At 32.6% G+C, this 72,089-nt stretch overlaps 4 protein-coding genes and 2 long non-coding RNA genes across 19 annotated transcripts in view; all 6 read right to left on the bottom strand.

Annotated features, from left to right (window-relative positions):
• The window catches only part of LOC121223819 (uncharacterized), an 18,373-nt gene extending 16,887 nt beyond the window's left edge, over nucleotides 1–1,486 (bottom strand). For 5 of the 11 annotated variants that reach the window (XR_005921244.1, XR_005921242.1, XR_005921241.1 and 2 more), the window contains exons 1-2: nucleotides 1,290–1,486; nucleotides 843–1,136 (exon numbers count right to left, since the gene is read on the bottom strand). The gene's annotated coding sequence lies outside the window, so the exon portion shown is untranslated. Of the gene's footprint in view, nucleotides 581–662; nucleotides 705–842; nucleotides 1,137–1,289 lie in introns of all 11 variants that reach the window. The other 6 variants (XR_005921243.1, XR_005921246.1, XR_005921245.1 and 3 more) reach the window with 3 other exon arrangements.
• A 22,969-nt stretch (nucleotides 1,487–24,455) lies between these two features.
• LOC107913021 (zinc finger CCCH domain-containing protein 44) lies at nucleotides 24,456–31,748 on the bottom strand. 2 transcript variants are annotated; one of them, XM_016841446.2, is made up of 10 exons: nucleotides 31,046–31,748; nucleotides 30,554–30,633; nucleotides 29,721–29,908; nucleotides 28,626–29,550; nucleotides 28,416–28,540; nucleotides 27,837–27,896; nucleotides 27,712–27,762; nucleotides 27,458–27,528; nucleotides 27,161–27,312; nucleotides 24,456–27,005 (listed from the first exon to the last, which is right to left on the bottom strand). In XM_016841446.2, the coding sequence occupies exons 1-10, from the start codon at nucleotides 31,303–31,305 to the stop codon at nucleotides 24,622–24,624; spliced, it is 4,296 nt and encodes a 1,431-aa protein (XP_016696935.2). In that variant the 5' UTR covers nucleotides 31,306–31,748; the 3' UTR covers nucleotides 24,456–24,621. The 2 variants fall into 2 exon arrangements, with proteins under 2 accessions (XP_016696935.2, XP_040962409.1); XM_041106475.1 differs by lacking the exon at nucleotides 29,721–29,908 and having other exon boundaries at nucleotides 31,046–31,192.
• A 4,065-nt stretch (nucleotides 31,749–35,813) lies between these two features.
• Nucleotides 35,814–38,889, bottom strand: LOC107913020 (renalase). 2 transcript variants are annotated; one of them, XM_016841444.2, is made up of 4 exons: nucleotides 38,411–38,887; nucleotides 37,569–37,838; nucleotides 37,231–37,357; nucleotides 35,814–36,694 (listed from the first exon to the last, which is right to left on the bottom strand). In XM_016841444.2, exons 1-4 carry the CDS (start codon nucleotides 38,753–38,755, stop codon nucleotides 36,672–36,674), a joined length of 765 nt encoding a protein of 254 aa, XP_016696933.1. In that variant the 5' UTR covers nucleotides 38,756–38,887; the 3' UTR covers nucleotides 35,814–36,671. The 2 variants fall into 2 exon arrangements, with proteins under 2 accessions (XP_016696933.1, XP_040962408.1); XM_041106474.1 differs by lacking the exon at nucleotides 35,814–36,694 and having other exon boundaries at nucleotides 36,835–37,357; nucleotides 38,411–38,889.
• A 4,654-nt stretch (nucleotides 38,890–43,543) lies between these two features.
• LOC107913019 (probable serine protease EDA2) lies at nucleotides 43,544–47,794 on the bottom strand. The gene is made up of 12 exons (XM_016841443.2): nucleotides 47,429–47,794; nucleotides 47,119–47,244; nucleotides 46,860–47,015; nucleotides 46,497–46,679; nucleotides 46,024–46,140; nucleotides 45,847–45,900; nucleotides 45,695–45,766; nucleotides 45,404–45,609; nucleotides 45,145–45,239; nucleotides 44,306–44,380; nucleotides 44,004–44,087; nucleotides 43,544–43,861 (listed from the first exon to the last, which is right to left on the bottom strand). The coding sequence occupies exons 1-12, from the start codon at nucleotides 47,612–47,614 to the stop codon at nucleotides 43,746–43,748; spliced, it is 1,470 nt and encodes a 489-aa protein (XP_016696932.2). The 5' UTR covers nucleotides 47,615–47,794; the 3' UTR covers nucleotides 43,544–43,745.
• A 2,535-nt stretch (nucleotides 47,795–50,329) lies between these two features.
• On the bottom strand, nucleotides 50,330–54,965 carry LOC107911349 (uncharacterized). 2 transcript variants are annotated; one of them, XR_001687848.2, is made up of 3 exons: nucleotides 54,601–54,965; nucleotides 54,306–54,358; nucleotides 50,330–50,385 (listed from the first exon to the last, which is right to left on the bottom strand). It is a non-coding gene; the product is annotated as an uncharacterized lncRNA (long non-coding RNA). The 2 variants fall into 2 exon arrangements; XR_005921240.1 differs by lacking the exon at nucleotides 50,330–50,385 and adding an exon at nucleotides 52,019–52,060.
• A 2,606-nt stretch (nucleotides 54,966–57,571) lies between these two features.
• LOC121223818 (uncharacterized) lies at nucleotides 57,572–60,576 on the bottom strand. Its single transcript, XR_005921239.1, has 3 exons — nucleotides 60,331–60,576; nucleotides 60,119–60,209; nucleotides 57,572–57,898 (listed from the first exon to the last, which is right to left on the bottom strand). It is a non-coding gene; the product is annotated as an uncharacterized lncRNA (long non-coding RNA).
• Between the last annotated feature and the right edge of the window lie 11,513 nt (nucleotides 60,577–72,089).

Raw genomic sequence — 72,089 nt, 5'->3', positions numbered from 1 at the left:
ACCTAGAAGAACGTGTGGGCAGCGAGGGGTCTTCTACAAAGCGGATTTTGTTGGAAGGTTGGCACTAGTGAGAAAAATTCAGTAGTTGAAGATGCATGGTTACCTGGGGCAACTAGCTACAAGTTAAGCAATAGTATTAGTAACCCTGGTATATCTTTGGTTTCGGACTTAATAGATAATAATTCTAGAGAGTGGAAAAGAAAGGTTATTGAAAATACTTTCTCAGGAGATGATGTGGCTAGAATCCTATGTATTCCTTTGGTGAAGAAGGACTACGATGATTTTCAAGTGTGGAGAGGTAAGTCATTAAGGGAGTTCTCGGTGAGAAGTGCCTATAAACTATTACAAGCAGGTATTGTTGATTCCACTGCTAGTGACATTCAGAGCGACTTCAAAGATTCTTAGAGAAAACTTTGGAATCTACAACTCTTTACTAAAATTAAAATTACAATTTGGAGAATTTCTTTGAATTTTATCCCTACTCTCGTTAATCTGCATTACAAAAAACTACTGGCTGATGCTCTATGTCCTAGATATGGAGAGGTTATTGAGAATCTTGATCATGTGTTTTGTAAGTGTCCTGTAAAAATAGATGTGTAGATAATTTAAAATCTCACATGGCTAATATCAAAATCAAATATGGATACCAGAGAGTGGATTACCTGGGTTTTCAAAAGGGGCTCAGTAACCCAAAGGCGTCTGTTCTGTTATGCGATGTGGGTATTATGGACAGAAAAGAATAAACGAATACACGGGGGGAAACAAAATTCTAGAAGAGAGATTTCTAAGTTGATTTTTAGATACATTTAGGAATTAGAATATTTAAAGGAAAAGGTACTTACCAGGGGTTGTGTAATTGCAAAATGGAATCCTCCAACTAGGTTGAGCATCAAGATAAATTCTGATGTAGCTTTCGATTACAATCAGTCTAGACCGAGATCGGGATTGTTATAAGGAGTGTTGCTGGAGAAGTTTTGGTCTCGAAATCGGTCCTACATAGGGGTGTTGCATCCACGTTTGCAGCGGAGGCTCTTGCATGTTTACAGGCGGTGCAAATAGGGGTGGATATAGGTTTGTTGGTGGTAATAATCGAAGGAGATGCATTGTCAATCATTAAGAAATGCCAATTAGATATTCTGGATAAATTAGAGGTAGGGGTGTACATTAGAGATATTCAACAGACTAAGAATCAATTTCAAAGTATAAGGTTCAAACATATTCATCGAACAGCAAATTGACTATCCCATACGCTAGCAACTGAGAGTTTGAAGAAAGGAAAGCATAATTACCTCGAAGGGGGTGTGCCCGATTTTTCTATACAATCAATGGAGGCTAAACAATAGAGGGAGCTGAATTGAGATAGGTCTCGTGAAGGATACTCATTTAGGGGAGAAGAATAGCAGTAATAGTGATTTGCATAAAGGGGAGGTTGAGTTTTATGGGAACTGGAATCGAAAAAAATGGAACGTGAAGAAACAATAATGAGATTGGGTGATAGTTTGTAGATATGACTGGACAAGTGTTCTGTGTTTTTACTTTAATGGACTAGGGCCAGTGTTTTGTGTTTTGGGCCGAACTTATGGTTTTTTTGGATCTTCCTGTTTTTATTCAATAGAAGTCCACTATGATATTTAAAAAATATATAGTATAACTAAAACGAAAAAATTAATAAAATTTTTTATTCAATCTTAGCTCGATTGATAGTGTTATTGTTATAACAATCTAAAAACTTGAATTTGAACTTGCTTAAGCGCCTAATATCCTCTACTTTGACATGAACGCAACAAACTCATCCTTAAAGATATAAACCCTTGATGCAGTGAGTCTCTGTTCTAATATTACCTTCATGGCAGTGGACACATCTTTGATATGAAACAAATCAATGTAATGAAAATTTAGCAAAAATTGAATTCTCTATGGAAATTTAATAGACAAAGTCACTAATGACTCTAAAAATTGAGTCACCATAAGACTTAAGTGTGACGACCATATCACAAGACACAAAAACAAAATCGACACCATAACCAAAATAAGGTTATTATTTTGATGATTTTTCCACTCTCTATAAAAAAAATGGTCAGATTACAACTTTAAGGACATGGCTAGGGGTGTGTGGGTATGGTGACTAGCTATTCAACGACTATATAGTTAGCTACCATAGTCCAGTAGAGTCCTTTAAGGCTAAATCGTAAACTTTGCCACTCAAAACTTTCAATTGAACATTCGAATGATCAGTCACCTTGGCTTAACAAGAGAGGCCAACGTTTGAGGGGTGTCAACACAGTAAGTGTTGGTTAGTTGGTGTGTAGAGACAACCTAGTTCCAATTTTTGTTTTGGACAATTGATACGATGGGAGGGTGGTCATTAACAAGAAGAGTCACATCTCAAATACAATGTGATCTAACAACAATAGTGGAGATCTAGAAGAAGTCTAAAAGTTGAGTTTTATTTTTGAGGATTTTTTGTGATTTTTGAAGCAATCCATTCATAAAAGACAATCAAAGGTGAGTACATGAGCAAACCAATATTGATATTTTCTAGAGAAGACCGCCTACAACATGATTAGCGGCAACGATGACAAAAAAGGCTAAAGTTCTTTTCAAAAGTAGGTTCAAACACGAAGATTATTTTCAAAGTGCTCAAATTCTCCTACTTTTCCCTTGCTTAAGTTAAAAAATAAATCTAAACAAGGGGGAAAATCTAATAAGAGTGGTAGAACTTGAACTTAATGCGCTAGATTTCTTAAAGTATCGATTTCGCTATTTCAACTAAAATTTCATTAAGTTTTTAGTTAAAATATGTTTTAAGTCCATGTACTATTTGTGCTCTTTTACTTTCAAGAATTTAGCTCTGGCTTAACATTTTCCTATGTTGTTTCAAGAAAAACAACTTGGTTAATGGAAAATGACTTATAGGTCAATGAAAAATAAGTTCATTTTCCTATAAATTGACTTACTTTTTTGAAAAGCATAGTCATTTTTCGAAAAAGAGCTTCTTTGTGAGTAATTTTACTTTAATATAAAAATTAACTTGAATCAAGCCTAATATTGTTATATTAAGAACATTTTTATTTGGGTTAAATATAAAATTAGTACCTGAACTTGTTCACTTCTCCCAAATTGGTACTTATAGTTTTTTGTCCCAAATTAGTACCCGAATTTTTTTCCTGTAAACTAAATAGGTACTTGAGTCTAACACCATTAAATTTAGAACATGTGACAAAAAAATATTGTGACACATGGCGTAAATGACATCATGGTGATGTTATAATCTAAAAAAATCAATAAAAATATTTTTAAAACTATTTCCTTTTTTGTCTTTCTTTTTCTTGGTGATGTTTTTCCTTCCCTATTTTCTTTCTTTTTTTTTTCTGTTTCCTAGTGATGTTTCTTCTTCCCAATTTCCTTTTCTCTTCTTTTTTCTGTTGAACATGTTTGCTTTCAATGGCTGATTTCAATTCCTCTCCTTCACCTTCTACTACTGCTGTTGCTTCTTTGTTTAGCGTAGGAGGTACTGGGTTTAATTCTCAAGCATGGAGGAAGTAGGTTCAAGTTTAGGCTACAAAGATCCAGATTACCCAATAAAGTTTCTAGGTAGTTAGTTTTTTTTCTTTTTGTTTCCTAAGAAAATATGAGAACGAAATAAAAAGAGGTACAAGAGGATGCCACGTCAATAAAAAATTAATAGCGTCTTCTTTCTTTCTCATATCAACGACCCAGAAACTTTATTGGGTAATCTGGATCTTTGTAGCCCGAATTTGAACCCATTTCCATTATGCCCAAGAATCAAACCCAGTACCTTTTACGTCAAACAAAGAAGCAGCAATAGTGGCAAAAGGTGAAAGAGAGGAATTGAAATCAACCATTAAAAGCAAACATGTTTAGTAGAGAAAAGAAGAGAAAATGAAATTGAGAAAAAAAAAGAACAAAATAGGGAAAAAGAAACATCACCAAGAAAAAGAAAGAAAAAAAAAGGAAATATGGAAGAGGAAATGTCACCCTTTAACAATATTTTTTTATTTTTTTCGATTATGACATCACCATGATGTCATTTACGCCACATGTCACAATTTTTTTTGCCACGTGTCCTAAATTTAACGGCATTAGACTCAGGTACTGATTTGGTTGACGGAAAAAAAAGTTCGGGTACCAATTTGAGACAAAAAACTATAAGTACCAATCTGGGAGAAGTGAATAAGTTCAGGTATTTTATATTTAACCCAAATTTTAAAAAAATTTGAAACAGTATAAAATAAAAAATGCAAATATGCTTAGAAAATGTATTGAACTTGAGACTTAAAAGATGAAATTACTACTATTTAACCATCTAACCAAGAAGCTAATGTAACAAAAATATTAATTAAAAATATAAAAAAAAGCTTAAAACGACATGATATAAAAAATACAAATATGAGTAAAAGAGGAATCAAACTCGAAAGTCAAGGACAAACCTACTAATATTTAACCATCTAATTAAAGGAGCTGATATGTTAAAAATGTTAGAAAATGTGCTTTGTAAGACGCGCTTTCAGCAGAGATAGCTAAAAGTGCGTCCAATAGGACGCGTTTTCACATTCTCTCTCCAAAATCGATTTATTTCCCTAAATATCACATAAAATGGTCTAAATCTTTTTCTTTTCTTTTATTTTGTCATTTTCAACAAATTTATTTAATATTTTATGTAATATATCATAATTATTTGAGTGTACTATTAAATTTATTTAGATAAAATATTAAAATAATAATGATTTAATATAATTAAAATAAATTTACAACTATTCTTTAAATTACCGTGTCAAGAGTATAAATCATAAAAACAATACAAGTTTTAAACCATTTTCAATCTAATATTTAATAAACCTAGCCTTATCTATTTATTTAAACTCAAAACTAATAAATTCGTTTTAATGACTCAATCCAATTTTAGACTTTAACAATTTGGTTTGCTGTAATAAAATAGAATTGTAATGGAACACGGTTATAATGGAATAAAGTTGTAACGGAATACAACTGTAATCACTAATTCAATTGTTTGGTTGAATGAAATGAAATAAATTGTAATGGTATTTTTGGATTTGATTGAGTGTAATGATGTTGTAATAGCATAAGAAAAAAAAATGTTGAAATGATCGGAATACCCTTAGTAGAATTTTTTTATGTAGATAATTATTGTTATTAAATTTTACTAGGATTATTATTAAATACATTTAATAATAAATAGTTTAATCATATTTTAATATAATTATTACCAAATATTATTTAATAAAAATATATAATTTAATAACATTTTTAAAAATCCTATCGCTGCTTTAATTTACTTAAAAACCCTGTGGTTGCTTTAATTCTTAAAAACATAATAAATGGTAGTATAATTAAAGCAGACACACAAGGAGCAGGAGCATATGGGAGAACTACTTTTTAAAGTCTCAGCAGTGGATAAATATTTGAATTATTGAACAACAGTGGATTAATTTACGCAAACATCCATAGAAAGTAATGAAAAACAGGGGTAAGTAGGAATTTTTCCACATGTTCCCCGGTTTTGTTGTGTTCGAATTTTCTCGGAGCTGAACATCATGTACAACACAAGATGATTTTCGTAGCGAGTATGCAAGGCATAATATTTGCCTAAAGGTCTGGTTTTCTGGCGATTTCCTCATCATCCGAGGCAGCATATTTATCTTCACTCAATTCTTTGTCACTTGACTTCACTTCTTCTACTCCTGCAACATCTTCAAGCTTGGCATATTTCTCACAGTATTCTGGTACATGAAAAGAGTCTTAACTTATAAGCATTCTAGGAATAAGAAAAAAAGTCATCCTTAAAATGCCACTGCTAAAAGAAGACATGAAGTGTATGTTGCAGATCGATTAAAACCAAATTTTGAAAGTGCATCTGTCATAACTTGCTCTAATGTTTCCCTAGCCACAGTTTCCGCAATGTAAAGGAAATTGACATCCAAAACAATGGCATGAACTAGTAATACATATATTTTAGAGCCAAAATAGAAGAAATAAACAACAAAAACTAAAACACTATCTCAGCAAGATTAAAAACTGAGTAGCAAGTAGCGTAAATGGGTCGTGCACATGAGTGGAAAGGAGCAAGATCCCTCAAAATCCAATCCAATTAAAGCTTTAGAAAAACACCTAATCTCTGTTTTTGAATGAAACTGAAAAAAAAAGGTTGTCCACGAAAAAGACAAAATATCATAACTTCATCAAATAAACATAGACAGTTCAGTTCCACTTCCACTTCCACTTCTCATATATAAATTTTAAGTTTTCTTGGTTTTTTTGGGGATAATGTAACAACTCGGTTTTAGTTAAATTGGAACAGTAGTTTCAGAATCACAAATTCAAGGTCAGAAAATTATTTTAATATTATTTTTAGTATTTACAAGATGTGATTATATATGTGTGAAAGTTTCGTAAAGAAATTTTACTGTTTGAATGCTTAATTCGGTAAAAAAGACTAAATCGCATAAAGCGTAAAAGTTGTGTTCTATAAGATAAAGGTGTCTAATAGCTATAGAACATTAAAGTAATGGTAAAATAATAAATAAGTAAATTAATGATAAAATAAATAAAACTAAAGCTAAAATTTTGTCGATCTTTTCTTCCTTGGCTGAATATTGAATAAGAAAGACACTATTGATGAACACTTAGGGTTCGGCACACACATAGCTTGATTAAGGTACGGTTTGAGCTCAGTTTTTGATAATTTTTACGTTTTTGATATCGTTGCTTCGTCTTCTAGCTAGGCCATGCCCTAATTTTTTAATTTGGTTAATGAATTTGTGAGTTTCCATTGATTATAGCTTGATTATTTTGAATGTTGGTGATGGAAAATGAATAACTGTTGATAGATTAATATGTTTTGTAAAGTGATTTTTGACAAAAATGTCAAATAGGTATTAAATTTTGAAATATGCAAATTGAGTGGTTGAAATGTGAAATAAATGAAAGTTTTAGGCTTCTAGGGGCACTATAGTAATTCGGCTAAGCTTGGGTTATATTGAATTGTGTAAATTTTGTGTATTTGTGAAATAGGGACTAAATTGAATAAATGTGAAACTTTAGGGGCTAAAGTGCACAAAAGTCCAAATAGGTATTTTTGGATGGAATTGAATGAATAGGTGATTAAATGAGTTAAATTTAAATTCATATAGATCAAGAAAGAAAGAAATCGGATTTAGATCGGGGGAAATCGAAAGTTGACGAGTAGTTGATCCGATCCATTCGTTTCCGTACGAGGTAAGTTCATAAGTAAATAAATGTTTTTAAATTCAAATGTATATGTTTATATATTTCTGAATTGATTTAAATATAGATATATACATTTTCGAATTGATTTTTATATGTATACATATATATTGCTGAATTGATTTGAGCATTGGATGACTAGTTTCGTGCATGAATTGATTTAATTATGAAGTCGAAAGCTCCGAATGAATCTTAGGAAATGTATAGGATACTGATGTCATGATATTAGGACTTTTGAGGTGTGATTTTGTGTAAGACCATGTCTGGGACATTTGCATCGAAGTGAGAAAACGTGTAAGACCATGTCTGAGACATTGGCATCGTATATGATTCGTATAAGACCCTGTCTAAGACAGTGGCATCAATATGCGTTAACATGTAAGACCATATCCGGGATAGGGCATTGTACGAGCTTTATATGATTTCCGTGTGTTCTTAACAATTTCGAATGTGAATTTGAGATAAATGGTTCAGGTATGTGTGGAGTTTATATTTTCATGAAATAATAAGGTAAGTTTAGTACCTAATGTGATAATATGAATTTATATGAGATAGTTAAATGTATATGCGTTTGAGATTTATTTAAATTCGACCTAGTTGAATTGAATTATAAATATCATTGAGATGACTTATTTTCTTATGGCTTACTAAGCTTCCAAAGCTTACTTTGTGCATCCTTCCATTGTATTATAGATATATATAAAGCTAGCTCGAGCTTGGGGATTGTCAAGAATTATTGTCACACTATCAATCGCCATTTTGGTATTTTGAAAGCTTGATATTATGACATATGGCATGTATAGACTATGGCAAATTTTGGTATATAAGTTGCCATGCGAAATGGCTTGTTAGAGATACTAATTTTTATGTATATTTGGTCATGTTATAAGCTCTTTTGGGAAGTATGTTTCGAGGTATATATGTATGATAATGTTTGGTTATAAGATTCGGCTTGAGTAATGGTTTAGTTGGTGGATGTGTTTTGTTATAATGTAATATGATTCGATGTATGTTAGTTGGTTCGAAATTTGAATAGTAGAATAGTTATGACTTGGTTAAATTTCAGTGTATGAATTGTATTGTGAAATTGGTTTGCACGGAAAGGAAGTATGGTTTGTATATGAGATATGATTAGTAGACATGAATTGTGATAAATGACTATGTTAGACTGTGTTGTGTTAGGTAATGCTTAGTAACCCTAATCCGGCGATGGATATGGGTTAGGGGTGTTACAGATAAAACTAATTACGTGTCCAAAATTAAACCTAAAAGCTAAACCATACAAAAACCATAATTTAGTTTACAACTCATAAGCTCAACAGGATATTAGACTCTCCTACTGTAATCTAAATCTCATTTATGAAGATTGTATGAGACTTGAGGAATCAATGTAGCAATGAATGAAGGTCTCTACTTGCATATAGAAATTGATAGAAAAAAGGTGCTACCTTGGATGCTCAACCTCACTAAGCTCTAACAACAAGCCAGTCTTTAGACAGAAATAAACTCTCCTGCGTCAAGGTCAGAAAAATAAACTCTAAGTAGAGAAACATTATGTTTCTATTGAAGTGAAATTTGACCATGCCCTCGAATTATGTATGATTCTCGGAAACAAAATTCTTAATGGTCAATAAACATACTTACAGTCCATCATATGAAACTGTGCCGGACTCTATCTAAATCACCAAACTTTGTTTTACTTTTTTGTTTCTACTTTGATTGAATGTAGGTTTCAACTCCATCCAAGCACTGAGTTGCATCTGAAAGGGAAAAAAGATGAAAAATCAGACAATCATTGTAGCAAGGAACCCTTGTGATCACAATCTAAGTAAGTTTCTTGTGCAAGATGTTATATTATTGTGGCCATGAATTCAAAAATTTAAGAATGGGGTTATGAAAAACTTACGACAATTTTACCTTATTTGAAGAGGAGAGGAGGGGAGAAGAGAGTATAGTTTAACTAGCAAGTTAGTGCTTAATTACAACTATAACTTGCATTAAAATAATCACTGGATTGATTTCATTTTGTAGGCTAAGAAGGAGATCACAAGCAGAAATAATCAAAGTGGAACTTCACCTCCAAACATGTTAGAGTAAACCTGTAACACCCCAAACCCAGCCTAGACGTTATGGTCATATCTGGCAATGTCACACGATAGTGTTTTTGAAACCTCGTTGTTACGATGAAAGCATTCTATGTTATTATCTTTAGTAAACCTTTTTTAGAACTTAGGAAGTCATCTTTATTCATTTAAAACATTTTCTTTGAAACATCCCTTGTTGCAGAAGCTTTAGTAAAACAATCTAAGTGATCATGCGTTTAGAAAATACTTTAACTTTTTGAAAACTGAATTTCCTACGACCAGCAGGTATAAATCCATAAAATAAAATAAATAAATAAAAACCAAAAATTTAAAACCAAAGTCCCAGAGGGTCCTTAAATTACAACTCAAATAATCAATAAAAATCAAATCATAAATCTTAATTGAAAACCATGAAGTCCAAAAATTACTGTGGTCACCGCTAAGTCCTCCATCGCACCGATCCGTCTAAGCCTGGGGATTACCTGTGCACATTAAAAAAAAGGGGGTGAGTTTACGTAAACTCAGTGTGTAATCCCGCAGAAACAATCAATCAATCAGTATTCACAGTGCACAATTGAACCGTCTTGGGCCTAAGCCCTTTTCAGTATTAGTGACAATTTGAGCCCTAGCCCATCTCAGTATAGTGTCAAAAATGCAGTAGGGTCTTGGCCCATCACAGTATCAGTAGCAGTAACAGTTAAGCAATAGCAAAATCCCACCCAACCAGCCTCTACACACCATCTCCATCCAACCCTACACTCCATATAGGGATATAATAAACCCACCCATCCCTACACTCCAAGTAGTACCAAATGCGGCACAAAACAATAGTTTGCAGCTGAGCTGCCAGTAAATTAGACTTAAATTCTTTCAGTACACTTCAGTTCATATATTAACAAGCTTAGTATAGATATAATTCAGTTAATTTCACACATTTAGGGGTTTAAGTAGCGCTTACCGACCTTACAGTAGGTTCACAGTCGACTTGGGCGACCCACGCAACCTTAGAAACATTTCGGTAAAACTGGGCCAATACGCCCGTGTGTGCCCGTGTGGCCCACTCGGCCAAAATTGGCATTGGCCGTGTGATCCATTTTTAATGTAACCCACGCTAGCTAAATATTCATATATGGTTTCACTATTTACTTATATGTTCATTTAAAGCTATCTACTTGAGTCATTGTCCCTAAATTATTTACATCTTGAGCTATAGAATTCCAAATTAAGATCCGCTTAATGTTTTTGAAACTAGACTCAAATACCTTTCTACCATAAATTTTTTAGATTTTATAGTTTATTAAATAAGTACAGTAAAATCTTCAAATCTATCTCGATTCTACTGTTTGACAGCTTCAACCTTTCTTTACTAAAAATTATTTATCTCTTAGTACAGAATTCGGATGATATTTCTATTTGTTTCTCTTGAAAATAGACTCGTTAAAGATTTAAACATACAAATTTAAGCCCCTAATTATTTTTTTACAATTTTTGATGATTTTTCCAAAGTCAAAACAGGGGAACCTAAATTCATTCTGACCTTGTCTCACAAAACTTATTATATCTCACAATTTACAATTCCTTTACTGTTTCTTCTATGAGAAACTAGACTCAATAATATATAATTCCATATTTTTTTCATCCTCTAATTCGATTTCCACAATTCATGGTGATTTTTCAAATTTAGTCTACTGCTTCTGTCCAAACAGCAAGCAATTTTTGGCTTTCCGTCGAATCTCATTTTCTGCATTTCGGGTACACACCTAGTTTTGTTTGATGCTAAAATAGTCCTCGAGCACTCAAAATCCTATAATTGAACAAATAACACTAATTTAATCTCACATAACGTGATCCCAAATCGAACTCGTATCGATGTTTTAACCCATAAGCGACTAAACCTTACCTTCAACCGATGAACAGTAATTCCCACACAAACTAAGACTCCGATTGGTGATTACGAGCCCTTGAATCCTCCCCTAATTGGCATAAACAAGAAAATTCAGAAGAAAGTTAACAAACGGAGACAAATCACTTATCTAAAACTTACCGAACAATTCCAGACAAACGTAGAGCAACACGAGGCAGAGTGGGAAAAGAAAAATCAAGAAGATGAATGGTGAAAGAGAGCAGAAATTTGGCAGCAATAAAGAGAAAAACAGCAAGAGGGTGGAGGGATTTTAGGGAAAGTAAAAAGAAGGAAAAAAATGAACAGAATCAATCCATTATTTCTCTGCATCAAACTCCCAACTAAATCCACTACTCAGATTTTTAGTCCATCTCAAACTCTCCTAGGCGCACGAGCAAAAATAATGCCCACGCCAAGATTCGAACACAGGACCTCCTTCACACCAACAGTCCATTTATCCATCAGACCAGCAGGTTCATTCTATTAATTATTTGCCAACTTTTACTTAAAAGCTTACTGACCAAAGATAGGGCTTATTCATAAAAATAAAAAAAATTTCCCAAGTCCTGGCTTGAACTTGGGACCTCCCAAATACACCCAGAACACATAACCACTAAAGTAGACAAATATTTTGTATCGCACATTCACAACACCCAAAATTAAAATTTTGGGGCATTACAAAACCTTTTGCTTCTTTTTGCTTTACACACTCCTAACACTTCTCCGTCCAAACTTGTTGTAAGCAAAAGTGCTTTTCACTGATTTGCAATCGTTACCCCACCTAACTTGTAAATCAAAATTAAATGGAGCAACCAAACATTGAGTAGGGTATTTGATTCTACTGTTTTTTTTTTTACTTATATAACAATACTTGATTATTCTGAATTTATAAGTAACCAAATGTTGGACTGTAAAATCTTATATAGTTCATCATCTTTCATTTAATGTAGATTTGAAAGCAGTAGTGCTTAGTGCTTACCTGATATAGATTTTCTTCCTCAAAAATAGAAAAAATTGTCTGGTTTACTATCAAAACAGAAACTACACAACTTGCTGATATCTGCAAGTCATGTAGTGTTATCACCTATTGAACTTCATTCCAAAACCTTTCGTAAATAGACCCACTTTCACCGGTAACTGATAACACTCTAGAATAACATATTTTTATGTATTAATTATGTATTTATTCTGAGTATGATCCTGCTAATTTGAGCTATTTATGATCTTTTATCTCATAGGGACTAAATTTGAGGTAAAAGCAAAATTAAGGGCCAAAAGTGTGAATTTAGAGATAAAATGGGCCAATGTGAGACACAAAGAAAAGTTGGTGCCAAAAGTGCAAGCATAGAGGACACAATGGTTGAAATGCAAAAAAGAAGAGATTTTATTCTATCAAACTTTATTTTAATTATATTAGGATAATTAATATTAAGATAATTATTAAGGATTATCTAAATTTTAGGATTTTATTTTATTTATCTTTATTTATCTTCAATTAAATGTATTTATCTTTTGGGAGTTTAAGTAGGATTAGACTATCTCCCCTAGCACTATAAATAGAGGGTGAAGTAACTCAAAAGAGATGTATCTTTTTCTGTAAACACTCTCTCCCCAAAAGTTTAGGCTTTTGTTCTTCTCATATTTCCTTTCAATAAAATTTCCATTTTTGTTTTATTTATTTTCTTTTCCACCACAACCATGAGCCACTAAACCCATCTAGCTGAAGGTTGTCGATATTCCCCAAAAAGGGTTCTTGAGGCTTAGAGTCCGTACTTAGCCTCCTCACTGAGTATTCATCATTTCTCCGCACTACGGGGCTAACGCCTCCGTCCATATCCCTTAAGAAGTAAGCTTTTCAACGTATGCAAAGGCGGCCACTTTGTATGTTTTGGGAAGGTTGCACAGTCGGTTCGTTAGCTTACTGCATTAGAGGTTGGCGAGCCCAAGAGACAAAATGGAGTGGGATTCTCCATTGAGAAGCGTTGATCTAGCATAAGATGATCCCACAGAAGCGATTGTTGGCTAGAGTCAGGTTCCACTAAATCGTAAGTCTAAATCCTTGGAGCTAGTGGTCGTAGGCATCCTCTTCCACTATAACTGGCTTATTCGGTTTGGGACGGATCATCTAAAAGCCGAGGATTTAACCCAAGGCAGAATGAGACAACTGGAGGCTAGAACCTCCCATAAGAATTTCCTTTCTCTTAACTCTATTTTTAATTTCTCAAATCTTCGATTCAATATTCTTAATTTTGTTTTTATTTTATTTTTCGTTTCCAGATCCAAACATTTAATTATGTTATTTTCTTATTTTTTTTCTCGGAACACAAGTTTTCTTGGGCAAGATTCTGCCTGAGATTTCACGGAACAAGACATTGTGCAAATCTAGTCCCTGAGGATTTGACCCTACTTCCCTTTTACTATCCTTTTTTATTATTTATTAGGGATAGGATATTCTTTTACTATTCTTTTTTTATTCTTTTACTATTCTTTTTTGCTTTACACACTCCTAACACTTCTCCGTCCAAACTTGTTGTAAGCAAAAAGTGCTTTTCACGGATTTGCAATCGTTACCCCACCTAACTTGTAAAACAAAATTAAATGGAGCAACCAAACATCGAGTAGGGTATTTGATTCTACTGTGTTTTTTTACTTATATAACAATACTTGATTGTTCTGAATTTATAAGTAACCAAATGTTGGACTGTAGAATCTTATATAGTTCATCATCTTTCATCTAATGTAGATTTGAAAGCAGTGGTGCTTAGTGGTTACCTGATATAGATTTTCTTCTTCAAAAATAGAAAAAATTGTCTGGTTGACTATCAAAATAGAAACTGCACAACCTGCTGATATTTGTAAGTCATGTAGTGCTATCACCTATTGAACTTCATTCCAAAACCTTTCATAAATAGACCCACTTTCACCGGTAACCCAAATGGATGTATCTGATATTTTAGTCTAAGACATTTTTCTTCTTAGAAGTTTCTAACGCATTTGTTTAAGAATGAAGAGACAACTTCAATAGATTGACCTAGGTCTCATCTGCAATCAAAGGAAAAAAAGGGAAACGTAGAGGTGGAAAGGAAAGAAAGTTACCAGTAAGACCGAAGGAGAAGATGATGGTTCCTGTTACAGCTTCTTCATTCTCCCTAGGTAAAGATGAGGGCAAAAATTAAAATAGGAAAAAAAAATTTACTCTCCAGGATTGAATAAGAATTTAGTGGTGAAAGAAGGGAATGGCTATTCAGCCTTTTCCTGTAATAAAGCGTGAATGAATTTAGGCTGTAATAACATTACAACCAACCAAACTAACATTTGGTGGTGGGCCCACCAAATTGGGTTGGAATCCATTCATAAACCCCCCAACCAAACATGACCTAAAGATCCATTGATTCCATGTTTCTTTCTTCTGCAGCCTTCTCTTCACGTTTCTCTTATGTTATTAATTATGGCCATTTGCAAAGTTGTCAGAAAGAAGCTGCTTGAGCTATTGAAAACCTAACTGAAAAAGATGAAAGTGTCACTAATGGCAGCTTTGCAATTTTTTGGTGAAATAGAAGAGAGAAATTGATGTTGCAGATAACCCCAACAGCTTTGCTTAAAGAAGGCAATAAGGGTTTAGTGGTATATTTCACATCCCAAATCCGAAAGCCACTACATTTATTTTTAGCTTTTCCTTTTGGCTCTAAGAGCACTTTAGAGAAGTGCTCCTGCATCCCAAACACACCTTGTTGGGATTACTTCTGCAATCCAAAAGTGTTTTAGGGACTCAAAAGAAGAAATCTTGAACGCGGGTTTAAATTTTTTTATGAAGTTGATGTGGTAAATTAATCAAACAACAATTTAGTTAAGAAATATTTATATTATATTTAAAACACCTAATTGAGTTGTGTCACAAGTTAATAGGGTACCAAATCCAATATATAAATGTTGTACATTTTTCTTAAAAGGTTTAAATTTAAGTTTATTGAACTGAAAAATCCTTAGGTTGAGGTATATCAAGGTGGTGGAGATAGACAATAGGACTAAGCCACAATAAAATTGGTTGCACAAGCTTTTCTTATCTCTCATTATGATTTCAAAAAGTTTGCAGAGATTTTTAAGATATCAATTCTATCTATCGCCTTTTGATATTTTTGAACCTAAAAACAGTAAATAGGTGAGAGGATAAGTTGTTGGATGATGGGGCAATGGAGATAGACAAACCTGGTGAGGATCAACCTTATTTTCAAAATAAGCTATATAGGAGGTGAGAATAATGATGGAGGATGATATTTATTTATTAGAAGATGACGTCAACTCTGAATTAGTAAATGGGATTCCTTCAATGAGATTCTCATCATGCATTAGTGGAAAAGAGCATGGAGTGAGCAATTGTGATCAAACTTTTGGGAAGGAAAATTGGTTTTAATATGTTGATGAATAAGATGAATATGTTGTGGAAATCAAAACATTCAATCCAACTAATCAATCTTAAGAATAAGTAGTATTTAACTAAATTTCAAGGTGAGGAGTGTTATACAATCAACTTTTTTTTATAACAGTCTCATTTGTCTGTCAAAATTTTGGATGCTATAGAGAGGTGGTTGATATATATCTATAATAACATTCAAGACACCTATAACAACATTTTAGACTTAAATCATATTTGTATCTTTAAAATATTCAAAGTAAAAAACTATAATATATATTAATAATATTAATTAGTGAGATTTAGAGTATATCTTTAATAAAATTTACAAATGTAATTTCGTCATTAAAGATGATTTTCATTTAATAAAATATGATTAATATATTTTTGTATAAAATTTAAAATTTTATTAAAATAATATTTTAATCAAAATTTATTTTTCTTATTTCACTTAAAACGCTGAGCAGATAAGTAGCACACAATATGGGGATTTAAATACGACTTTGACTACAAGTGTGATAGGGCAATTGTAATTGGGGGTGTTTAAACGGTCGATTCGGTTATTAACTAAACTAAATTACTATTAACCGAATTGCTCGAAATGTAAAAATATTTAACCATTAACCGAACCAAAATTTTTTCAAATAATTTAACTGAACCAAAATTTATATGTTTTTGTTTTTTGGTTAAAATAAGCATAAAACATATAAAAATACATTGTTAATAGAAAACATATATTATATAATCTATTATTTATTTCACTTAATTACCCAATTTTGAACCGAATTACCCAATAATCAAATTTTCAAAAAAATCATTAACCAACCTTTGACCAAACTAAATTCGGCTACTGATCGATTAACCGAATTAGATTGGTTCGGTCGATTAATTCAATTTTAACCGAACTATGAACACCCATAATTGTAATATTTATAGTGTTACAATGGAATGCACGAAGTATTCCCAGGATCGAACCCAAAAGAGATCGAGTGATATGGTGAAAGGACAATAATTAAGTATGCAATTAGGAAGTCTAGATAGCTAATGATAAGTAATATATTAAGCTAAATTATATCTAAAAAGACTGAAATGAATAAACACCAAAATCAAAAAAGTATTAATCAGATAAAATAGAGTAATTGATTAATATCCTTGTTGAAAATTAGCTCTCGGATTAGGGATCTAAATTGCTTAAACTCTTAATTGGTCCAATTTTACCTCTCGATCATCATTTTACCCAATTAGACAATTTAGTCTAATAATCTCTCGACCTTACTAGACTAAATTGGGAAAATTGAATTTGTTCGCTATAGGATCTCTTCTCAGTTTCACCTATCTAAATGTTCCCTTGGAACCGTCAATTCTAGGTTTTAAATTTTATTCCATTTAATCTAATTTTATAATCTAATCATTAACCCTAAAATTAATCATTCAATATTTCAATCAATAGACCATGATAAAGTTTAGTTCCTATTCATCATCAAAACAGAAAGCCCAACCAATTTCATACTCAAATGAATAATCAAATAATCACAAAAGAGGTAAAGGTTAAGAAATGCTTAGTAAATCTTGTAAAGGTCCTTGATGGAATTGATGACAAGTAAGAATAATCCACAAATCCATAGCCCAAATTAATAATTTGTAACTTTGAATAACCAAAACATTTAGATCTATTGAATACTATGAAGAAAAACCCAAAATAACACAAAAGGACTTTGTACCTTTTTGAGTTAAAAGAAGAAAAGTGCAAAAAAAAAAAATAAAGAAATTGTAAAATAAAGTCTTAACCTAGAAAAGGAAAAACTTAGAAATCTAAAATGATCGAAGGAATAAAAAGATGATGATAGGAATATTGAATGTCTACTATTTGTGCCATAAAGAGGCTTTAAATAGCCTTACACTAAAAATTTTATGTTGACAAAAATGCCCTTCAAAATGTTGATGACTTGAGCTTGTTTGGACACAAAATTGCTCTTACAGAATTTCATCCGTCAAACTTTAGTGTCACAAAACCTAGGCATTGGTGTTGCAACCACCAGAATAGTTGGCTCAAAGGGGACTTGAAGAGCATTTAGTATCGCGACATTGGCTTGCTGGTGTCGCGACCTAGACCACAGTCTACTCGATCCCCTTCACTTCATTGTTTGAGTTGAATTTGCAAGCTCGAGAGCTTGAAGTCACGATCTTAAGGCTCAATGTCGCAATACCCTACACTCAGCGTTACGACATCCACAATAGTCCACTTCAAGTTAAGATTTGGTGAAGTCCAACTTTTTCATGGTGATGGAAGGGTCAGTGTCACGACACATAGGTTCTAGTGTCGTAACCTTGGCCATAGTAAAGGTCCTTCTTGATTTTTTGGTTCAATCACCTCCCCAGATAAGTTCAAATTAACAATCGGACTTCTAATGTCATAGTTTTGTCAATTTGGTTCTCAAAAGTGATAAAATGTAATAAAGGCTACCATTGAAACTAAAATCTAAGAATCGATAAAAAAAACATAAAAAACCCTTAAACTACTTAAGAACAAGCTCATTAAGTACATGAAAGAACCTAATTTGACGTATTAAATTAAGAGCATATCATAATAGAACTAATTTTACTAAAATTTAAGACAAGAGGTTGCTATAAAGAACTAATTTAGTAAAGAGAGTACCTCATACTTTATGGTTATTGTTATAGATGAAAGTTGTTATAAATGGTAAAAATAAAACATAAAAAATTGGTTCTATTACAAACTTGACTGTTACAATGAAATGTTGTTATAACGGGTGGTTATTATAGACATGGTTGACGATACTAGAGTTTTATCATAAAGACCTTGGTTAGTGTTTTGCCAATATTTAATTGTTCAACCGTGGCTGGCTTCTTTCTTAGCAACACAAGATTATCTGCGTAATGTAATTGTTTGGAGTCGTTTACCAAGATTGTCAAGAGTCTTGTATAAAAAGAATCTTTTGAGGGTGATAGGGAATACTATTGGACCTGTTTTTAAGATTTCTTATTACACAAACAATGGTATCATAGTACAATTTGTGAGGATGTCTATGTATATTGATTTACACTTTCCTCTTGTTTCAAAAATATGAATAAATGATCAAATTCAATGAGTAGACCAAGAAGCACTGTCGAGTGTCTACTTTGGGTTGGGAGGTCTAGTAATATAAAAGATAATTATTCATTGCTTGTTAATTTGAAAGAAGGTAAATAGCAAGAGAAACTAAAGTAACCATTTATGATGGATGTTCGTAAGTAAACCGAGGAAGAGAGCTTCAAATGGTTGATGCTGGTTGAACGACGGAAAAGGAGCTTCTTGCAAAGAGGCAGTGATTGAAAGTGAAAATCATGAGGTGATGACCAGGAATTAAGGACTAGGAATTGCATGATCACGTATTGACATGTTGACCAACAATTAGGGAGACTTTGACATGGTTCAAAAGGAAATGAGGATTAGAATGAGATTAATGTGCAAATCCCTATTCCTAGAGAGTCGATAAGACTTTTACGGCAGGTTGGGTGGACCTTTTGAGGAAGCCTAGTTTGAAAAATAAGAGTAAAGGAGTTATTATTTCGAATGGGCCAAAGCTGCAACCCATTATGGCAACAAATCGAAATATAGGCGGTGAGGCTTCAAGCATATCAATATGAGCAGGTTTAGAAAAGAAGTCAAGTGGAGGGTTATTGTTGAAAATAATCAACGTTTAGTATGATGAAAAGTAGTTATTGTTCTTAGAATTTAATCAGTTGGAAAGTGATTTCAACATTTGGTTCTTTGGAATCTAATTTTTCTTTGGGAGTTACTTTTTAATGAACATGTCAATGTGATTCCCATGATAAAATGTGGGAAAGTTATTTTCGCGTGTAGATTAGAAAAGTTAAAAAATATTAAGACAAAATTAACTTATTTTATATCGGTTTAGATAAAAAAAAGATTTATTGTTTCATTTATTCTTCCTATTACTTGATTTTCTCTATTACTTCAATATATTCTTCACAAGTTTTTTTATTCCGATTTTATTTTTTTCCTAGCTACAAATTTGATTTAGCACTTTTATTTGCATGAACTACATATTATTATTTTTTTGTAGAATATGCAAAGGCAAATCTGAGGAGGGATAGCAGCCAAGGGCCTTGGGCCCCCAAAATTTGAATTTTTTTTATTTTAGTCCTCTTATAAATAGAGAAACTATAGATTAATATATAGTAAAATTATACTTTGGCTTCTCAAAATTAGAAATTTCCTCTCATAAATAGAGAGATTATAAATTAATGTATAGTAAAATTACACTTCAACCCCCCTAAAAATGAAAGCAATTTCTATTTACCCCTCCAAAAATGATGAATTATAAATTAATACATAATCAACTTATATTTTTGATCAGTGGAAAATTTATAATTAAATTTTGACCCCTGCTAAAAGAATTTCTAAATTCACCTTTGAGAATATGAGTAGAATTATTCCATTTAAGTTGTGTTGGACTTGTGGGTTAGATGGCCTATGGTTTTACATTCCTATGATTTAATTATTTGTAGTTTTGCTAAGAGCAATACCTGGAATCAACAAATTTTTTTATATTCATATGGGTCAGCCTTTAGCTAAAAAAACGTGATTTTAAGTATTTTTTTTAAATTTATTCTTTATTTATCCATGATTTTATATATGTATTATTATATTTAGAAAATATATGCAAGACAAATTTGAAACAATTTTTTTCAATTAAAATTATAAATTAAAAATAATTTAAATTTTATCTATTAAATTTTATTATTAAATATTTAATTCAAATATTTGTTAAGAATAAATTTTATTATAAAAATTAAATACATGAATATTATCTTTTATTTAAAAACGGTAACTTTGTAAATTATAATTACATTCCTAGGAAAGTACTTTATAAACCAAACTTGTTTGTGGTTTCGGTGGATAGTAAACAGGGACAGTGGGAATCTCGTTAATCCATTCATGCGCGTCACTAATTAGATGACGAGGCATTTGGCTACCTTAAGAGAGTCATAGTTACTCCCTTTGACATTCAGAGCACTGGGCAGAAATCACATTGCGTGAGCATCCGCAGAGACCATCACAATCTTTGTTTTAATTAAACAGTCGGATTCCTCTTGTCCGTACCAGTTCTAAGTCGGAACTTTCATGGGATTTTAATCAATATCTTCCATTAACTTTCTCATGAATCACATTCCCATTAATCACATGTCAAGGAATCACATTACATATCATAACATTGGAAAACACCAAACGCTACTTATATGGAGAGTGTTTGATGCATGCACCAATAGGTTGAAACTTATTCAATTAAGTCCACCAAAGCTGATGTCTTTCAAGTCAGGAATATTAGTTGACTTGTAACATATTTTTGGATAGGATCCGGGTATTTCTAGGTTGAGTTATCTTCATACGGATTAAAGAATTACCTTTTAGCCTCAAAATACTTGTAATTGCCTTATTTCGATTTCAAGAGCTTAAGTTATAACCATTTAAATGAAAATTGCAAAAGATAAAAATTTTGAATGTGATTATAACATGAATGATGAGTTTTGGAGTTTGAATTAATGTTCAAATCATATTGGGTTTAATTTTAAGGTTTAACTTTAATTATGTATAAGCCCAATTATGTATTTATAAAGTTTTATATTTTAGGAGTTTATTTATTAATATTTTTAAATTAGTGTAGTTTAAAGAATAAGATAATGACTAGACCAAATTGTTTGGAAACAAATGAAATATTGTTTCCATGTTTTCTCAATACCTTACGTGTCTCTCTCTCTCTCTCTATATATATATATATATGTCATTATGTTTTGTAATAGAAAATTGTATTATTGTTTTCTTATTCATAAAATACTCGAGAGTTTTTCTCTAGAGACTGGATTCTTGTTTCTTTCTTGATAGGATTTTTGCTTCAATTCTTGAAGGATTGTGGAAGAGAATCTTGATAATTTCAGCTTGTTTAGTTCAAATAAATTAAGAGGATTAAAAGTCACTATAGTTATTTGTTGGTGCAAGTTCACCAAAGGAAGCTAAGCTATCCAACCACCACATTACCACTCAATCTTTTTCCTTTGGTTCCATCAATCCATTTTTCCATCTTTGTTATTTTTCTAGTTCTTTAATTCTTAAATTTTTTCTATCGATTTCTCTTCTTTTTTCTTTTTTTTTTTTGTTGTTGAAATTTTGAATCGAACCAGAGTTCCTTGTGCTTAAACTACTCTTGGGAAGCTGCGAGATCAAAATGTAACACTTCCCATGAAGATAGGGGTATAAGATTGCGGCAAATGATTCGGCCAGGTTGTGTTAAGTATGAGTGGAGATTCTAAAGGGGATTTTCAGTGGCAGATACTGATAAATAGTTGGAAGGTTTGTTTGTTAGTATGGAAGTGTAATGGACCAGAACGAGTTTGCTACTTCATTTGGCTCCTCAAAAACGAAAGACTCTTTATAAAAGATGAAAGAAGTAGGCGAGGACTAGCGGAGCCGTGGAAATTAATCCTGACGTTGTAAGAAGTTGCTGTTCGGCTAAAGCTCTAAGGAACCAAGTTCTGCCCACACTCGGTTCTTTTCTTGACTCTGCAAGAATGGCTTAAGGAAACTTTGATTAATGTTGCTGGCATTACTTTGGACGAGATTGATTGGTGTGCGTTCTTTGGTATCACTTGTTGGAGACTAAAAATCTAGGAATCTTTTGCTTTTTACTAATGAGTGTTGTTCTGAGAACTTGTTTTGCTTGGACGAAATCCATTGTATCAGGCCGTAAGAGTGTAGACTATTTATACCAAAAGGAGCTGTCTGAATCTGCTTGGAACCACCACAACATGGCGGTAAAGGACGGGATGGGAGAGCTGCTGCTGGAGATCTTCGTCGTGTGGTGGTGGTGGAAACTGGCTGTTGGCACTTAGTACTAAAAATCGCATGGGACAATGGCTTTAGAAGAGTCATGGTGGAGTCAGATAGCATGACGCTTATATTTATTAAGCTGATGCAAGAATGAAAACATGACCACCTGTTTCTGCTTTAGCAAGTAATATCAAAGCTTTATGCAATAGGCAGTGGGAGCTCCAATTCGGATACAGTTGCAGGGAGACCATTAAGGCTGCAGATTTCATTCCACCAAAATTATATTTCTTTACTGATCCCCCTCAAGCTATTAGAGGTATTCTGTGAGATGATCAATGGCTTCTGTTCTTGCTAATATGACTGACTGTACTATATAAGGTTTTGCAGGTTTTTTTAGTGAAAAAAAAAAGTATAAGTAACTAAATTATTAGTAAATTTACATTTTAATTACTAAAATTGATTAGAAAATGATTATTGAACTATTAAAAAAATTTTATTTAAATCTTGGATGTTAATTTTTTTTTAAATCTTGTTAATGAGCTCTAAAAGACGATTCGACGATCGATACAATGGATTAATATCCATCAATAAGTAAATGAACATATCTTATATCCAAGTCGATCTAACGATCAACGTTAAAAATTAGAGAAAAAAACTGTTTAGATTTTGGTTAAGAGATTTATGACTTCAAAGTTGTTTCATGAAAAAGAATTGAATTATAGAGGATAAGATAAATAAAAAAAAAAGCTTTCAATCAGCCTAATGACTTAAATAAATTTTTCGAATAATTCAATGAGATCATTTTGTAACTTTTTCAAGTTGAATGATCAAAATTAAACTTAATAATAATTTAATGACCTTGGATGTACTAATCACATGAAAAAGTCAAAAAAATTAAAACTAAATCAAATTAAAATAATAGTAAAAAAAATGTAATTTCTAAATTTTAGAACTAAATCCATAATTAAACCATAAAATTAAAAATAAAATTGTATTTTTACATGTCAAACCAAACATATCGATAATTTTTAAAATGAGAATTAAAATAATCTTAGTTATTAAATCAAAACAAATTATTTTAAACTTTAGATTATATATTTATTTTACCTTATTAAAATAAAATCGACTCCATCCAATCTTTTTCTTTTTTTTTTTTCTCTTTACTGTGTTATTAAGATGAATTTTTTTAGAATAATCCTTCATTTCAAATGTAATTTCTATTTTTTAGAATAAAATTGAGATTTAAAGTAAGATATTAGAGTTATTAAAATCAATCAATTTGTGTATTAAATATCTATTTTTCTTAATTGAAAAAATTGGCTGATTATTTCATTCTAAAAAATTAAGATTTATATATTACTTCAATTTGTGTATTAAATATCTATTTTTCTTAATTGAAAAAATTGGCTGATTATTTCATTCTAAAAAATTAAGATTTATATATTACTTGAGTAACAAGAAGTAAGGAAAAATCTCAATTTTTAAAAAATGAAATGATAGAACAATTTTTTCAATAAAGAAAAATAACAAGTAGCTGATACCCAAAATCTTAATAACCTTCATCTCTTGCTTTCCATTGCAATTTTTAAAAAAAAAAAGATTAAATCTAAAAGTAAAGATTATCCAAACATTTTCACTCTAAAACTTCAATTACAACAAAAAAAGAACAGAAAAAGGAAAAAGTTGAATATTATTGGTTTAATTTTAATAAAGTAAAATAAATACAAAATCTAAAACTTAAAACCATTTATATTTATTTTAATGTAATGACTAATATCAAAAAGTTCTCATTGTAATTGTCACTGAGTTTAAGATTTTAAAAATTGTCTTTATATAAAAAATTTTTTTTTTTTAAAAAAACACTAATATATGCATATTATACGCATATCTAATTTCTGACATTAACCTTCTAATCCAACTAACATAAATGTAGAGAGCCGGTAAGCAAAGGATTAGCTATCCATAGAATAGAAATAATATGCACTATCCAATGATAGCATTTACCGGTTGGTTAAATTGGAGAATAACAGAGCAAATCCCTAATACAAATAATGAATACATGATTAAATGCACACGATTGGTATGGTAAACAGGAAATGTTACCTAATCAAGGGTGCCAATAACGACATGCTGCTCCCTTCTTGCAATAACCACTTTCATAAAATTTACAAATCCGCTGCCCTTTGGGCGGTGATCTGAAAGTACCGCCTCCATTTGAACCACCATAGTAGGATGAGTGCCTATTCGATGAGGACCTGCCCCTAGCAAAACTTGAATCTCTGCCCAGGAAGTCACTGCCCCTCGCAGAACTTGAATCTCTGCCCTGAAAATCACTGCCCCTAGCTGAACTTGAATCTTTGCCCTGAAAATCACTGCCCCTAGCAGAACTTGAATCTCTGCCATGAAAATCACTGCCCCCCGCAGAACTTGAATCTCTTCCCTGAAAATCACGGTGCCTTGGACTAACATACCTCTGTTGACTTCCCCAATAGGCCAGATTCTCTCCAGAAGTGCCTGCATTGATGCTGCTGTTTTCCTGAAACGTTCCTTGACCTGTTCCCCTACTAACATTCGTATTTCCTTCACCTAGTCCTCTCCAACTAAAATTTTTGTTTCCATGAACTGGTCCACAATTGGTGCTTGTAGTTTCTGGACCAGATCTCCAAGCAGTATCTATGGTATCCATGCCCCAAGTTGTAACAGGTGATGCAGGAGGTTGCATGTTGGAACCAACTTTGTATTGGTTAACCGAGACATCTCTGGGCCTTGTGTTTTCATTTATTTCAGCACTTGTGGAAGAATGCCTACCAGAACTCTTCTGAGCATCAAGAACTTCAGACTGAGAGATCTTGAATGGCTCAGTGGTCACAGTTGACTGAGAAGGCATTTGTAGATCATTTGTTGAGCTGAAAGCATCGCTTTTTCCAGGATCAGGTGCAGGGCTCAGTCTTCCTACAGGACTAAAACAATCAGGTTCGGAACCTTGAGCCAACTCTCCATCACAATGCATAATTGATGTAGGTGAAGTCAAGCCATTAAGAGACTCCATTGCTTCAACTTCAGCCAAGAGGTCTGAAACTGATTCATCACCCTCATTAGGTTCGGGAACAATTGGATCCCAAGCAAATGCATTATTAGCAGGATCCGGAGGAGACGAATGAGTCAATTGGTCACTTCCTGAAGTTGGAGCAGCAGCATGATCACTTCCCATGATAGATGGTTTAAATGAAGATCCAGGCACAATATTTGAGTCCCATTCCTTTGCAGAAGGTTTTGCTGGAGTGGAGGAATGCCCGCCCCATTCACCAACTATTTCAGCAATTTGTGAATTACCCACTAGACTAGAAGTTGTACTCCAGCTAGGACCTGAATCCCGATGAGGAACATTCAAAGAAAGAGACAGTTTGCTTTCATTAGCCTGACCTTTTGAGTCTTCTAGGTTCAACTTAGATGTTGAGGTGGGAATATCTGAGAAATCAATATCCTGACTGTGTTCCGACGCTTCAAGAGCCCTAGCCAGGGAAATCAGTCCTGAATTGGAATCCCATCCGTTCGAAGCATCATTTAAAGGTGAAGATCTCCAGCTTTGCCCACTAGATCTGCCAGATTTTCCCTCACTATCATCTAGCTTTGCACTCCCAGCAATATTTTGACCTTCTGAGGTCTTGTCCATATTCTCACCCATGTTGATTGAGCCATTGTCCCATCTTTCAACCCCATGATCGTTGTTGAACTGCTGAGACTGGGTTCCGCATGGTTTATCAGATAATGTAGATGACGGAACAGAACTACTCACTTGGGGCAGGCCAGGTAAGTCATTATCACCCTTCACTAAGTCACAGGTTGGTAAAGGGCTTCCCTTTTGCACTGCACCGGAATTGACAACATCTACCACAGGAGTACAAGTAGCAGTACAAGGGGAAGATTGAGAGCTCAATTCTGTGCTCTTCACAGATTCATTGTTACCACAATAATGACTACTTGTATTATTCAGCGTTGAGTTCAACGTCCCCTCAACCTGTTTACTCTCGATCTGAGCCACATTCAGATCAGTACCCCCACTACCATCTACAGCCCCACTCAGACATCCATCATCAGAGGCAACCCTTATGTCTTCAGTTGGTACAAAGCTGTTGCAAAATGGCTGCTTTGCTTCACCATACCACCCATCCAGAGCATCTGTTAGGAGAATAGAGTTATCTTGCTTTTCATTTGCTCTCCAAATTCTCAAATCAGGAGGGAAATGACCACTCATGCTCCATCTACGTAACATTTCAATATGAAATGGCCCTTGAACTTTCCCATTTGGGTCCTGATAATGCCATATTTTATCTGTCTCAATATTATTTACAGTCAACTCCATTCCTGTAGAATGTGGTCCTAAGCTAGTTCCTCTGCTTCCTATATCATTCAAGTCATCACTTCCCTTCAGTGGAAAGGCAGGCTCTTTTTCCTTCATAGTGAAACCGGAATCTCTTGGTTTGTTGTTCTCTACACGAACAAACCAGGCTAATTAGGACACTGAAGTTGTGAACCAAGAGAAAAACAGAAAGGTAGCATACCAAAGATGCAAATGAATGCGCACATAAATATATAGCAAAGCCACCATACAAGAATGAAGTTAAACATCTAAAAGTGTATGCTACCTTTTTTCTCTTCCAACTCTACTGCAACTTTCAAATACTTGCAATATTGATTCATGTCCGGATCACAGTGTATATCAGGAATTTCTTGCAGCCTACGCTGGCGTTCATCAGGTGAGTTCAGAAGCTGCAATTTTTCTATACATTCTCTGTACGTGCAAGATGGTCAAGGAACCAACAGAAAAGCTTATGATAGATCCGCAAAATAGTAGCAAAGTAGAGAGAATACAAGGGGAAAAGGGGAAAAACAAAATAAAGAACAGTCTAAAGGTTAGCATCATATCAAGCAACATAGGATATTCTTTCATGTGCCCCTTCTCACTGGCTCGATCACGAAGGTTAGTAACTCGCAAAATCTCTGACTGTAGCCACTGAGCAAAAAGGTAAGAGCACAAGCACAAAGCACCTTAACAAACTAAATTCAAGAGTTCTTTAAAGGTAAAGAGAAAACATGTAACTATACAAGAACACTAAATGCTTTATCCCTTTCAAAGTGACCACACAGTAATATCCAAGTGTCTAATGTGCTAAAACTTTGCAGCTTAGGAACTTACATCATTTACCCTCACTGCTTGAAGTGCCATTGCTTTCTCCAGAATCTCACCCTATAATAAAGCATAGAACTCCTTTTCAAATGACACTTTCCTGAAAACTAAAAATGAACATGAAAAACACTTACCACAGTAAACCATTTGGTCAGCCCGCATCTTATTCTCTGGTAGAGTCGTTGACATTCATCCTGGTGTTATAACAAAAATATCAAAATCAGAGGAGAAAAGTTAGGACTTAGGGCACAACAAATGATGGTCCAATGTCTGCCAAACTAAGGATGCATATGCCCATAAAAATGGAGAATGGGTCAATGGCCTACAAAGATTGAACTTTTTCCACTGGTAAACAGTTCATAGATTTTACAAAATATTTTCTTTCGCACATCTCAATTTCTTTTCTTTCAGCCTATACCAACCCATGCAAGCCATCAATTATACTCTAAATCCTCATTCTCCTCTGTAATAATCCCCTTAAGTATATATTCCTTTTGTCTAGTTAAGCAGTTTTTTTTTTCTTTGCATAGTTCAATTATAAATATAACCCTAACTAAAACTCTAACCAACAACAAAACTCATTCTCTTTTGTTTCAAAATGGTTATAAAATCAACACGTTAGACTTCCCTAAATGGACTTCTTGTTAATAAATGCAGGACCAAATATGGCATTTTATGTTTTACAGAACAGCATCGAGGAAATCTATCGGCACCTCAGTAAATTCCTGATTTGAAATTCCATTAATTGAGACAGCCTCTTTCTTGTCCAAATTTAATATTTCAAGCATGATATCAGTTGTCCTTTCACCGATTTTATATGGTTCAGCCTTGCTGGTACCTGCAAACAAATGCATTAGTGGTGAAGGTCTACAATAAACAAATTAAAAAGGAATTCAAGGAGCAACAGTTATATAAGTCAATACCAACGACTTGGACAAGTCTATAAAAATCTTGCTTCTGATCATTCCCAGGAATTTTGATCCTCACGAAGGAACCAACAACCTTGCCATCAATTTTCTCAGCATCATCAATTAAATTCTCAATCCAATTACGCTTCAAGTAGATCAAGTTCATATTATGAACATCAACTGCGGCATATTCATCTGGATTAGCCCTTTGTCCTTTCTCATTGACCTTTTTACGTGTTTTACGTCTCTTATCACAGGCAATTATAGGTTGACTATCACTGTTCCCATCAACAGCTAATTGGATAGCAGCAGCTTCAATAGGTTCACCTCTAACAGTATCAATGGCCCTTGAATGGTCTTGGATGAGAAAGTGTGATTCAAGAAGCTTTAACATTTCAAAGTGGCCCACCCTTTCTTTTCCAAACAACTTCATAAGCCTTGAATCACAAATAATGTGGGATTTCTGTCGAGGATCACGAAGATTGTTTCGTGTTATGTACTCGAGTAAAAGTGCCTGAACATCAAAATGTGATAGAACAGATACATCACCATTTTTCATGTGTGCCACAAATTCAAGAAGCTCTGTAGTAGCCCAATTTGTGCCTCCAGGAAAAGGCACCCCTTTCCTAACACCTGAGTTTTCAGCTCCTAGATATTCAAAATTGTTCAAAAGCTTTTGCTGTCTCGTAGTTTTTCTTCTCTTGGAATAACTGTCACCTTGGTCTCCACAAGACTTTTCCATGTTAGTTCCTTTAGCATTACCATAATTATTAAGTTCACTGGATGAATTTCCCTTGGGACCCATGATAGCAGTTTCCTTCCATGGATTTTTAGCGTTAGTAAGCTCATCTAAACTTAAAGCTAGCTTCTTTTTCAAAAGAACCCAGTACACCTTAAACAGATACTCCCAGCTAGTTTTATCATCAAAATCCACTTGAACCTGCACGGCATAAAGTAAAAGGCCTTTAAGGTAGAAAAAATCTTTACTCTTCAGTAATCTAAAAAGTGCCAATTATAGTAGTTATCAAAAAAAGCACAACTAATGAGGAGAAAAAGCTATGAGACATTCAAAAAGAAATCATCCATTGTATGAAGCAAGGTTAATAATACCATTTCCTTATTTTCTGATGCAATATTTTCAATCAGCATAATAGTTCTCATGCACGTTCCACAGAATCCTTTATTTCCTCTTACATTCAGGTAATCAGCATCTTTAGTGCAATTCTTGCACAAGGAATAAGTACAAGTATAGCACATATAATATGAAGCCTTTTGACAAGTGCTACATATATGCCACCCTGAAATTTACAGCCAATAGACACCAGAAATTAATGAAACAAAAAATTAATCATTGAAACTTAATGAAACAAACGGCTTAAATTGATTCTTAAAGAATCGAGATAAAAATGTTAGCATATTAACTAATCAAGACGCAAGAGTCCAAACCAATAATCAGACATAGAAGCTACCGTTCAATATGCATGTGGTGACCACATAATTTTATAGTTGAGATAAAAAACGGTATAGCAAACTACTCCAGAATCAAGAATCCACGTTAACAACTGATGTGAAAAGCCACAGTTATCGAATAATGAAAGGCCACCATCATTGAATAATGACATAAGCAAGAACTTATGTTGATGAAAGATGTACATGCCATCATTATTCAATCAGCAGATGCTAATGATATGATATCATTTCATAATTCAGGTAAAAATAGTAATCCAGTAGCTACTCAAGAATAAAGTATCCAAACCGATGACAAACATGGAAAGCTACCATTTCACACGCACGTGGCAACTGTAAGGCAGAACAACAGTTACTAACTGCGAAGCAATGAAAGAGAAACATGAATCTAGATAATTGAAACATGCTTCAACTCTCCCCAGCACTTATATTAATTAAATCGAACTAAAAGTGATAAATAATTAATCCAAACATACCGCAGTTCCATTTCGCCTTGGATTTAAAGAATGCCTCATCCCTTTTGATACAGGCTGGGTGGTATGCCTTAGGACAGCCACTGTCACGTAAAATCCCATATAGTTAACCAAGAAAATGATACAAATGCAAAAAAGAAAAAAATAATAAATAGATACAAGACATGATTTCTAATCTATGAATTAGTGCCACAAAATAAACAAAAAGATCAGCGGCACAGGCACAGAACTTGCGCATTTTTTAACTGAAATTAAATCCAGTTCCATTTTGCATGTATAAAAAGAAAATATAAGCTCAATGAGCCAAAAAAAACTAATAAAATTTGAGCTCAACTTAACAAAAATCGAAGTGCAACCAAACAATGACTCTAGTTCTGACCTTAATAATGGCCAACTAACTAAAACTTCCTTCTGATTTCCTACATTTTCTGATCAACCAAACAGACAAGAAAAAAAAAAGAGGACAAAAAACAGAAAAAAAAATTCCAAACTCACCGTCGATCACAAAGCACGAGACTGCCGCCATCGAAGCATATAAAGCAAACATCTTCTTCATCATCCTCATCCTTCCTTTGAGGCGGTGGCGGCGGCGCCGATAACGACGTGGTTCTCACTTGATTCCTCGGCGGTCTTCCCCGTCTCCGCTTTCCAGCGCTCATCTCAACAACTGTCACTCCATTCCCCGCCTCCGCCGTAGCACCAGCAGCTCCTCGGACCACCACGTCAGCGTTTCCAACCAGCTGCGAATTGTCCATCTCAGGAATCTTCTAGCATTGATCAATCCACGTGAACTCCACACCTTGTAAAGAATCACCACTCAAACTCCTACAACTATTATCAACATCGCCACAGCCGCCGTCGACGATGTCTTGTAAACAAGGCTTTATACAAAGCCGTATCGGATTTCTACTAGTCGACAATTTTCAACACTCAGAAAAAATAAATCATTCATAAAATGGAACGGAGAACTTTATTATATCAAACAAGAAAAATAAACAAATAAAAGTTAACAGAAAAGGTGAAAAAACCCTAGCGATGGAATTGGGGATAGGGGGATGGTGGAGCTGTAAGTAGTAGTGGGGCACATGGCAATGGACTGTGATGAGATGTGAAAAGGCATTGTTTGAGAATGCCAAAAAAAAAAACATAAAAATTAAAAAAGGTTTAATTATCAATTTTACAAAAAGTTGTCTGATAAGAAGTAAAGCTTAGCCAGCACACCTTGTTTACTATTTATTAAACTTTTAAAATGGATAGAAGAAAAAGAGGGACGAAGAGAGTCAAACTTTTGAAGTTGGAGCGTTTGCTTGGGGTTTCTAACCAACTAGTCGTGAGTTTGGATGAGCGATTGGGTGCGGTGCGGTGCATTTAGTTTATTTTTTGTCTCACGCTATAGTATCATTATAGTGTCTAATCTCACTGTCACTGCTGTTTTTACATTAACGCAGATAAACGCACCGTCCATCCAAATTCATCCTAAGCCAATCCCTTTATGATTGGGCAATGCAACAATTTCCATTTTCCCATCCAAACAGTGTGCGATTGAATAAAATTTGATGGTCCTATTCATAATATATATAATTGAAAATAGAATAAATTAGGGCAATCCAATTATTACCATGTTTTTTTTTTAATTTTAATTTAGCTACTAACATTTTAGATTATTTGTATTTTAGTCACTTATATTTTAAATTATTTTTATTTAGTCACCCTGATGTGGCCTTTCTCTAACTTATATAATAACATTTTTAGTACTTAATATTTATATTTTCTATCCATTTGATCTTCAAACATATATAATTAAACATAAATTATATATTATGAAAAAGTACAAAATATATTATTTATATAAATAATATTATATATTTTTATATTTAATTATAATTATAAAGCTCAAATATGTATTTAGCCCCCCAAACTTGACACCTTCTCTCAAATTGGTATTTGTAATTTTTTCGGTCTCAAGTTGGTACCTGAATTTTTATTCCATCAAGGGTTTTGTATTTATTTTGTAACAATGTTAAATATAAGATACATGACGCTCTTAGGTTATGACATGTGACATGATGATGCCATATTCTATATTTTATAAAAAATATTTAAAAATTTAAAAGAAAATATATATATATATATAAAATATATATTTTTTTAAAATATAAAAGAAAAGCTTAAGGGTAAAAAAAAATCAATTGAGCACTTATGAAAAAAGTGCACCTATTGAGCCTTCAATGACCAAAAAAAATTAATTGGCCTCTTTTGAATCAAAAACCGTCAGTTGACTAGTTTGATCGTTAATCTCACTGACATGATTAACGAAAGACACCAAAAATTGTCATGTGACAGTATGCTAACGTGACATGCCACGTTAATCTTATCTCGGCCCCCCTTAAACAAATTTTTTAACTTCACCCGTGAATATACATATGCTCAATCAAGGATTGATTTAAAAAGTTGGTACCTAAGGTGATCAAATATAAGATTGTCATCTTACGTTTAGCAATGCTATTAACAGTATTTATCTGACAAGGAAACAAGGGCAGTGAATGTCTTCTTTTGCTATTGTAAACCTTTATTCAAACCATGTAACCACTTTCATGGAACTTATGATGTTTGAGGTGAAACTTAATCCGGAACGATCTTCACATCATAACTTAGCCATCTGCATTTGCTGTTAAAAGGTTGGATCGAATGATCCATGCAAACCACCGCCACTAATATAAATGGCATTAGGAGCTTAGCAGTTTATTCACCAAAATGCTCATTTTATGAGGACCAAGGTTCATAAAGAATTTGTGCTCACCTTGCCACTACTTTTACCCGGATGAAGATGCTCAACTGCATCTGCAACAGAATGCAAGCCTAAAAATCTTTTTGGATCTATTACAAACTATTACGATCGAATGCATGTTAGGAACTTGAATCCCATCAATATTAAGCTATGAAATAATATTTAATGTATTCTAAATTAATAACAAATTTGGCCAAGTATTTAGGGTGAGTTTGGATGGATGGTGGGATGTGGTGCGGTGCGTTTAGTTTACTTTTTGTCTCACGTTACAGTATTGTTATAGTATCTAATCTCACCGCCACTGCTATTTTTACAGTATTGTTAGGAAAACGTATCACCCATTCAAATCCACCCTTAAAAAGCTTTGTTTACATTGAGGTTAAAAAAGCACTTTTCAACTTAAATCATAATTTTAAACTTAAAAAAATTCGCAAACAAGCAACTTTTTAAATCAATCCTTAATTGAGCATATGTATATTTAATATGGTTTATTTTATATATATTTTTAGAATTTTTTTAATAAATAAAAATGTTTTTTAAGTTTTTGCACATTTGAAAATCTTGTATATTTTTTAAAAAAAATTTAAATAATTTTTAACATTTTTTTATAATTTTTGAAGTTCTTTTATTTTTGCACTCATCCAACATGAATCTGGACAAAAAATTGTCCAGATTCATTCTATATGCACATTTTAATTATTTTTTAAAAAATTTTAAATTTTTTTTGTCCACACCATCATATTGTCACGTGGCAAATTATGGTGACTTTCGTTAACCATGTTAGCAAGGTTAGCAGTCAAACTGATCAATCGACGATTTTTGTTAACAAAAGGGACCAATTGATTTTTTTGGGTCACTTAGGATTCAATTGGGTGCACATTTTTCATAATGACTTAATTATTTTTTTTTGATTTTTTTTACTGAGGGCTTTTTTGACCCTTAAGACTAGACCTGCTCATGGGTCGGGCCGCCTGACCCGAAGGCCCGTCCAAAAAGTGGAAGAGTTTGGATAAAAATATGGGCCAAAAAAATGGGTTTTGGCAAAAAAAGGCCCGTTTAGAAAATAGGTCAAGCCTCAGGTAAGGCTTTTTTGGCACGGGCCCGGCCTCGACCCAAATATGTAAAAAAAAATTGCACTTTTTTTGTTGTTTTTTACTATTTTGCTATCATTTCACCTATCTTAATGTTATTTAAGTATACATATATTTTTTAAATTTATTTTCAATTTGTTAGGAAATATTTATTTTAATGTTTTTAGTATTTTTGATGTATTATATTTTTAATATATATATAAAAAATAATATAAAAAATTAATACGAGTCAGGACGGGCCCGGGTTTTAACATTTTTATCTGGGTCAGGCTTGGACAAAAGTTTATGCCCATTTTTCGGGTCGGGCCTAGCAAACGGGCCTAAAATTTTGGTTGGGCCTAACTCGACCCAGCTCATGATCATCTCTACTTAAGACTAAAAGGGATTATAAATTATAAAAATATGTCTAAAAATAAAAAAAAATCTAAAATTCAAGTTAGAAAAACCGGAAACCCCAGAAAATTTACACCTTTTTCTAAATAAATTACAAACAAATTAGGTGAAAATAAATTTTATGCTTAGAGATAGGTTTGGATTATTACACGATTCTTCAAGTTAACAAGAATGCAAAAAATGATGATTTAAAAAAGGTTTATAGGAAACTTTTTTTTTGTTTTTCTTTTTATTTGTTAGTTATTTGTTAGGTTTCATAGGAAAAATTGAGAGTGCGTTTGGTTCGCTGTATTGGATTAGAGATGTATTGGATTAGAAGTGTATTGGATTAGAGGTGTATTGGATTAGAGGTGTAATAGCAAATCAACTGTTTGGTTGAATGTAATGGAATAGATGCGTAATAGTAATCTTGTGTTTGGTTGAATGGAATAGAGGTGTAATAGCATAGTGGAAAAAACTAAAATGACTAGAATACCCTTAGCATAAATTTATTTTGGTAAATGATTATTGTTATTGTTATTTAAATTTTAATAAGATTATTATTATCAATAATAAATATTTTAATCATATTTAAACATAATTATTATTAAACATATTTTAATTAAAATATATAATTTAATAAAATTCTTAATAAAAACATAATTTGATTTTGGAAATAAACAAAATACTCAATTTAATTTTATTATATTTTTTAAAATTTACTCACATTATAACATTAAGAACAACAAATGAGAGCGTATCCAGTAATTTTGGCAACAATCTCTTTAATTTTCGTAATGCTAAAATATTACCTTATTTTTTTAAATTAAATCGATGAAAAGAAATTCATAGGTGCATTTTCATATAAATAATTGAATTATTCAAAATTACATGCATTTAGAGATAAATATTTTACCCAGCACTACGCTTGTTCGACTCGTAAAAGGCAAAAATTAGGATTCAAAATTAAATTATAATTTTTATGATAATAAAAATTACTTAGGACATCATGTTCTCAAAAACTCAAACCTTTATCAACATAGAATTGAATCGAATATCGTTTTCATCTTCCCAAGTTTCTATACATAAACTATGAACACGGAATTAAACAATACAAAAATGGTATTCTTCTTCCATTGACATTTGATATCAGCTTCAGAAAAGGCAAAAGACAAGAATAAAGAGATAAAACAAAAGATTAAATCAATCCTATATCCTTGACTGACATAATTTACCTTAAAAACTCTATACTTTAACCAATCCCACCTATATGATTTTTCTGTTTTCCTATACATAACTTAAAGCTTACTTGGAACCAAGTCATTGTATTGTATTTCATGTAATTTTTTGAAGCAGATCCTCATCTCCTCCATCTGCATTGAAAGAATAGATGTCGACCGGGGCCACCGTGCAACCCATGGCATTCTGCTTGGTTCTTTTATTACAAAAGGAGCCTCGGTGTTTGTCTAGATAGATTACAATCACGGTGATTGGAGCTTGGCGAACCTTGATATTCGATTTATAGCTGACGGATTGCATCAGAGCCATTGGTAAGGAATGTCAGCCGCCAAGAGCAAGAACATGTAGTTCAGTTCACTTGGTTCATATGGTCGTCCAGAAGGTCTAGATTCGAATCTCACTATTTGCAAAATCTTCCTAGGGCAAGAGAAAATCATACAGTGGGACTGTTGCAGGAATCTTTGAAGGTTGAAGATTGAGATTTTAAGTGGCAAGTTGAAATGCTGACATTTCATTGTGTTGTTTTAAGGATGACTCAACCCCTGCAAGTGCAAATTGTCCAATATCATGTCCTTCAATTGCCTCAAATTCCTTCTCTAAGCCAACATCAAACTCTTCAGGACATGCTCCATCACTTTGTAAATAGTCTGCAATCTACATCATTAAATCCACAACATTTCTTCATTAATCTCTATGTCAAAAGCAAAGGATTCATGAAGGAAACCAAACAGCAAGGAAAATAAATAAATATATATATAGACATACAAATAGATGTTACATTTATATATATGCACTTTTAAGCAAGATCTCGAGTACTGTCCTATAACCTAAATGGTTGGCTTATTTAGCTTTTAAGCCATCCTTTGTATGCATACACTTTTTGTATTCCTACAAAAACAGCTTGTTTCTAACCTCCAAGCATACCTTGATTTGCCCCCAAACAAATACCGAAATATGTCATAACGTGAAATTGTTACCTATTATCTAGAACTTTATCTGCATGGTCAGCCCTATCTAGATCTTGACTGTAACAACAATAGTAAAATGACATTCACAGCTCATTCAGTGCATGCATAAAATTAAATCCTAACCCTATTACCATAAAATCATAAAATAACACTCCTAAGCAAATTTGAATTGAAAAAAATGGGACAGAAGAAAAAAACATAAGTATTGAGGCACAAAATTACCATTATGAGCAATAACAATTGCATCAAATTCCCCACGAGGTTTTCCATTCTCGCTCAAGTGCCACATCCCGTTAAATGGCTCGAGCTTACTTATCCAACAAGGTCTCACTACATTGACCATAGAAGTCTGCACCAAGCATCTAACTTACTCAGATATAACCACTGTTAAAATGTCAACCCAATTAAGCACTTGAGACAATAGGGTCCAATAATGAAAGGCACCACTCTAGACAATTAGTAATTTATTTGTTTCACAAAGTATAACCTTTCCATTCGACTAATAATAAAGCTTTAAAAAGATCAGAATAAGCAGCAAGAACGAAAATGAAGGTGATCACCTCAGAAAGCAAAGAGTCGGCTAAAGGGCGCATCCCATTGACACCTATAAACCTTGGTGGTGATGAAGGAAGAGGAACAAACCGGCCACCTAATTCAAGCTGACCAACTAAACCTTGCCATTCTCGAACCAAGCCTTTCTCCAACCAATAATCAACTAGCTTGGAAAACCGAGAATCACTGACAGTAAAAAACTGAGCAGCATGGTCAAATATAAGTTGTTGAGGATCAATGACTCTAGTTCCCATTCTTCCTCCCAAACCATGCATTCCCTTTTACGGCAACAAGAAACCACATCACTTGCAATTATCCAAACTACATTATGCAATGTTAATGCAAATGGTTGAACTTCTAAACTTGTCCTCCCATAACTAAACTATTGAGCATTAAAAAGAAGAACGGTACCGGAAAATCACATGAAATGGTTGAATTATATTAGCTTAGGCATGCCAAATTCACAATTTAATTTCATTGAAGACTGGAGTTTCTCTTAACAGAAGAAGAATATTTGAGTGCAATGAATACACAAACAAAAAGAGGCCTTCTCTTCTTCTGTCATATGACAAGAAATTTAGAGACAACTATTCATCACAGAGATTAATTGCGCAACTCCAAAGTTAAATTTATGCATGAGTTCTAAAACATACTAACAAAATGAATTTCTTTCTATAAATTAAATGCATTGTTTTTATTCAAAAAAAATCCAATTGTCATATACTCATGTAGGGAAAAGAAAAACATTATTACAAGAAAAGAAACATTTTTTAATTCATTGATCAAAACACCCTAAAGAACAACAATAACCCAAATTAAAGCAGCACGAAAGGTAACCAAAGGAACCAACCGTGTCAAAAACAGTGGACTTAACACCTCTTTTCTCCAAGCTCAAAGCACAAAGAAGACCAGCCATTCCTCCACCAATAATCCCCACGTGAGGGTCAGCTGAAACACCAGCAGTGAACTTGACCTGCTCCTGAGTGAAGGTTATCTTGAGAATTGACCTCCTAGAAGTCCCATATGGTGTTCTTTTCCTGTTCCTTGAAGTGGGTCTTTGTGGGTTTTTGGAGGGTTTTTTGGGTTCTTGTGAACTGCAAATTATAGTTAGAGGTTTTGGGGGTTTAAAGGATTTCTGGGTTTTGAGAGGAAACAGAAATGAAGAAGAAAAACTGGGCAGAGCCGAAGGTGCCATTGTTTCTTTTTCTTTTTGGAGGAAGCGACAACTAGCAACAATCTGGGCAAAGAAATAAGGAAGGAAATCGGATGAAGGAACAGAAGAGAAACAAGGGGATGGGGGGAGGGCAAATCAGGGAGCTGATGCTCAATCAGTAGCTAATCTGGGCAAAGAGGGGGGAATAGAAATCGGTGGTTTTCACCGATTAAGAAGGTAATGGATTAGATGCGTATTACCAATACATTAAACCAAACGACGTGTTAGAGAGGTATTAGGTAGGGCCCACCGATTAGGGGTGTATTGGCTAAGCACAATGATGAACTAAATTTATAAAAATCACAAATTTACTAAGTTTTGGGGGTTCTAAGTTTTTAGGTTTATCAAAATTACAGATTTACAAATAAGTTTGTCACTATTTAATTATATGTGTTTAAATATAATTATATTTACATTAAATCATGTGTTTGAGGATCAAGTTGATAGAATTTGTAAATAAAGAATGGTTAAAGTTTTTTAAATTATTTAGAATTAGAATCAAATTGATAGAATGTGTAAGTATTGAGGACTAAATATGTTATTATACAGATTAGAAAAAGACCACATCATCACTCTAGTTAACCATTTAATGGAGAGTGACCAAAATAGAAACAATTTAAAACGTGAGTGACTAAAATAGAAATTATCTAAAATGTTAGTGACTAAGTTGAAAATGTTCATAGTAGGGAGACTAATTCTATAATTTACCCTATTAATTGGGTTAGAAACTATTTTTTTAATAATAGAATTCGTTAAAATTAACTATATTTAAATAAATTAAATTAAAATTAAAATAATTAATTAACTAATTTAAGTGATAGATAAATTTTACTGCTAACTTTTTGTACTTTAAATAATTTTAAATTTAAACTAATTTATTTTATTGATTTATTGTAATTTTGTGCACTTTTTTTTTTCTATATAATTGGGGAATAGGGGTGAAGTTGATAGGAATTGAATCCAATGTCTTGTGCCGCAATATAAATGTTTTTGTCATTAGACCAAGATGTTGTTGGCGTATATCATATTGTTATTAGTTTCAAATTGTGTTATATCGTATATTGTAGTTTTTACACGCATATGTGCTTATATCTTTAACGTATTGTAACTTTAATTTCGTACATATACATATGTTGTACTATTATTAGTTTCAAACTATATGTTACATTATTTATATATTTTATCATTTATTTATATTGTAATTTTTATACGAATGCGTGTTTCAAAATACAATTTCTACACGCATATGCATGTGATAGGTATACTAGTTATTATAGATAAAATATATGTTAGCGGGTTGGTTTTTAAAGGTGGGTTGTTGTTTTTTTCGAGTTAATGACATTTTCATTTTCATTGAATAAATGTATGGTATAAAAAAATTGGGTAAACTACACTATTAGTCACTCAATTATTAGTTTTTTTTTTGTCACTCAACTATTTAAAGTTACAAAATGATTACTTAGCTATTAGTAAATTTCTTTTTTGGTCACTCAACTATGAAAATTATAAAATGATCACCCAACTATTCAATTTTGTCTTTTTTGTTTACTAGCTAGCTAATAGTGGCAAGTTTTAAATTTGGCATAATGGTAACTTTACCCTCAACATTTATACATTGTGTAATTTTAGTTTTGATTCTAAAAAATCTAACTCAACATTTACACATTGTGTAATTTGGTCTTTTTTTTGTAATTTTGCTTTTCTTTGTGATATTTTCACCTAAAAATCTAAAAAAAAATTATTAGCTAATTTGATGGAAAATATGCAAAAAATGAAAACACCCAAAAATTCAAGATAATTTTTTTATATTTTCTCATTCTTTTAAAATTAACCCTCAATATTACAAAGAAAAGCAAAACTGCAAAAAACACCAAATTACACGTGTAAATGTAGCGGGTCAAATTTTTTTAGAATCAAAACTAAATTGACACAATGTATAAATGTTGAGGGTAAAGTTGCTATTATGCCAATTTTAAAAGTTGCCACCATTAGTCAACTAGTAACCAAAAAAGATAAAATTGAATAATTGGATGACCATTTTGTAACTTTTCATAGTTGGGTGACTAAAAAAGAAATTTACTAATAGTTGGGTTACTACTAGTGCAGTTTACCTAAAAAATATTATAGAAAACATTTTATGTAAAAAAATATGGGAAATTATTTGGTACACTGCTAGTGGAGTTTTTAGACTCCACAAGTAAGGTTAGGGATTGACAAGTGTCCTATAAAGACATATTAAAATGTTAAAAAAAATACATTACCAGTATTCTAAATACTAAACCCAAAAATATATTCTTTTAAAATTTATTCAGTAATGATTAATGTTGAAATGATAAAGATTTTGTACATGAATCTTAATAAATACATTTTTTTTATTTGTGATAATGAGTTGTTTTATTTAAAGATTATATAAAAATATGAAATGACAAAAGCATGGTCAAAATAATATTCATTTAAAAGGAAGGGAAAATATTTAGTACACTGTCAGTGAATTTTTAGATTCCATAAGTAGGGTAAGAGTAACACAAGTGTTTATAGAGGTATAATAAAATACTAAAAAATAAATATTAAAAAAATACACGTGATGATGTTTTAAGGTTACTTGTGGAATTAAAAAAAATACATTGTTAGTGTACTAAATATTAACTCTAAAAAAAATAGTATATTAGCATTTTCCAAACTAAATTGATACCTTGTTAGACATAATATCAATTTAGTCAAAAAAAATTATAATAAATATAAAGGGTAATGACAAAAAAAATCCCCCTGTACATTAACAAAGTTTTTAATGTGATACATTTACTTTCAAAATATCCAATGCGACACCTGAATTTAATTTTCGTCTACCAATCTAGTACCTCCCTCTGACCTTGTTAATTAATGGCAATAGTTGTCACGTGGACCAAGGGAAATTCATCCAGTGAACTTAATAATTATGGTAATGCTAAAGGAACTAACATGGAAAAGTCTTGTGGAGACCAAGGTGACAGTTATTCCAAGAGAAGAAAAACTACGAGACAGCAAAAGCTTTTGAACAATGTTGAATATCTAGGAGCTGAAAACTCAGGTGTTATGAAAGGGGTGCCTTTTCCTGGAGGCACAAATTGGCTACTACAGAGCTTCTTGAATTTGTGGCACACATGAAAAATGGTTATGTATCTGTTCTATCACATTTTGATGTCCAGGCACTTTTACTCGAGTACATAACACGAAACAATCTTCGTGATCCTCGACAGAAATCCCACATTATTTGTGATTCACGGCTTATGAAGTTGTTTGGAAAAGAAAGGGTGGGCCACTTTGAAATGTTAAAGCTTCTTGAATCACACTTTCTCATCCAAGACCATTCAAGGGCCATTGATACTGTTAGAGGTGAACCTATTGAAGCTGCTGCTATCCAATTAGCTGTTGATGGGAACAGTGATAGTCAACCTATAATTGCCTGTGATAAGAGACGTAAAACACGTAAAAAGGTCAATGAGAAAGGACAAAGGGCTAATCCAGATGAATATGCCGCAGTTGATGTTCATAATATGAACTTGATCTACTTGAAGCGTAATTGGATTGAGAATTTAATTGATGATGCTGAGAAAATTGATGGCAAGGTTGTTGGTTCCTTCGTGAGGATCAAAATTCTTGGTAAAAAATAAAATACCGAGCCTATTTCGGTAAATTTAAAAAAAATTGACTTTCTTTAGTAAATTGCCTGTCATACCCTCAATATGTGCTTTATCATGTATAATTCATTTGGTCTGTATAATTTGTAAAATCGGAGACAGCTTAGCTTTTGATTTTACTTCATATATACAGGAAATTAATACCATACAACTAAGTCGATATTTACAAAAGAATGCATAAATTTTGAAATATCAAAATAAGACAAAAGATTAGAAAAACATGATTTCTCAAAACATCAACACACTGAAAGGTATGTCGGAATTGGGAATCGCACCAGCTTAACATTTGTGATATTTTTTCTTAATTTGATATTTATATTTTTTAAGTCTAATTTGGTAATTAATCTTTTTGGATCATGTTTGGTACTTAAACTTGATTCTTTTTTCTAATTTGATGCCTAATATTTTTTTTTGTTCAATTTGATACTTGAACTTGACTCCAATATACTACAATGTTATTCTTTATGAGATAACAAAAAATAATCAAAGTATGATCGACATGTAACAAATGACATGATATTTCTTTTTTGTATTTTGAATGTTCAAAAGCTTTTATTTTAGTTTTTAATTTCATTTTATTAATTTAAAATAATGAATTTCTTTTATTTTTAGCTTTTAAGAACCATTGTTTTATTAATATTAATTCTTTAAGTACAACTCAATGCATACTTTTTTAACACAAATGCTGACAATATTTTTGCAGCATAACAAGATGATTAGTATTTTGGGTAATTTATATATCATTTAACAAATTTAAGTATCAAAGCGACAAATTAAAGAAAATGTGTCAAATTTAGATGCATGATTCCTTTATTCCATAACGATGTATTTCATCCAGTCATTTAATATATATACACTTCATTGAATATTGTACATTAAGAAAGAGCTTTGTATTTCAACTATCTTTAAAGGATGAAAGGCAACAAAAGTGTCAGAAACTGTGGTCTTAGAAAAGTGTGTTTATCAATCTATTTCAGGCTAGCAATAATGTTATCTAAATATCTCTGCTCACTGTTTCAATATGTTATCTAAATATCTAGTTGTTGCAGTTTAGTTGGTGAGGATATACGGCTGTCACCCGAAGACCCGATCAAGCCATGCAAATATTGTTCTTTGATTATTATGATGCCAGACATGTATTACATGAAAAGGAACTGAGTGTAAAGTAAATGTTACAGACGAATAACACCGGCAATGCCTTGGCTGTCAGTTCTGTTCATAACGTCACATACAAAAACATAATGGTTTATTTATGGGTTTGCATCTTTACATATCTGGGTTTATGCCCTACAAGTTTACATGGAGCTCCTACCCGTGCCCTTGCACTCAGACAACCACAAGTCGATGTGTTCTATCATCTTTTGCCTCACCTTGTTCACTGCATCAGGGGCGCTGCAGTTCTCAGCATTACCTGAAATGACAAATTAGATCACAGCTTTAGAGAATGTACTTGAAACTCGAATATGTGCTATTGACTGCCAAAATGTGCTTAAAACATTAACTTATTGGGTTTTTTCAACATAGCTTAGATTCCATTAGCAACCAGTTCTTACCTTCAATGCTTAAAGGCGATTGGGGACATCCTCGCATATCAGTTCCATGGCCGCAATTATGACAAGTAATAATGTACGAAGGCACTGAAATGTTCCAGAGTAAGTTCTTAGAGTGAACTATGATAAAAAGGTGAAATTATTGATCAATACTATTAAGTTATTTCCATTTTCTAGATAATCTCACAACCTAAAGAAAATAGCACTTTTCTTAATCACAACGTAAGAGTTCCTATGAAGCCTCTTCTTTTAATTTGGAATCTGGGTATTCATCAAAGTAATTGGTAATGTTAATGGAAACTTACTGTCTGGCGATGATGTCTGTTTGGAAGCATGGCGCCATGGATCCTGTGAGCCATTTGTAAAAACGATTTTTGAACCTGCAAATTCATATTTTTCTAAGGCCAACTGAACTATAGTATATGCATGTTACTGAGTGCAATGGTACAAGCACGAGAATATAACCAACAAAAATGTAAACCATTATTTTAATCTTTTTTTCTTTTATGCCAGGATCAAGTTAAGTATTTAGTCCTCAAATGCTAAAAGAACTGTTCATCTCTCTCGACTTTGAGGCCATGCATTTTCCTTCGGACAAACATAATCACTCACTTCCTTTCATAACAAGTACAACATAGTTTGTTTTCTGACTTAAGTAAACCCAAAGATTTAGATGGAAATGAATGAATACACCTGGCATTAAGCTGAACAGAAGGCTTTAATCTATAGAGATTGAAGATAATTTCTTGAAACGACATCAAAGAAATGATATTTTACACAAGAAGCATCTACTGGGCTTATAAGAACATCTAGACAGAATACCCCATTTTTTGCATGCATGCAATCAATGAGTCCCACACCTAGGTCTGCTGGCATGGAAGTAGCAAACAATGACAGGACCAAGCAAGACTGTCTGTAGGTGTCTGAAGGTGGGGTGCATGTTTGAGGGGAAAATTATATGCTGGACAACCAGAAGTAACAAAGGCAAATCCATACCAGCAATTACCATAACAGGGATTGACCAAAGAAGGAAAAGACTCAAAAGCCTTTAATGCTAGAAGCCTACAAGACTAAATTTTTGTAAAAGCAATGGAAAATTCACGGTGAAGAAAAGGCAGAAAAACAAGAAAGATTATGCCTTGACCTGCAATTTTTGTTCCTCCATAGTATATATTTGTCATATCAACCTCTGGGTAGATGCCTTCTCCAAAGACGTTCTTGCAAAGATCCAAGTGGTATCTGCAATACGAGCAAATACATTTGTATGGTCGGATGGTCACAAAAACATAGGAAAGAAAAATCATTCACTATACACTTTTCCAATCTGACAAAAGTACAGATAGCAGGAGTAACACAGAAAGCAACCTTAGCATCAATTACATTACGTGATATTAGAAACATACTTTGTATTAATTTTGGAAGAGCGGACGCTATCATTTGAGGGTGCCACCTGGAAATAGGCCACTTCAGTACACACTTGAAACCACCATAGCCGATCGGAACTACCTTCATTAACAGCAGTGTTCTTCAAGTGATTCTGATTATAAGTTTCAACACTGACACCAAAAGTTCCAACGTAGAAGTCTTTGACATATTTGGCATAGACAGCCTGCAAAAGGTATAAGAAATTATTGTCCACAAATCATATAGTCTGAGAAAACTGCAAAGACGCATAATGTGTAATACAAGCATACCACCAAATCCTCTCCAGCCTTTTTTGCTTCAACAAGAGGGGTGCATAATGTATCCGGATTTCCGTATTGAAACTGCAGATTCATAGGGATTAAGATTACTGAAGAGCAGAACTATTAGTGAGTTAGAGGAGAAAAGGAGAAAGCAAATGTACCGCAATAACAGCTGCATCTGCCAGGAAATAAAGGAAATCACCATCAATCTCAAGCTGGAAACAGAAACAAATTATCAGCATCAGTATCAGGAGATGAAAATGTATTAAAACCTCATCACTTTGCAATTTAAGTAGAGGATTTCTACAATAGAGAAATAAAAGGAAAGAAGATTCAACCTCAGCTGCGCCAAACTGCTTCTTCAGTTCTTTTCTGTTTGATTCAAGACTTCGATCAACAAGTTCAGTGATTTCTTGTAACACAGCTTTGCATTCAGGACCAGCTGACTCACCAACCTGCACATGGCGGAGGGTTAAAAGAATAAGGTGAATGAAGGTGAAGGAAAATCTAGAACTGAAGAAAATATTCAGGAAATGAAAAGAAAAATCTCAGTATACAAACATATAGTTACAAGATGAACTCCCTTAAACCACTCAATCTCATCAAATTTCCACCACCGGCTTTCCCAAATATTAAGACATTAAACAAAATAACAGAACTATATCTCTCTATTCCTATGTTTACCCTTGAAAGAACAATAATTGTAAGCCTTCATCCTCAATTGAACTAGTTTATACAATTAAAAAGATAACAGATGAATAGCAAAATGTAATACAAAAAAAGTGAGGTGAAGGGAGCATCAATCTCTTACCTGCTTATCAAAATCAGTGTAGTTGTAAACAGCAAGAACAACACCAGAACTTGCCAGGCTTCCACATGTTAAATGAGGAAACTTAAGACGAAACCATGCACTAAGAGCACCAGAGTATGAAATGCCAAAAACAAACCATGAATTCTCAGCACCTGTTTTATTTCGCTTCAAGTTTAAGGATTCCTACAAAACAGAAGCACCATAAATAAAAATGATAAGGTGAACATGAACTTAACATCTAAAACATGAGACACTTGACTTCAGTCAATCCAATAAAAACCCAATAAGACAATACTAGGCAAGCTAAACCCGGCACTAACAAAAACCTGATTTATCAAAGGGAAAAACGATTGAGTAACTTACCTGATACCATTGACGGAAAACAGCCAAGTCAAAGAGAGCCTGCTTAGATGAAAGATATTTCAGATTTTCCGTTGTGTGTGACTTAAAAGGGCTGCTTTTCCCATAGTAACGATGCTCAAGTGAAACCACGGCAGCCCCAAACTTCTTGGCCAAAACCTGAAACTCATAACAATACAATAATTATTAAGACATTTTCTTCCAAAATCAAATTTGTTTTCTCTGTAAAAAAAAGGGTTTGAAGCGAAATAGTAGAATTTACGCCGAGATAGTCATTGCTTATGCCATTGCACGAAGACTCCCCACAAATTTTTAAGAAAATGGGTCCATCGGGAACTTGAAAGTAGTCAAGGAATTCATAGTAACGTTGCTTAAATTGCCGGTGGTCCTGCCAGGGGGAAAATACCCGTATTAAGTACAGAAAACTAATAGAAAGTTTACCTGATTTCCCGCAAATTAATGAAGCTTGATAAATGAAATTAAAAGATGCAAACTTGGGAATAAAGAAATAGAATTTGGAATGGAAAGAAAAGAAAAGAGATCAGAAAAACAGAAAGGGTGTAGAGAATTACGTAAGGAGAATAGTGATCGAGAGTCTGATCGAACCAGTGCTCTTCAGTGGTTAAATAATAATTGCTGTTTTGAGAGAAGCGGTTAAGCAAAGTGCGAGGCGACATCACAAATCCATGGGTGAATCCCGACAGAGCCACAAGAAACAACAACGACACCAAGCATTTGGAAAGCCTCATCATCCCCATTGCCAGCCCTACTTTGAGAAATTGGTGGGGTTGTTTGTGTCTTAAATTCTTGGGAGCTAAGGTTGTTCTCTTTGTTGACTGTCAAAAGATAGCAACAGGAAACCAGATTTATTAATCGTGTTGTAGGCAGCCACAGTTCGACATATTTGTTATTCATATTTTTCCAAGAATTTCTTATGAAATGCATCCATATAATCGCGAAATTGATTTTAAAATATAAATTGCGAATTAATAAATGATAATTTGGAAAGTAAATATAAATTTGATTAAATGTATAATTTAATAACAATAACATCAAATGATAATGATGAGCTAGTTAATATGTAATTATTGGTAACGATGTTATAACAATATTTTGATAATATGACAATTTATTAATTTGGATTTAAATCATTTATAAGTTTTTCGAAATTACTATGTTTCAATCCTTTAATTAAACTAACACGTCTATGCTAATTCAACATCAAGATTACATTTTTCAAGCACCATTCTTACAAGATTAAAATAAAAGAAATTAACACCACGTTTGGTTCGCTGTAATGGAATAGAGGTGTAATAGCAAATCAACTGTTTGGTTGAATGTAATGGAATAGAGGCGTAATAGTAATCTTGTGTTTGGTTGAATGGAATAGAGGTGTAATAGCATAATGGAAAAAACTAAAATGACTAGAATACCCTTAGCATAAATTTGTTTTGGTAAATAATTATTGTTATTGTTATTTAAATTTTAATAAGATTATTATTATCAATAATAAATAATTTAATCATATTTAAACATAATTATTATTAAATATATTTTAATTAAAATATATAATTTAATAAAATTCTTAATAATTAGCAGAAATTTGTTTTGGTAAATTATTATTGTTATTGTTATTTAAATTTTAATAAGATTATTAATATCAATAATAAATAATTTAATCATATTTAAACATAATTATTATTAAATATATTATAATTAAAATATATAATTTAATAAAATTCTTAATAATTAATATTCTTATATGAATTTACTCAAATCATAATATATGATACTGTAAAATATAAATTAAAATAATTATTATTAAATATATTATAATTAAAATATATAATTTAATAAAATTCTTAATAATTAATATTCTTATATGAATTTACTCAAATCATAATATATGATACCGTAAAATATAAATTAAAATAATTACTATTAAATATATTATAATTAAAATATATAATTTAATAAAATTCTTAATAATTAATATTCTTATATGAATTTACTCAAATCATAATATATGATACTATAAAAGATAATTTGAAATAATTAATATTAAATATATTTTAATTAAAATATATGATTTAATAAAATTTAAAATAATTATAACTAATAAATTATATTTTATGAATTTGTATAATTTAAAATAATAATTATTACATATAATTTAATAATAATATATAATTTCATAAAATTCGTGATAATAAATTTCTTATATGAATTTATACAATTTAAAATAATTAATATTAAATATAATTTAATAGTGATATATAATTTCATAAAATTCTTAATAATAAAATGTTCTTATATGAATTTACTAAAATCAATATATAACTTGAGAATTATATTCTGCATAAACATAATTAACTTATATTAAGAAAAGGTTAGATGAAAATGAAATTGTACATCATAATCCATATGTTATATAGTTTTACAACATCAAAAAGTTTGAACATTGATATTTAATGGTGAAAAAGAAATCTTCTGACCCATTCCAATCGGGCAACAGAAGGTAAACTAAAGAAAACGATCATTTGAGTTGGATGATCGGGAATTTTACTCAAAGCATCATACCGCTGATCGTTGGTTAAACCTTCAATTGACCATAAGGCTGAATATAAATTTGAAGCTTTCTCTTCCATCTTTTGATGTTCTTCTGACTTCTGCTAAACTACCACATTGGAGGCAATACTCCTACTGATTTGATCGCCAACGGCCTTGATGTTTTCGGCCAACAAAGTGGTAGCCTCATCAAATGAAGAATACACATTATCACGAGCATCAAATTTCTTCTTTCTCTTGTTTGAAGATGAGGAACCCCCTTGGTCTCTATCTCCTCGCGGATCCGTACCAGAAACATCCATGTCGTCTAAAGAGACGTCAGCTTCGCAGTCATAGAATGTGTTTCTCTCTTCATTCATATCTGTAGTACGTACATCCTCAGCATGTATTTCTTCAAGAACATCAGCAGCTGTTTGAGCGTCTTTCCCAGTCGCTTGATCTCTTGCGTATATGGCAGTAAGCTGGTTGTAGTAAGGGAAAGAACGATGTCTGAACTGAGAGGCTTCTTTGTGACTCTAAAAAAAATGATTAATTCATATTAGTTATAAGTTTTGTAAATAAACAAATAAATACTTGAAATACATTTTACCTTTACATAGGATTCCCAAACTGCATTTTCAGCAACAACGAGCTGCCTATGCTCGTCCCAACCAAAACCGCTATTGTTTTGGCCATTAAGCATGTCATAGACGACTGACCATTCCCTTTTTAGGCACCTAATCCGAGATTCAATATTTGGTTTCGCCTTCAACATTGCTATTGGTAAAGCCTTTTCTAGCATTTTCTCTAGCTCGTTCAAATAACCGGCTTTGAACCCGGTATCAGCATTAAATGTTCCTACATTGTACAAATCCACCATGCAAGAAACCAAGGCTGCATCTTCTTCTGGAACCCATTTTCTTTTGCTTCCTGGAGAAGCTTGAGAAGAAGCATGTGATTGTGGAACACCTGACATATTTATCTTAAGAAAAAAAACAAATTAACATTATTTACTATTTTTAATATCATGAATCAAAAGGTGAACGGTTTATAATATTATATCGTTAGTTCAATATCGTGAATCAAAAGCTCAATACTAAATTTAAAATTACAACACATGCTGAATGAAAAGATAATTAAATTATAATTCAACAAAGTTTAGTACAATACAGAATTTTAATCAAACACCACCAAAGTTTCATAAACTAGATACATAAATGACATCAACAAATCAATTCAAAGTCAATTTGTCCCTAAACCTAACTAATTTCTAGATGCTTGCCATTCATCGAACATTTGGTTGGCTAGTTCCATCCTCCAAGTAGCCCAAGCATCCGATGGATGAATATTTGTGATATTCGGTTCATCGTCATCCACCACATTAGTAGGTAATCATTCTCTCACCTCCGCTTCAATGGGATCAATACTCATATGGGTTCGAATAAAATTATGGAGCAAACAACATGCAATAATAATTCTATTGTGCACCCTTACAGGATAAAACGATGGACTCCTAAGTATTCCCCATCTAAGTTTTAATAAGCCAAAGCATATTTCAATAATATTACGTGCTGAGGCATGTTTCATATTAAAAAAATCTTGCGGAGAACTTGGCTGATAACCCTAACGCCACTCGTTCAGATGATATCGTTGTCCTCTAAATGGTGCAAGAAATCCCTCACAATTTGTGTATCCAGCATCAACTAGATAATAACAACCTATAAAATAATTTTTTTTTAAAAATGATTAATTTAGCACACAAAGTTTGATCTTAATGAATAATTCAAATTCCTCTAACTATACACTTTACCATGAGGAACTTTTAGTCCATGTCTTCTACTAATGGCATCTTGAAGCACCCGTCCATCGGCAACTGAACCTTTCCAACCAGGAAGAAGATAAACAAATTGCATCTCAGGTGTACAAACACCTAGCATATTTGTTGCTATGTCACCTTTTCGCGTTTGATATATAGGTTTATCAACTGTTGGCACCCTAATCTTGATGTGGGTTCCATCAAGAGCACCTAAGCAATTCTATATCACATGATATAAAACCTTGAGTTAGACTACTAACTTAAATCTAAATCAACTAAACATTGTACAAGCTATATATAAAACTCAGTCCAATACCTTAAACCATTTCCACCTTGTGTCAGAAGAATCAGCTGTAATTGGCTCTGGCTTTTTAAATAACACATCTTGTAAGCGTATGACAGCATCTAAAACACCATGAAATGCTCTGCTAACAGTTTCCCCGGACCTTCTAAAGTGATGCTTGATAACTTGATTTTTCGGGTGATGGGAGATGATATGTAAAAACATTGCTACTTGCTCATCAACAAGCATGTTGCTTGACGACTTCAATCCCCCTATCGATTCTAACATCTCACATAGTTTAAAAAAGACAGTTCATCCTAACTTGTTCAATACAAGTCTCGTCACTAGCATATACAAGCCTTTTCACATAATCCCGTTTTGCATAAAAATCTAAGGTATAGGACCTAATCCTTGGTCTATAAGTATGTAGGCTAAGGCTGGCACCCATTCTAAATAAGAACCAAATCGCAATTCTACAGATTTCCAACCATACTGTAATTGCAATACCAATTCTTTTACGCCTCACATTTTGTGCAATTAAATGCAGACGAGCCATTACTGCAACAAATTAAAATTAGAACACACTATCAAAGAATTGAAGTTGCAATTACACAATATAAAAAAATAAACACCACAAATTTAGAACACACGAAGCAAAATAGTATCTATTAAATGATATCGTTTAGGGTTTAATTTCATTTCTTTATCAATCACCCAAACAATAATGAAACAAAATATATTTAAATACATTTTAAATATATTAAAATTTAAAGGTATATGTATAATTGACCTAAAATTAATTGTTGGTATTTGTTAGTTTATTTATTGATGATTAGTTTAATTAAGGTAACTAAGTTTAAAACAAATAAAATAAAGAATGAGGATTTGGTTTACTAATGAAATTGAAGTTTTAAAACTTTTATAACATTTTAAATTTACATTTCTTTTCGTATTAATATATTGTTTAGTTAATTAAAGCATGTTCAAAGTTTGAACATGGATTAGTTTGAACATTTTAAATTTAAATTTAAATTTAAATATAATTTCGTATAATGAAATGCGAAGATTTAATAAAGCATGTTCAAAGTTTGATCATTGATTAGTTTTTGTATTGATGATTAGTTTAATTAACTCTTTCTAATTTTAAAACAAATAAAATGAAGAATGAGGATTTGGTTTAATAATGAATTTGAAGTTTTAAAACTTTTATAACATTTTAAATTTAATGATCATTTTGTAAAAATATATATAACTTTTATCTCATTTACATGTACAAATAATAAGATAAAAAGTAGTATTGTATTTGCAATTATGATTGGAAAAGATTGAAATGTAGTATTGTATTTACATGTACAAATAATTGTGATTTAAGCCCATTATTTGTAGGCTTAAATAACAATGCATATAAGGAAATAAAATTAAAACATTCATTCAAAATAATAATGAAAATATAAATAAATAAATGAATAAAATTGCAAAAGTAATATATATATGTATATATATAGGTATAAAAAAAATTTGTAAGATAATAAACATGTAAGTATATATACATTCGTGAAATTAAAATGTGTATTAATATATAAATATGTATACAAATTATAGAAATATATATGAAAATATAGGTATGTACATATATAAATTGAAGATATGTATATAGAACAAAAATAATTTATTACAATTTATATATACATAAAATAGGATGGTATAAAGATATTATTAATTTTATATATACAGTTTCATTGAAAACTGTAGACGATTTCCATTGCAACAATATCAAAAAACTGTCTGAATTGAAAACAGCAGACAATTTCCATTGCTCACTATCAATACGAATATTTTAGCAAAGAAATTTAAAATCAATAGACAATATCATCTCAAAACATAAGGAAAATCAGAGTGAAACCACATGTAAATGAAGAAACAATCAAGAGATAGAAAAATTTAAGTCAATTATGTGATTTTCTTTCTACTTTCTTTGCACTTACCTAATTGTTGGTATATCTGTGCCAACTCTGCAGCTAAAAACAGCAGGCTCTAATGTAATTTTTGCTGCTGTTACCGAAATATCTGACTCTGTTTTGAAGGGGGTAGAAGCAAATGGTTTCAATGGGATGGTTTCAATGTCTCATTTTGCATATATTTGCAAAAGTATTACTAAGGATAACTAGTAACGAGTGTCATACTCAAATTTTGTACCCTTAATTCTATATCATACTATTCTGTTCAAGTCTCCTATTACAGTAATGAAAGCAGTATTGACTAATAATGGTGAAGATATGGATACCTAGTAACGAGTGTCAGATACGGACCATGACCAGAGAACCTGATAAACACACATGTGCTATTAAGCAGCGTCTTTATGTGATTACGTCTGTAGCAATTCAAATTGTTATTGCTTTGCCTCACTGCTCAATGGATGCTGATTTTTTCTGAAGTTATTAATCTATTTGTTTTACTTTTGCTTCTGCAGTTGTACATTGAAGGATACCTACAAGCTATGTATGACTCAATGTACAGGCAAGAATATATTCGACTTAGAGTAATTGATGACCAGGTAACTGATTAAGTGAGAAAATAGAAATATCAGTACTGCAACAACATTTATTTATTTGAGATTTAGATGGCAGCGAAAGGGGACATCTAATTGCTGAGGCATGTTTCATAATTATATTATCACTTCTAACAAAGTGTTCATCCAAAACAGAACCATACAAAACAGAAACAACAAAATCTGCTACATCAATCCAAACCTGCAATCGAGGAAAACATATCCCAAAACCATGAATACAAATGTAAAACTAACCTGTAATGAGCAAATCGGGACGACTGCGATGAAGAAACCAAGGAACAAAGAACCTGTAATGAGAAAAGGGAAATCGGTTAGTTGAAACGAAACCATAACCAGCAAATAATGCGGGCAAACAAATAATGAAAAAAAAAATTCATAACCAGCAAGAAACCCTATTCTGATTTACCAAGAAACTGATGAAACAATCGCAATCGGATTTATAAAAAAAATGCAACAACACCCACTAATGCATGCAGAGAGGAAAGATGAGAAGAAATATGCGAAATATGCGAAGATGGAAGTCTGAGACCATTTAGCAGAGAAATATGCGAAGAGGAAAAATGAGAAATGATGACCGGCTGAGACCGTTTAGCAGAGAAATATGCGAAGATGGAAGTCGGGATGGGCTGGAGCTTTCGCTGGCAGCTTCTGTCGATGTCGATGCTGGGAGGGAGAGGGTGGGTGGAGATCGGGAGAGGCTTGGGAGGGTAAAAGAGGACCGATTAGGTAATCCTTTCTTTTGGAAGGGAGTCCCAAATCGGCGCTTCTAAGGGAAAATGGGGAATCCGTGCGGAATGGGATACGCCCGTATTAGGGCAATACTGCCAACCAAACACGGTAATAGGTGGGGCCACGGATTAGGGGTGTATTGGCTAATCCAATACACCCAACCAAACACGCTCTAAAGATTAAATCCATTAGTTACAACATTTTAACAATTAGTAATTAACTCAATTACCCACAAATATTGATCACTAAACATGAATAACACTTGAATGAATAAATCTCATATTGCATTAAATATTCTTAACAAAATACCAATAATTGCATATTAAAGTTCCATAATCATCCTAACTAATAAACGTTTAGCCCATAATACCAATTTAAAAACTATTAAGATAAATCCTGTCATGGTCCAAGATACAAATAAGAAAAGAAATAAAATATAAAGAGAAAAGTGAAGATTTTTAGCCAAATAAGGTGATTTTCCTCAAATGGTTCGTCTCTTTCTTTCATTTTCTTCTCTTCTTCTTTTTCACCTATTTTTTTTTAAAATTGGTGTTTTCTTTTGTACTAGGCGACCCTCTCTTTTTCTCTCTTCTAAAAATGAGATATTTATATTCCCAAATGATGATGGGGTTGGGTCAACTCCCCTTCTTATTTTTTATTTTTATTTTTTGTTAGTATTTGGGTCATTCAATTTTTGTAGAGTCTAATTCATTCTTCTAATTCTCAGTCATTATCAACTATTGACTAAGAAATGGGTTAAGCTCAAGAGTTAATGTGGCGTTCTTTAAATGTGGGGTCTCTAATATGCTCATATCAGACTTGATGCTACGATTTTACTATAATATTGGGGTTTCAGATATTAAAATTCTTCTTCTTCTTTTCTCCACATTATCAATGTTCTAATAGTCAAAAATTCACATTTTCAACATCTCACATGTAAAAATTCATTATTAAAATAAAAACTTCAAAAATTAAATACTTAACATAAACTTAATTAAAATAATTACAAAAACACTTAAACCACTCGATTGGATTATAAGCTTAAAAATAATAAACTAATTCTATATCCAAACACGTGCCCTAATTATTAAAATTTTTTAATCTATTTAACTCAAATTTTCTTCTCTCAAAAATACTTGCTTCATTGATATTATGTAAACCGAAGCATTACGGTAGGAGTTGCATTTCTAGTAATAGCTGCAAGTGATGAAATGAAAGGATGAATTTGAATGATTATATGATTAGGATGAGTTTACTAATGTGGTTAAGATAATCATGGGGTGTTGAGAGGAGTTGGTTTGAGTTAGACTTGTTCATGAGTCGGGTTACTTGTTTAGGCCTAAAATTTAAGAGGGTTTTGACAAAAATAATAGGCCTGTTTAAAATATGGGCTGGACTCGTGTTTGAATTTTCAAGGCCTGAGCCTGACCCAGCTCGTTTTAAGTTTATAATACTTTATATGATGTAATTTAGAACACATTAAGAAAAACAAACTTATACTAAATATATAATACTACTATAGTGTAAACATTAAAATAATGTTAACATGACTATATAAAAATTTTCAATAAATAAAAAAGGTATAAAAACATTAAATATTAAAATAATATAATATAAATATTTTTTTAAAAATTTAAAAAATAATATGGGCTGACCTAAAATGGGCTTGAATTAGTATTTTACAAATATGAGCGGATTTGGGCAAAAAATTAAGCCTAGATTGGGCAAGCATAAAGTATGTTAATATCATACTTAGACCCAACTTGAACTCGACTTGACCCGACCCATGAGTACCTCTAAGTCTCGCACCTTCAATGGAAGGTATTGTTTTACTCAGAGTTTTTTTTTCCTGTGAGGAGCGTTTCGATTGATGTAGATACCATTTATAAGCTCAAGAGTGTGATGTCAGTATTGTTAGAAATATTAATTATGCATGTCCTACCTACATTAATCGAGATGCTCCCTAAACCTCGTGAACCTGGTTGGGCTCTCCTCGAAGTGCAGGATACATACCCTCGGTGTGGGATAATATATTTTGTTGAGGGTTTGAGACCAACCTCCCTCAAAAGAAAGTAAGAAAAAAATTATTTAAAAAAAGTATTTTTTTGTTAAGCACAATGAAATTGTAATAACAAGTATTTGATAATAATATTCATATATGACTTGAATAAATCCTAAGATACGAATATGATCTGAAAATAAAATAGTGAATTAGATTGATTACGAATTTTTATATGAAATGATATTAAAATAATAGATATAAAGTATATGTGAAGATAGTGTTATAACTTATTAAATTAAGGTAAGGAATCATGATGTAATTAAATAATGAAAGTTGAATTATTGATGTTCACATGTGAAGAAAAGAAGTTAGTAAGTAATGAAATATTATGGAAATTTATAAGAGGATAATCAACGAAACTATTATGCCTTCCACATTCATTCTATCCTTGTTATTTGGGATTAATAACTGTTGGAGTAAGGGGATGAATTTAGGGTTTATAACTAAAGTAGTCATTAAGGTGTATGTATGTAGAACTAAACTGTTTATTGTCATTATCATCACTTCTTTACGACGCATATCTTATATAATTAGTTCGTTAATGTTAAGTCAATATCTCCTCAAACTCTTCTCTAATATTTTTATTATTATGTTTATATCCTTAGTTAACTGTTAACAACGAATTAAATAACATATAATCTAACATCTACTTGAAAAATTTAATTCATTGTGAAAATATGATTGAAAAAACAAAGATGAAGGAGAAATATAAATGAAAATAGAAATCTTATTCCCATAATCCAAATCCAAAAGTTTATTGAAATTCGCAAAACAAAAATTTGCGAGTGATTGCTCTTGAAAACTAAAGAAAACTGAAAAACTGAAAGTCATAGCACTAATAGCCCTTATTTAACTTAGCTTAAAATTAGTTATTTATAAGTGCTTCCTAGGGTTACAACTCAGTCTAATTGAATAGTAAAAAAAGAAGAAGCAAAATCAGGTAAAAAATATCCCAACCAAACAAACAAGGCGTTGCAGCACTCGCCCCCAAGCAATCTTCATGCAATCTTCAATCCTTGTTTAAGCTAGGTTTAACCTACAATCAAGCCATAAAACACTTATTAAATTAATTCAAACTACCTAAAAACATAAATATATATATATATATATAAAAACTAGGAGAAATCCTAAGAAAGCAAAATGTATGCATGGTTTGCAAATTACACCAATATAAATTCATGCAATTTCACTTAAAAAATAAGACCAAATCTAGACGTAAAATATAGTCATGTTGAGCAGTCATCATAATACGGACGCTACATAACAATTCCTGGTCAACAAATTATTCAATGATCATATTGGGTGAAGTGTTGAGGCCTACATCGATGATATGTTGGTCTAATGTCTGACCATGAAGCAACATGTCAAGGATCTACAAGAAGTGTTCACTATTTTGAAGAAGTATTACATAAAACTAAACCCAACCAAGTGTGCGTTTGGTGTTGGTGTGAGTAAATTTTTGGGATTCATGATCTCTGATAGAGGAATCAAAGCCAACCCACAGAATATCAAAGCTATTCTTAACTTATCTCCCCAATACGAAGGAGGTTCATAGGGTGATAGGCAAAATTGTGGCATTGAACAAATTTGTCTCAAAGATAGCTGATAGGTGCCTTATTTTCTTCATGACTCTTATGGCACCTTTCAAGTGGACAAAGGATTGTCAAAGATCTTTTGAAAAATTGAAGTGGTACTTGTGTAACACTCTTTACCAGACCTGATCGTCGGGTCAAGGTATCAAGATGTCACATTCGTTGCTGAAGCATCTATAGTAATTCCATATCAATTAAACATTCTTACTCGAGTTATTAAGCTCATAATACAATTATAATATGATTTATAAACTTATTTGAGCTTAATACGAGCTTATGAAAGCTCCTTAGGTAAGCAAAAGTTGTTTAAGGACCTAAATGTAAAGTTCCAAACTATCGAGTACTTATCACAACTTCATGGATACTATGTCACGACATCACTCATTGGCTAGAGCTCATTGCGACCACGAAGGTACCACATTGTGACATCACTTACTGAGTAAGGCTTGTTGTGACTTCAAGAACCCGATGTCATAATGTGAATTCTTCCACCTTGAATCTTAAGCATTTCACTTCCTATCACCTAAGACAACTTCTTTATGGCATCTATCATCCATTTCAGCCAATAAACCATTCAAATATGCAAAATTGCAACCTTAAACATCACCTAATTCAACTTAATACAAAATCAAACATGTCTAAGTTTACAAAATTATCAAGGAAGATCAAGACCATCACATGCTTCCATTGAAATTCATCCACAAACACGCTTAACATAACCCTATGTACATGCCATGAGTTAATGCCAAATATTCAAAATCATACTCTCTTCCAAACTTTAATTTTTGATGAGATGAGTGGAAATCGGCCTTCACTCTAAAGCTTTAAAACAAGTCTTCATCTAGGCGTTTGAAAAATAATGTGTTAAGCTTGCGAAAGCTTAGTAAGTACATCAAGAATTAAACTTTACATTTTAAATCAAATAATTGCTTATATATATATAACCCTAATGAATCAATATCACCATACATGAATTTGTTTTAATAATAATTATAATGAGGTATCAAACTAACAACTTTAAGAGCTACTTACCAATATCATCATCGAATTCACTTACCTTAAAAATCTAGTGCCCAATTGTAGACTCAATAGAACATATATGATATGTGGAAAAAAATCGACAAATCGCACTAGAGTGCCATTGTCAATTGCACAAGTGTATTACTGTCACTTGTACCGTAGTGCCATTATCACTTACGCGCATAGAAATTTTCCTAATGGTGCGCCATTTACATCCTACTATTTCTCAATTTGTCTATTTGGGCATTTAAACTATACAATTTATTTACATTTTATCAACAAATAAAAATAATTCAAACTTTACTATTTTTATAATTTAGTCCTTATTTACATAAAATCATCTATCATCAATTTTCACTTGACATTTATTTTATCAACATTTAACATTTCACTTAAATACTTCATTTGAATATCTATTTCACCTATCTAACTTTTACACTTTTTGTAATTTATTCATTTTCTCTAATTTCACTACACGTACGCTTTTCAATTCATTATAAGAATACAATTTCACTTTCAAATAAATTTCATAAAACTAATCATCATATTCATATACAAATAAATCCCATGAATATTACTAAACTAATTTATCAAGTTTACATTTAGGGTTTAATTAAATAAAGTAAAATTCTTAATATACTTACTATCAAACACTTGAAATGATTTCCTCCTTTCTTCTTCTTTTTGTTGCCACTCCTTTGCCTTTATCTCCAATTTTCTCTTCACTTCACTTCTCTTTATTTTCAATAGCATAACACACATACACAATATTTAATATCAAAACAATAATCACATACTATTTCTATGCATTTTGATGAGATAGACATGAAATCTCTTAAGAACTTCATCATCTTACCTTAAACCTTTCTCAAATCCCTAACTTCTCTTTTCTCTCTCTCCTCAAATATGAAATCTAGCTAACTTCACAAGAAACTTATCTTGCCATGGAGTTGTTCTTGTGATTTTACTAAAAATCTATGGAAGAGATTAGAAGTTTTGAGCCCAAGAGAGGTGAGAATGGTAGAAAGTGAATAAAATGAAAGAAATGGAAAATAAGCTAAAATGGGAATGAAAGTGGCGTGGGAAAGAAGATAGAAAGATTATGAGTAGATTCTTTTTCTCTTTCTTTTTACATCTTTCCAACTAAAAATAATCTATCAAATTTCGTATTTTAATTATTAATAATATTTAAATAAAAAATCAATTCATCATCATGCCAAACAAGTGAACTACATTGCATCTCAATTTCATGCACAAGCTCATGTACTACTCTCTTGGTCAAATTGCTTTTCAAGTTATTCTTTTTTTCCCATACATCTAATCCAATCATTTCTTATTTTTAATATCACACTTTTGCCTTATACTTCTCACACCTTAATAATTTAATCAATACCTCACATTAATTTCCCTAAATTTAAAAGTTTTTTTTAATTTCTTATAATATCCAACTAACTTCTCCACTAGTATTAAAAATTCTATTTTATCTACTTTAAAAATTCTAACACGTGTAAGATTCGTAATGACACTGTTCTCATCTCGGGGGTGGGGTGTTAGGGAATTTACAACTTGAGCTCCCCTCCCTGCTGACATCCTTCGCGCTAGGTGCCACTTGCATTTGTACTTAGTTACGTTGAATGAGACAATAGTGGTAATGTTGACTAAGGAGGAGGTAGTTTGCCAGAACCTTGTATACTATGTTAGTAGAGCCCTCTAAAAAATGTTGACTTGAATTATTCTAAGATTAAGAAGTTGGTTTTCACCTTGATAGTGGCAGCAAGGAAGCTTCGCTAGTATTTCTAAGCACATCCCATTTTAGTGCTCTCAAACCAACCCTTGAAGGATATTCTGAACAAGGTAGATTCCTTAGGTAGAATGGTCAAGTGGAGCATAGAATTAAGTGAATTATTTTGAGCTTTTACTAAGGAGAATAGTTAAAGCCTAGGCTTTGGTGGATTTTATTGTGGAATTTTTATTTCCAAAGTGTTATGCTATTAAGGAAGTCTAACGTAGTCGCCCAATACATATGGAAGCCATTAAATCAGGCAAAGCTTAACCAAGTCTTGAGTTGGACGCTTTATTTTAATGGATTGACAAGGAAGAACAAATGTAGGGCAGGAATATTATTAACTTGCCTAGAGGGCAATGAGTGGAAATACAGACTCACCTTCACTTTCAATGCCTCTAATAGTGCAATGGAGCATAAGGCTTTAATTGCGTTTGGAGCTAACGTAGAGACTAGGTGTAAAAGATCTTCAAGTTTTCACAGACTCCCATCTCTTGGCCTAGCAAATTCAAGGTGAATGCAAAGTCAGGGATCTTACCCTCTCCAAGTACTACGAGTTTACGACATAGTTAAAGGTCAAAAACATCACACCCAATCATATTTCTAAGCATACATTATTTGAAATTTTATATTGATAAAAATTTTTAGTAAGTTACAGGGTTGTTAACAAAACTAACAAAAGTAAAATTGCAACAAATATCAAGAGCTGAAAATCTGAAAGCATACTCACTTTTTAAGCTCACATATTTTATAGAGATATTGTTGGAAAAAATCCGGTTCAAAAATGGTTTCCTTCTGCAACAAAAAATAAAAAAATTAAAAATTGAGCTAGTTTGTAATATTTATAGAAATAAACCCTTTATCGAATTCGCATATGTGTTTTTTGCTAGACCGATCATTATCGCTCTTGGCTTTCAATCGAACAACCTTCTTCGCTATTCTTGTACCATGAACTGTTTCGAGTGTGGGCTCAAAAGATTCTAATCAAACACAGAATCTGAAACAAATTTTTTTATTTTAGTGTGAAAACGAAAAATCTATTCTCAATAGAAATCGTCAGAATTGTTATTCCAAAAAATAGATTTAATATTTAGAGAATAAAACTCTCACTATTTTCGGGAAGAGTAATAATATCTTAAGTTGTATATTTTTCCCTATCGGTGCCATTTATTTATAGGGAGAAGAAGTAGAACCATTGTTGAAGTTTATTTCAACTAGAAAAATGAACCCCTAGTCTAACTAGAAGTATAGGGGCGGCAGCCCTAATTAATAATACTAGGGTTTGTCGTCCCTCTTATTAACATTTGGGGCTTTTGGGCCTCTCTCATATCGAGTCCATTTACAAGTACTTCCTGGACTTTTATTCAATACTTTATAATTCGATCCAACTTTATTCAATACTTTATATATTTCTATTTCCAAAAATAAACATCTCAATATTTTTCTAATTAAATAATCTTTTTAACTGAATTCTAATTTTGTTAAAATTATGACAAATTTACCGTAAAAGAATCTATGAGAAATATATTTAAAATTTCTACATTCAACGGTTCACTATGACCAAATGATTTATTTCCATTTTCAACCTTCATTTAAGTCGAAAAACATAAATTTATTTCCAAGCCATTTTCATTTTGGAGAAAGCCACATTCATTTCTAAATGTTTCTATTTCTCTTTTTTCATTTTCATTTAGGAGAAAACCACATTTCATTTTTATTAATTTGACTCAACATGCAATTCATTTCTACTTTTAATGTGCTAGTAGAGGGACCGCTTGGATATATGCGATTGGGGCTCAAATAATTTATAATTAAGTTCTAGCTTTTAGCCTATTAATTATAAACTCATTTAGTTACGAAGTCATTCCACTATAGTATCCTGATCGAGTTCTCCCCAACGACATACCATTACGAAATCAACTCAATCAATGCTCGGCCAATGACCTTGCCATAAGTGTGTTACCATCGTAAGATATCCTTAATCTCTTTGAGACAATATCTGTTCTCCGAATATGATATTATTTTATCTATAGTAACCATTATATCTTCCTTCATGAAAAGTTAGTTACTATAAAATAGTAATGAAGTCATTCATCACAAAGACGAATGACCCATGACTACATTTACTTTTTATCAACCATGTAATGCCAATGAGAGGATATCATTTACCCATGTCTCGGGCTATGAATTCCGCTATTGTGAATGGCACTACATACTGTAGAAGTCGTATACCCAATGCACCAGCTTTCAGTTTCTTATTTATTTGAACTCAAGCTTTTACTTACATCAAAGTATACGAGTCACGCATACATAGTCCATCATGCACTCAGTATTTAGGTATGGAACACTATGAACGTTACAAGTCAATAAATCCATAAACATATTTAGGATCTATTTTTCTTGGGTCCTTCTGATGTACTGTCATTCCAGTCAATTACATTTTTGTCTCTATCTTTTGGGAGTCATTCGCACCAATGTCCAAGACAAAGAATCTCCCTAATTGGACTTGATAGACGACATATTAGTCTTTCAATTAGTTTGCTCATTTACGATTAGACTAAGGACATGTTTAGGTTCTTCTAATAATATAAGTTGTCTTTATGTATTACGATTTGACCACGTAATACCGCTTAATATAAGTTTAAACATTAGAAAACCGGTAAGCCAATATTTTCTTCTATTTTTCTCTTTATGCAATGATCATATAAGGACAATTATACAAATTATATTAATGTAATCCATGAATTTATTTTATTAACCAATCTATTCGAAAAAGTTACAAGTTTACAAATGAATATACTACACTCAGGGCACAAAATTCAACAGATGCAACACAGGAGAAAAATATTGTTGGAATATAAAAAGAAGCCTAGATATGCCTCCAAACTAAAAATTTTTAGAATGAGCAACAAAGAGATGTAGATGACTCATATAGTGAAGTTCCTTATGGACGGAGGACTTCTACCCGAAAGACTAAGTCAAGCTCTGCCAAAAGGCATCAAGGCAAAAATTTAATTTACACTATATTAACACTTTTTTTTCATGTACATCTTGATAAATGGTACAATGTATACAAAAGCTTTTCGCAACCACTTTTAGATGCCTTTCATTGAACAAGGCAGACTATGTGCATAAAAGCTCCATGAGGGCATATACGGTCATCAACTAAGATATTATTGGCACTCCTTACATAAAGATGCCTAAAAATGGTCACAAGGTGCATTCATTGCCAAAAGTTCTCCCCCATACTACACCTACCAATAAAACCTCTCTAACTTGTTTCCAACCCTTGGCCTTTCGCAACATGGAGGGATAGATATTGTGGGTCTATTCTCCTAGGAATAACACAAGAAATATATAGTGGTAGCCACTGAGTATTTTACAAAGTGGGTGGAGGTGAAGGCCTTATCAATATTTATAGAGAAAAAAATAGAGACTTTCATCTAGGAAACAATAATATGTTGGTATGGCCTCCATCGTTTGATAATAATTGATAACGGCACCCAATTCCAAAGAAAATATGAGGACTTTTGTAAAAATCTCCACATCTCATTGGCGTATAGCTTAGTCAAAACATTACAAACAAATAGGTATGCAAAGGCTATCAATAAGAAAATCTTACAAGCATTGAAGAAAAAAGGTTGATAGTACAAAAGGAGTATGGTTAAAAAAGCTACTTGAAATTCTTTGGGCCTTGTGAACCACGTTTCATAAAAAGTATGGATGAAACGCCATTCAACCTTATGTTTGTCTCTAAAGTCATCATCCCTACAAAGATTAGCTTAAACACTCATATTGTGTCACATTTTGATGATTAACAAAATGATATCTCATTCAGAGCTAACTTAGATCTACTAGAAGAAACCAAATATTACATAGAAACAAATTTAGCCACACAAGCACAACTAGTGGCCAACTATTATAATTCCAGAGTATGCAATGGCCAATACCAAGTTGGCAACTTGGTAATGAGGAACACAAAAGCAAGTCTGTTAGCAGGTCATCGAGGCAAAATGGCTTCCAACTAGGAACTCCCCATTAGAGTAGTAAAAAAGATAAGCTTTTGTGCATATTAGTTGGCACAACTAGATAGAAAAATTGTTCCAAAGACATGGAATGCCATGCATCTAAAGAAATTTTATCTGTAAAACTTACCAAACTAAAAAAAAAACTTGTAACATCCCTAGAATTTTCAGAGTCCGAAATAGTGGAAAATCTAAGGTAAATTAATCAGAATTCAGAAAAGTTAGAAATTAGAAATTATCAATGTTAAGAGATAATAAATGCTGGTACTGGAGGCAATGAGAAAAGTTATGTTGAGAAAAATTAATTTGAGGTATCAACTAAATTGTAAGAGTGTGGAAAGTATTGGGGCCAAAGTGAATAAAATTGAAAAATAGAGTGATTAAATGGAATTGAAGAAAAAGGAGAGAATAAAGGTGAAAATTTACCAAATGAGAGACAACTCATACATGAAATTATAAGAAAAAGTGAGGGCTAAAATGGTAATTATTAAAAATATTTTGTAATTCAATGGATAATAAATAGGCAAAATGGTAAATATAGTAAATAGATATTTTTGGTTAGATTTTTCTATGGAAATGTGTAGAAAAATGTGGAAAAGATGGGAAAAGGGTTATAAAAGCCATCATCTTCATGTCTCTCATGTAAGCTGACTCGCCGCCAAACGTGGTGGCAGTTTTAGTACATTTCAGCACTTAGGAGGATTTTTTTTTTCCAGTTATTTTTAAATTAATTATCATATTTTTAGTTTTCATAGTTTAGGTTTATTTATTTGCAAAATAAGCATTTTTACGCAATACTTGATCTTAGTTAACCTATTAGGCCAATTCGTACCTTAGGTAGTTTTAATCTATTTAATTGAATGTGTAGGATGTGTATTTAGTAGTCTGACAGCCTTAGGGATGACACCCAAGTGTAGCAGAAGCTTCCCAAGACGCAACACGTGAAGTCAAAACTCCTAATTTAGCACTGAACAGAAGAAAGGGTTAAGTGGCATATGAAAATCGACTTCTAACAAAATCAGGGGTAAGATGAAACTTATGGTGTTATCACTTAGATGCAAATGTTGGGGTCGTTGAAAGCTTTAAGCAAAGTTTGGGGATTGGATTTCCCGGACTCCTAAATACTAGTTCATTTCGTCTTGGGTAATGTTATCGTTAATTATCTGTGTCTTTACCCGTGGTGGAGTATCTTTGGGACCTTAAAGTCCAAATGGAACAAGATTTCTAATAGTGCTGTTTTGGCTAGCTTGGCCTTAGCCCCTTCTTTTGGTGGTGGTTTGAAACATTTTATGTAATGGAAGTGCAAGAAAAGAAAAAAAGAAATTAAATTTTACCTTTGAAAAAGATGAAGATTGAAGACAAAGAGAGCAGAAAGATTGAACAAAAAAAGAAACTAGAGTTTTAGTGATTGTAGCAAAGTGTTTAAATAATGTTTGAACGTCTATTTTATAGAATAGCAATCGTGTACAAGAAGTTGAATAAATGGTAACTGTTTGGATTCTTCAATATAAGAGCGACATCTGTCACAAAGTAAGTTGAGTAACATTTGAAATTTCACAAGTAATTGGTGAGTTTGGATTTGTCCAGGTAAATTAAATTGTTAGTATTATGACTGTAAAGGATTCTTAAGTTATATGCCAAATGGGCAATAAGTGTTTGACACAAATGGTAAATTATTACTAATTTAATAGAGTTTTCATAAGTAAGAAAATTTCGAAGACGAAATTTTGTTAAGGGGAGGAGAGTTGTTACACCCCAATTTAGGCAGGTTCAAGGATAAGGCGTATAGTAGTGAAAAACCTGTGTTTGGCGGACTGTAATTTGCCAATATGTTTCTTTTGGCGTATACTTGTGGACGTATAGTATATATCAATTAATTGGGTGGAAATTTATTGATATATTTTAATAAACGATTAAGTGCCTAACCAATGTGTCATAAGACACCATTACAAACACCATTCAAAGCTAATTTCTAACTTCATTTCCTACTTAAATCATACTTAACTAAACAATGCCAATTGACATAACTTTTATCATTAACTAGCCAATTTATAACCCAAGACATATTCATCAATACATTTACCAAGAAAGAATCAATACAAATATCAAATACCATGACATCCAAATTCCATATCTAACCATAATACTGCAACTTTCAACCAAGCTATCATTAATCATTCTTTCTATCACTAATTAACACCTATTAACATTTTATCATATTCCACCAGGTACCATTCACACTCACATTTAACTTAACATATTAGAACATGAACTATCTCACCATTTTGCTAACAAACACATTCACTTTCTTGAACAGATAAGTTCACATAAATATATACCAAATACTCCTATTACATGCCACATATCCCAAAAATAAACGTTTTCAAAATATAACAACATGAGTCTGGATAGTGTGATCTTCGCGTTGATTCGATTGCACAATTTCACAAAATATTATCTATAAGGAAATAGGAAAATGACACGAGTAAGCTACAAATGAGCTTTGTAAGTTCACAGGTTGAAACGATATAACTTACCGTACTTTCATAGTTTAATAATTAACAAACTCTTAACTAACATTAGCCCTATCAACCACAATCATTTAACAGGTGAGGATTATATATACGAGTCATTTAATCATATCATCTGTACGGCATCCAACATTATCAAGTCACGATATAATATCAAAAATTATAAAAACATAAACAAGCCATTAACAAGGTATCATAGCCAAATATCAATTACATATCATCATGTCATTTAACCATTGAAAATCTACCCGATGAACAATACAAACAAATACGGATACATAGTTAACTACCCAAGACATGCCAGGATGCTTAATCGAGCCAATCTAACCAAGAACACGCCTAGGCACCAAGTGCCTAGCCCGTAGGCTAACATCCCTTCAAAATCACGTTTAGGCACCCAGTGCCAAGCACGTAGACATTACATCCGCCCTTGGAAACACGTTAGAATCACTATAAATATAACTCGGTAATCCGCAATGAATGTTGGACTCCGGTATATTCAGTGTATAATAACAAGTTAGGAATCACCGTCTCATCACAAGTTAATCTTGTATAGAGCACAAAATAACCTATTGGCATGCCAATGGTATCTTATCCTATGTTCATCTGGGCTCGATGTAAGTAGTCGTATAACATTTTACAATTCAATTCACTTTCATACCTTGTACCAATTTGTAACAATTTAGATGCATATATATAATAATATATCATAATTCAGAAATCAAAATAATATTACCAATTATACCAAATTAAACCGTATGAACTTACCAGAGCTAAATAACAAAGATTGTAATGTCAGGGGCTGATCAACAATTTTCCCTTTTTCACAATTATTTATCAGCTCTTAATATGCAAATACACAAGTTGGTCGAACCTTAAACTCTTTCAATGGTATTTCTTTTCTTCTTATTTCTATGTAGAATGAACTAATGAAGATGATGTTATTTTGTTTATAATTTAGGGAATTCTATAGATCAAGATATAAGTGAATAAATCGTTTAATTCGGATTCATAATAAAACATGAAGTCTAGGTGGATTCTTTCCTGGGTATTGTCTATTTCATTGGTTAATTTTCGATTATTTCTTTGATTCATTCTCTGTTGTGTTCTTAGTTAGATTAGTTTAATGAATTTAGATTAAAACACATCACCCTAAATTGTCAGCTAAGTAATAGAAAACAGTAATTACTAATACTTTTAGTCATCGTTGATACAATATTCTCTATTCACCATAGCTATACTATTGTTCGACATGTGCGCTTGCCTTTGTCGTATTTATAGTTAGCTTAGTAACCATCAGTAAATATTTAATAAAAATATTTACAGGCTCGATTACAGAAATGAGGTCCTAGTACCTCATTTTTCAAAATTACTTGACTTTAAGGATAACCTACTTGTACTTAACTATTCATTCAAATAGCAAAAAATATCAAATAAAAATTCTATATAATACTATATTTGACTCATAAATATTAAATAATAATATTTACGAACTCACTTGTCGAATTTGTGATCACGAAACCACTGTTTCCGACACCACTATAAAAAAGGCTGTTACAGAAACACCATTAAAACTTATTCGTATACGTTCTACCATCATCTCAAACACTGACAACCCATGAAAAGCCTTTTTTCGTACATCTCTTCACAGACTTACTCTTTCCGAGCTTAACATACAAAACTGTAATACTTACCCAGAGATGGAACAATCACTAACTTAACTAAGAATCTCAGTTTCCAGCTAAAAAGAGAGAGGTGCATTTTGTAAGGCCCCAAAGATCCCTTATATATTTGTTTTCATATGTTTGTGACACAAATATATGTCTACTTCAGTGGTTATGTGTTCTGGGAGTGTCTGAGAAGTTTTGGGTTCAAGCTTTAGCTTGGGCAAAATTTTTGTTTTAAATGAATAAACCCCTATCTCTAATCAGTAGGCTTATAAATATATGTTGGTAAAATATGTCAGAATGGGCCTGCTGGTTTGGTGGATAAATGGAGGGTTAGTTGTGCTGGGGGTTAAGAGTTCGAGTCTCTGCACGAGCGAAGGATTTATTTTTATTAGATGCCGTGGAGGTGTTTGAGTAGAGGCAGAATTCTGAAGAGAGTGGGATGAGTGTGGATGGTTTGGAGTGTTTGAGGGGTGTGGGGAATTGTGGGAGCAAATTTTGGGATAGGAGTTAATTGAGGACTTTAAGGGGAAGTGGGGATTGAGTAGAATCCTATGCTTTCCAAAAAATTCTATTCTTCAGAGAAACAGGTGAGCAAACATTCCCCCTCCTCTTCTTGGCCGAATCTTCTCCTCTCCATATTTTTTTTCTTCTTTTTCACCTTTTTGTTATCAGCCAAAAATCCTCCACTTGGTACTGTTATTTTCAAAATTCGATTCCCCTTCCTGTTCCCAAAATTGTGACACTAGTTTCCCTTCCCCTCAAGCCGACCGTGCGTTATCTTGCTCCTCTCCTTGGCTGAATATTGCTAGGTGAGTTCTGCTTTATTTTCTGTCCCCTTTCGACTGTGCACTTCCTTTTTCATCGTTATCTTTTTCCTATTCTTGTCGTCACCCCCTCTGTTTGCCTCTTTTCAGTCTTTGTTTCCTCATCTCGATTCGTTCCTTCTTGTATTGCCAAATTGTACTCTGCGCTGTCATCAATTTGGCAAGTGATTTGGGTGGTGTTGTCTCATTTTATAAGATACAGAATGAAGGGTTGTGTTAATCGATAAGCATGGTTTAATTAATGTTATAGGGAAATTTGATTTAAGGTTTAACGAAAAGGTTTTGTGACTCTCGTTTTAGGTGGAGACCAAAGGTTGGTTGGTGTATCTTCAAGAATCTAAGGGTGTGTTTTCGGTTGATCTTGATCGTTTGAGTGCTCGGAGTGCGGTTTAATTACTAATGAAATCAGGTGTGTAAACCCTGCCCAAAACGTAAACAGAAAAAAGTAAAAAATTATGGCAATTGACGCTACACGAGCGTGCACTCACTCGTGTAGTAAACCGAATGCATAAAACGTGGGTATTAGACTGTTGTGGTCACCATGAGCGATTTCGTAGTCTTCGGCCGTTTTGGGCCACGATGGGTCGAAATGGGCTGTGTGGCCCGAACGGGCTTGTAGACCCTACACAGGTAAACCACGCGAGCGTGTGGAGAGAATTGGGCCAAACTGTGTAATTTCAGGTTCGAGACTAATTTTGGGATATGTGGGCCACACGAGTGTGTGGGCCCACATGGGTCCGTATTATGGGCTTTGGGCCCAATTTCGCTGATTAACTGTTAAGGTTGCATGGGTCACCCGAGACGACTGTGGACCTACTAACGGGTCAATAAGTAGACCTAGACCCCAAACTGATATAAAATGACTGTTATGCCCTCACGTGGTAAAATGACTGTTATGCCCCTATAATATGAAATGATTGTATTCTTTATGTTATGTATGACTATATATGAGCATGCCACGATATATTTATATGCTGTATAAATATATGATATGTTTCATGGGAATGAGATTATTATGATTGGAGGAAGTGTACTGTACTAGCAGCTCTGCTGCAAATACTGTTTAGTGCTGCAACCGGTGCTAATTTTAGAGTGTAGGGATGGGTGGGTGATTTTATCCCCACATGGAGTGTTGGGCTGGATGGAGTGGAGTGTAGAGGCTAGTTGGGTAGGATTTCTGATTGCATGTTTGAACTGTTACTGTCACTATAATGGGCTGAGGCCTAACTGAACTGTTATTGAGTTGGGCTTAGGCCCAGACTGTACTTGCCTAAAGCCTATTTGGCCTTTTTGCTTATGGGGTTACGCACTGAGTTTTCGTAAACTCACCCCCTCTGTTTTTCTTACAGGTAATCCCTAGTCTTAAGGACCGGTGCTGCGAGAGACTCGGAGGTGGCCACACAACCGCACCTGCTACTATACTGGATTTTTTTCCCTCTGTTTTTCTTACAGGTAATCCCCAGTCTTAAGGACCGGTGCTGCGAGAGACTCGGAGGTTGCCACACAACCGCACCTGCTACTATACTGGATTTTTTTTACTTATATTAATTTAAATTGGGTATTTGTTGTAATAAGGCCTCTTTAAATTGCTAACTTTAAATTTGGGATTTTAATTATTTAAATTCTTAATGATAGTAGTAGGACGCAGATCTTCAAAAGAGGAATACTTTTCAAGACACCACGTTTTCGTAAAATACTGTAAAATTTTTCGCATCAAATAACATTTTAAATATAGTAACAAACTGATATGATCAACAGACTGCTAAAGACAACTTGAGTTTT

This window comes from Gossypium hirsutum, chromosome D11 (assembly GCF_007990345.1).
Source record: "Gossypium hirsutum isolate 1008001.06 chromosome D11, Gossypium_hirsutum_v2.1, whole genome shotgun sequence".
Taxonomy (NCBI): Eukaryota; Viridiplantae; Streptophyta; class Magnoliopsida; order Malvales; family Malvaceae; genus Gossypium; species Gossypium hirsutum.
This window is presented reverse-complemented; position numbering and strand designations above follow the sequence as displayed.

What these genes read in the sequence shown, in the direction of transcription:
- LOC107913020 (XM_041106474.1), bottom strand. Translation starts at nt 38,755, where the DNA reads ATGGCACCTTCGGCTCTGCCCAGTTTTTCTTCTTCATTTCTGTTTCCT. An exon ending in AGTCCACTGTTTTTGACACG is followed by an intron (nt 37,839 to 38,410) that starts GTTGGTTCCTTT and finishes TTGCCGTAAAAG; the next exon opens with GGAATGCATGGTTTGGGAGG. An exon ending in CCGACTCTTTGCTTTCTGAG is followed by an intron (nt 37,358 to 37,568) that starts GTGATCACCTTC and finishes TGCTTGGTGCAG; the next exon opens with ACTTCTATGGTCAATGTAGT.
- LOC107913019 (XM_016841443.2), bottom strand. Translation starts at nt 47,614, where the DNA reads ATGGGGATGATGAGGCTTTCCAAATGCTTGGTGTCGTTGTTGTTTCTT. An exon ending in TAAGCAATGACTATCTCGGC is followed by an intron (nt 47,016 to 47,118) that starts GTAAATTCTACT and finishes TATGAGTTTCAG; the next exon opens with GTTTTGGCCAAGAAGTTTGG. An exon ending in TTTTCCGTCAATGGTATCAG is followed by an intron (nt 46,680 to 46,859) that starts GTAAGTTACTCA and finishes TCTGTTTTGTAG; the next exon opens with GAATCCTTAAACTTGAAGCG.
- LOC107913021 (XM_016841446.2), bottom strand. Translation starts at nt 31,305, where the DNA reads ATGGACAATTCGCAGCTGGTTGGAAACGCTGACGTGGTGGTCCGAGGA. An exon ending in CAAATCAGGAATTTACTGAG is followed by an intron (nt 27,897 to 28,415) that starts GTGCCGATAGAT and finishes TTATAACACCAG; the next exon opens with GATGAATGTCAACGACTCTA. An exon ending in AGAGTTGGAAGAGAAAAAAG is followed by an intron (nt 27,006 to 27,160) that starts GTAGCATACACT and finishes TTGTTCGTGTAG; the next exon opens with AGAACAACAAACCAAGAGAT.